Source organism: Thalia democratica, chromosome 4 (genome assembly GCF_965202585.1).
Source record: "Thalia democratica chromosome 4, ktThaDemo2.hap1.1, whole genome shotgun sequence".
Classification (NCBI taxonomy): Eukaryota; Metazoa; Chordata; class Thaliacea; order Salpida; family Salpidae; genus Thalia; species Thalia democratica.
This window is the reverse complement of record NC_139168.1, coordinates 24,524,247-24,596,335: the sequence shown is the minus strand read 5'-3', so window position 1 is coordinate 24,596,335 and position 72,089 is coordinate 24,524,247. Positions and strand designations below refer to the sequence as shown.

The 72,089-nt window shown below is 30.3% G+C and overlaps 3 protein-coding genes across 3 annotated transcripts in view; 2 read left to right on the top strand and 1 right to left on the bottom strand.

Annotated features, from left to right (window-relative positions):
* Positions 1–15,157: 15,157 nt before the first annotated feature.
* On the bottom strand, positions 15,158–16,888 carry LOC145833158 (general transcription factor II-I repeat domain-containing protein 2-like). Its single transcript, XM_082940359.1, has one exon. It carries the CDS (start codon positions 16,886–16,888, stop codon positions 15,158–15,160), a length of 1,731 nt encoding a protein of 576 aa, XP_082796485.1.
* A 13,806-nt stretch (positions 16,889–30,694) lies between these two features.
* On the top strand, positions 30,695–48,704 carry LOC145833966 (pleckstrin homology domain-containing family H member 2-like). Its single transcript, XM_082941254.1, has 26 exons — positions 30,695–30,893; positions 32,414–32,497; positions 32,833–32,946; positions 33,830–33,913; positions 34,415–34,496; positions 34,957–35,033; positions 35,483–35,965; positions 36,124–36,202; positions 36,402–36,460; positions 38,263–38,304; positions 38,443–38,698; positions 39,705–40,042; positions 41,138–41,324; positions 41,650–41,816; positions 42,671–42,853; positions 43,366–43,596; positions 44,517–44,708; positions 44,905–45,002; positions 45,243–45,420; positions 46,000–46,146; positions 46,581–46,733; positions 46,948–47,132; positions 47,396–47,525; positions 47,655–47,741; positions 47,956–48,087; positions 48,491–48,704. The coding sequence occupies exons 1-26, from the start codon at positions 30,762–30,764 to the stop codon at positions 48,563–48,565; spliced, it is 3,975 nt and encodes a 1,324-aa protein (XP_082797380.1). The 5' UTR covers positions 30,695–30,761; the 3' UTR covers positions 48,566–48,704.
* Positions 48,705–71,183: 22,479 nt separating this feature from the next.
* Positions 71,184–72,089, top strand: part of LOC145833157 (uncharacterized) — a 6,144-nt gene continuing 5,238 nt past the window's right edge. The window contains exons 1-2 of the mRNA XM_082940357.1: positions 71,184–71,355; positions 71,815–72,044. Of these exons, the coding sequence (XP_082796483.1) occupies positions 71,195–71,355; positions 71,815–72,044 (391 nt within the window). The 5' untranslated portion in view covers positions 71,184–71,194. The remainder of the gene's footprint in view (positions 71,356–71,814; positions 72,045–72,089) is intronic.

The window sequence follows — 72,089 nt, the reverse complement described above, 5'->3', positions numbered from 1 at the left end:
TTCAGTTTCCCAGATTAACTTTTTTCTAGAATTTTTTGGCTCTCCTGTTGTTAATTTATATAATGGTTGTAGTATTTCTGCCAGTTTCGGAGCGAATTTGTTGTAGTAGTTTAGACAGCCAAGAAAGGACCGCAAATGTTTGATGGTTTGTGGGGTTTGGAAGTTTTCGATAGCTTCAACTTTACTTTGTTGCATATAAAAACCTTTGCTACTCAGTATGTGTCCAAGGTATTGAACTTCTTCAGCGGCGAATTTACATTTTTCCCTATTGATATGCAATCCAAATTTGTTAAGTTGAAACAATACTTCAAACAGATGTTGCATGTGTTCTTCCATTGATTTCGAATAAATTATAATGTCATCTATGTATGTAAAGCTGAAATTATGGCATGGAGCCATTATGTCATCCATAAGCCTTTGGAATGCCATTGGGGCATTCTTAAGGCCGAAGGTTGTTCTTAACGGCAAAAATGTGCCATATTGAGAAATCATGGCTGCTACTTTTTGTGCTCGGTAAGTTAAGGGAAGATTCAAATATGCTTCTCTCAGGTCAAGTGTTGAAAAAACTCTAGAGTTGACTGGTATAATAGAAGAAAGATCGTCAATATTTGGTAAAGGGTAGCTCATTATTTTAGTGTATTGGTTAATATATTGGTAATCCACACATACCCTTGGCTTTCCGTTCTTTTTTCTGACTACAGTTAAAGGTGAGACTATTTCAGAAATGCCTCTTATTACCGCCCCTTGTTTGAGTAATTTATCAAAATTATCTTCTATTTCCTTTGAAACAGTTTTGTTAGTTTTCCTTGCTCTTTGGTGTCGGGGTGAAAATTCTTTTTCAAGTTTTATATCTAAGACATGGTTGTGCTTGGGCTTTTCTTTGTAGTTTGGTTCTTTGTCGATTTCAGGAAAAAGATTTAGGAGATTTTCTACTTCTATTTTCGTTTCTGTTTCAGGAGTAGTTAGCTGTTTTAATTTCAGTTTAACTCCTGAATCACCTTGTACAATAGTTTTTTCTTGTGGTATTATTGTTAATTTATGTTTAATTATGAAATCTAAACCTAGAATTGCGAAAGGAATATCTGTGTCTATTACGTAGAAAGAATGTGGCAGGTCCGGTTTCAGGCCAATTTTAACGTACTTCATTGAATAACCTAATGCTTTAGATGTTTTGCCATTTATGTCGCATATATTAGGCGCTGACTTGTCCTTTTCATATGTTTCAACCATGGATTTGGGTATAATCGAAACTTCTGCACCCGTATCGAAAAGATATTGTACAGAGGTTTCATTGTCGGCAATTATTAATAGTTCAGTATTGTTTTTTAGTTTTGTTTCATAAGGCAATTTCCTTGTAATGAATTTATCATCTATTTTGTTTGTTTCTTGTTTAATTTCCTCATTTTTTCTGTCGTTAGTAATGCATTCATCTACTTTATTACTGTTTGTTAGTTTGTCTTGAGTGGAATTTTCACTTTGTTCAGCATTCGAAATATCTTGTATTATTGACATGTTAACTGCTGCAGGTTTATTTTTGAGAAAGCTCAATTTTTTCTCTAAAAATTTTTGGTACATATCGCATTGTTGGCCTTCACAATTATTAGATTTTTCACCGAACCTAACGTGATAACTACACCTGTTATTATTTTTATTATCAAACTGGTTAAGATTTGGTCTATAGTTTTGTGCTTGATTGTATCTGTTCTGGTTATAATTTGAAAAGTTTTGGTTTTGTTGTTGATTGAATGCGTTGTGAAATTTGTCATTAAAATTATACTGGTTGTTTGATTTTCGATTATTGTAATTTGTTTTCAAATCAATTGGGCCTTGTTCAAGAGTCCACATAACCCGACCTTTGAATTTATCAATTTGTAATTCAAGGTCTTTTTTTAGAATGTTACTAGCCCATTTCGGGCAATAAATCAGTGCCAAATGTTTGTAAAGGTCATCTTGAGAGCATGTAAGACCTTTTGATATTAGTTGATGGATATCTTTAAAGGTTGGAGTGCTGCTCCAAATGGGTGGAGGTTTAAGTATGTCTGGCAAACATGGGGTCATACTTAAGATTTCTTGTTTAAAACAGATATAACTAGATGGTTTGCCAGCTTTTACATAAGAAAGTACGTCATTAATTGGCCAGATTCCGATAATAATCTCAAATTGTGTTTGATCATCAAAAATTTCTTGGCTTTTACATTGAACCTCGAAGAGGCTCAACTCCTCTCTTGGTCTTTCCCCTGAAATTTTTCTGAATGCTTTATCAGAAATGCTATTTGATAGCCTCGAATTAACTGTTTGCTGGAAGTGTTGATTTCTGGGTATCGGATCGTGGTTGCCAAAAATGTGGTTGGTGTTAGGTTGGGTTGTTACACGTTCGTGGATAGGATTTTGGTTTATTGTCTTTTGGATGTTGTCAATTTGCCTTTGTAACTGTGCAATCGACTGGTTATTATCTTGTGGTTGACTTCCATTTCTTTCGTTTGACTGGTCAACGTTTAAAATTGAATTGTAATTGCTTGGTATTGTGCAAGATTTGGAAGCATGGCTTGATAATGGAATTGGTGTCTGGATTTTGTTGGTAGGTAATGTTGATACCGCCTCTGTTGTCATTGTTGGTTGTATTTTTTCAGGATCTGTTAAATTCATATGTGAGTTAAGATTATTTATTGTACTTACCTCGGTATTTGTAGGGATATTCGATGATTGAGAGTTCTGTATAGAAATTGTTTTTAAAATAGTATTAAATTTATCTTCTATTAGTTTGTTACTATTTTCTACTAATTTAGTTAATTCGATAATTTTTTTAGTGTTGTCTTCTGTGGTCGGCGGATGTTCGCTTCGGAGGACGCCATTATTGTTACCCAGACTAGGAGCCTCACTGGTTTCCTTCGCAATTGCCTCGGTTTCAGTCTCAACAATCTCATCGGATTCCAGGTTAGCAATAGTCTCGGAACAACTTATCTCGGTTCTGGACCGAGTCCTGGGTACCTTCAGGACTAATGCCTTTTTTAAGGGTTTTAAGGACATAATTATATAATTTATATTTAACTTTATTTATATTTATATATATTTGACTAAATATAATGAAACTAAATAATGTTGGTTTATTATGTACAAATACGCAATGACAGCTCACAATAAGTTTAGACACTTAATGTTAACAAATAGAAGGAACCGCGCTCCGGATTCCCCCTTTGGCGTGTCACTGGTCTCGTTCGCTCAGCTTCTGGCACTCGACGTTGGTCCGTCTCGTTTGCAGAATCTGGCTAGACGTAGCGTGGTCTGTTTCTTTTCCTTTCCGTAAGCAGAGCGGCGATAAAATACGATAAAAAATAAGCACGATGATATCAATATGTATAATTAATACAATACAAATACAATAGTGAATAAATGCGGTGATATAAATATATATAAATATTACAATGCAAATACAATAGTGAGTATATATGATAATATGAATATATAAACAATACGATAGAGTCAAACAGTATGAAACAACTTGTTCGTTGAAGTGTAGCTAAGGTTGGCGCCCAGTCTGTGTGGGTTTGCTTGCTGAGATGAATGTATACTTTAACTTGATTGAACGCTGTGACTCGATCGTTGAGTCCAACTTAGAGTGTTTGATGAAAGAGTACTACCAGTACTGAAATTCTCGATGCCACAGAATGCGTGGGCTTCTTCGATTAGATGGTTGTTGAAATCTTCTTGCTTGAAGATTGACGATGTTATTTCTTTTGCGGAGCAGAGTGTCGCTTCTTGCTTGTTTCGTGGTGGATTGCCCGCTTCATGCTCTGATTGAGCGTATTTATAGATTTTGAATTCTTTTTCTAGAATTTTCCATAAATCACGCGATCTCTCATTTGATTCTCTCATTTTCCTGGACTTTGGACTGTAGATCACTTGATCTCTCATTTTATTCTCTCATTTTCCCTTAGCCACACCCATGAACAGCAATTTCCAGTTTAATCAAGAAATCAAAGACAACAATCATTTTAACTAGCACTTATTTTGTTTGTGAAAAATAGTTTTTTTATTTGAAAACAGTTTTACTATATTTATTCAATGTTTTCTTTTTTAAGGAAAAAAAAATATAATATCAAGTGAAAAACATTAATTCCTTTAAATTATAAAAATTTGGACACAAGGCAAAATAAGATTTTGCACAAGTGTCCTACACAACTATCACCATTAGTTCAAACCATCAGATCGAAACTAGTGTGAAGTATGTTTGCCAGTACGGGTATTACTACACTTTGAAAAATCCAATTGTAAAAATGGCGTCTTCGACAACACTTTTGGAAAATGCGTGAAAGGTAAAACGTTTTAAGCTTTTTACCTGTAGTTAGCTTATATAAAATAAAGTATGTTTAAAAATAATAAGAAGTAAGTTGTTAGGTAACAAACTTTTTCACAACTGTGTATTGAATAAATAAGCATATTTTTATACTGTGAATAAAAAGTTTCAACTAATTGCAAATGATCTGTTTAGTTAAACTTTTCTATATTTAAATCTTTACACTTTTATATTAACTATAGAACTAGGTAGGGAGTAGAATATATTTTTAGTAAACAAACCCTTTTTATGAAATAGTCTAGTAAAAGTACAATCAAATTAAAAAAGGTAAAAGTTCATTGTAGGTAATTCTTTAAAACATTAAGAACTTTTTATAAGTGTATGCTTATAGTTTATTTCTATAATCATTCGAATCATCGACTACTTATATTTTTATAACGTCATAGTTATACAAGCTGTATGTTTAACAACGTGTTCTTAAATTTTTTTAAAGATTGTCCAGCGGTTCCAACTCTTCCAAATGGAAGTTATGACGTAACAAAACACATTGAATGGAACCAGACAATAGAGTATAAATGTAATTTTGGTTATTTACTATTCCCTGAATCAAAGAACAAACTGTATTGTGATGGTGATGGGAAGTGGAGAAGAAAACTATGAGAATGTCTTCCTGGTAAGATAAGTTACCATTTTTTTTATAGTTGAAAACTTACGTGTTTTTTATTTAATTCAAATTCAAAAAAGCCAAATAAAAAAATTTATTTGCATTTTGTTACACGGTTTATTAGCAAAAAAATCAAAAAATAAAGAAAAAGTTATTAAAGACATATCTAAGGAAAATAAAAATAAATAGAAACTATTCATTTTCTACTTGATGTCCTTCCTTTTGAATAGAAACATAATTTCCTTTCAAACTATCGACCGAGGCACTCAGCGTTTTGGTATTTTAGTTTAGTATCTCAGTAGGGAAACAGGTAAAAATTGCACGAAGAAAAAATTGCAGGAGGTTACTAAATTGCACGAGGGCACAAATTTGGACGAAGATACTTTTGCACGAAGACAAATTGGACGAAGATACTTTTGCACGAAGACAAATTTGCACGAGGGGACAAAATTGCACGAAGACAGTTTTGCACCAAGAGTCAGTTTTGCACGGAGGGTCGTTTTTGGACAAGAGTAAAAAAAAACAGAAAAAAGGACCAAAAAACAAAAAAAACAAAAAACATCTATAATTTAAATTAATAAATAAACAACAAAAAAAAGTTACTGACCGAAGGTAAGTGTTAGGGGTAACAGTAATGGTAAAAAAAAGATTAATAAAAATTATTAAGAAAAAAAAAAAAAAAAGCTACTGATCGAGGGTAAGGGTTAGGGGTAACAGTGATAGTAAAAAAGAATTAAAAAAAAATTTAAACTAAAAAAAAATCATCACGTCCAAAAGTGTCTCCGTGCAAAAGTGTTTTCGTGCAATTTTGTGCCCTCGTACAATTTTGTCCCTTCTTGCAACTTTGTCTTCGTGCAAATTTGACAACTACACTTCAGAAGGGATGTCTTGAAAATATCAGAATTTGAATGATCAACATAAATTATTCTCAAGTAATACCACACCGAAAAGTTTACTAAACAATAGTCATGCAATGCAGGATGCCACATCTCCTAACTTAAAATGATCAAATAACGTTTTTACCAGCAATCAGTTTTTATTGAGATTTTAGATGGTGCTTCATCTTTTTAGAAGATAAAGTACTATTCTTTTAAGTGTCTTTTCATCTCTTAAAAAAAATGGAACCAAATTAATTTAAATGTAGAGATATATATTATTAAAGTGCTTTATTTTAGTATTTTTTAATTTTTGTCCATAGGTTTGGGAATTTTTCCTTCGGTACAGAACGCTAGAAAGCAGTTAGTAAAAATGCTGATGTAAACTCAACTCATCCAATTGAAGTTAGTGTAAAATATGTTTGCGAAGAAGGGTATTTTTATACTTAAGAAAATCCAATTATAAGTTGTACAAACGGCGTCTTGGATAACAAAGTTGGAAAATGCGTTAAAGGTGAAGTAGTATAATTAAATAAAGTCATTGTATGTTCTTCCATGAATTGAAATTATGAAATTTCCAACTCTATATATTTAGATTATTATATTAAATACCTATATCATTAAAAATATTTCTGATTTTTACTCTTCGCGTGTCTTCTGTTTAAGTGACTCGGGTTTACATGCCTTAGTCCAACGTCGCACAATGAACAACATCAATAAAAAATACAAACTTTTGATATATATAGATTCATTAATAATTTCATACAGTTTTTAATTTTTAATGTGTTTAAAATCATTTCAAGCAAACAAAAACAGTGTAAATACTAAAAATGATAAATCAAATCCATTGGTAAATGTTTTTAAGGATTTGAAAATTTTTAAAAGGTCTAACATTAATGTATAACTATCAACTTTAAAAACACAAGAGTTCGGAAAACTTTTGGTAAAAGTTTTTGAAATGTTGTACTATGTGTAAAAAAGTCACTTATTTTTTTTAAATCACAGAAATATTGCTTGTCGGCGGTTACTATCACTGTGACGCTGTTTATTCGTATTCACTCGTGAGCGAAACATGGCAAAATATACAAAATCTACCCAATCCTAGACGAGGGCATGGTTCCGTTGCAATGAAAAACGGAGTATACATTGTAGGAGGAAATATAAATACGTATGATGATGTAGATAGATTTGACCAGGCGACCAGAACTTTTAGTGCAGTTAGTCCCTTGGGATTTTTTCGACAAAACATCGGAATTTGTCAGTATGATAGTGACAGTTTTATTATTTCCGGTGGCAATGATTGGTCTAACGCAAATGAGACGACTTATCTGTACGACACCAACCACGACACTTTGACGCAAGTGGGGAGTTTAACTAAAGCGAGAAATGAGCATGTCATGGTCAAAAGCGAAGATGGCGACATATTTGCAATTGGGGGTGACGACGGCTACGGCTGTTTAAACACAATTGAAAAGTTTGACAGGAAGACGCAAACTTGGAGTGTCATTGGTGCTAAGCTGGAAAGAGCAAGAAACCTTCCCCAAGCTGTGGCGTATAAAAACTTTATTTACATCATTGGAGGCCGGCTAGAAAATGAAAAGGTAACAGATTCTATAGAAAAGTTCGATACAATAACAGGTGAAATACAGACTATAGAGACGAAGCTCCACGTAGCTAGAACCGGTTTCGCTGTTGCAAGACTGAGAAATCTTGTTTACATTATGGGGGGAAATATTGATCTACCTATAAAAGATACTTTTACAGATTCTGTTGAAATTTTTAATCTGGAGCTCGAAACAATTAAAAAAGGCAAAAATTTACCATTTGCAGATGAAAATTTTACTGCCAATATTTTTAAAAAGTACTTTTAAACTTTTAATATTTCCGTTTAATGTAAATTTTGAAAATTTCAACTTTAAAATATGTAAAAAATTTCAAATTAACCAACTCTTAATGAAAAGTTTTAACATCTGGTCTCCACATCCAATTATGTTAGTTTTAATCATTTGCTATGAATAAATTAATTCAAATTAATTTAGTGTTAAAAAGTTTTGTTGTTATAATAAATAAAAAAGGTTTGATGATCAAAAAGTCTTTCTATACACCAAGTTCTTTGAAAATATTTTTGAGCTTTGATTTCTTTTTCGTGTTAAACAAACTGGTATAGTCTTTTAGAACTTGATTCAAAAAATTATAAAAACATGCATGATTACTATCAGTAAATTTTTAAATAAATATTTGTGTTTGTTTATATTTAAAAAAAAAAATTGCTTTAATAAAGCTTAAGGTTATATCGTAACTGTTTTTTACTTTTACAAAATATTCTTACAAAAAAAAGTTATCAGACCTAAGGTAGTTTCTTTCTGAAATATTTTTGTTTTGTGGTTTTTTATACTTAAAAAATAAGTTTATTTTCAAGTACTTTAACTTTTGAAGGTTTAGTAACGATATAAAGACAAGATTTTTTCGTTATTAAACAGGTAATAGTTTTAATATATTTTTTTAACCGGAGGTTTTGATGTATATCATAACTTGATTCTTAGCTAGGATTGCCATTATTCTTAGCGCCTTCTGAAACATTTTTTGTTGACAAAACATTTTAATTCATGAAATCTAAAAATACACTAGATTATTGGTTTTTGGTAACTAAAAAACTTTTTTTTTTATTTTCTAGTTGCTGATCCAGTTTAAATATACAAATTTATATATTTTAGCATGTTTAAAATTGATGAAGTCTAGAACAAATATTGACATAAATGTTTTCTATTTATCATAAAATCTTCGTTTTAAAACTAAGTTTATCAAAGTTTTAATTTAAAAAGAGTTTATTATATTTTAACTTTCTCAAACAACAAAGAGGATATTGTAAATACATACCTGAGTTTTTTAAAGCAAGTATCAAATAATTTATAAAAATTACTAAGCTGCTAATAGTAGTCGATTTTGATGTTTTTTTTAAACAATACAAAAATACTAATTAACCAAATGAAAAAAAATTTATAACTTTTACAGAAAAAATATTTTTTTATAGATAATATAATTTCTTTTCATTTATTAACTGTTTACTGACTTATCTTTTAATCAGTGTTGGTTGTTTTGAATTAGTTTAAAATACATAACAAATTACTTGTTTATTATATTTTATAGTGTGAATGCAACTTTACTTAAACAACTAAAACTAATAAAGCTACTACAGCTATTGTTACTGTACAAGTTAAATACTTAAATAACTAATTGCTTAAATTTTGAGATATTAGTCGTTAAAACAAGTTTAAAAAAAAGAAGAAAGTTTAGTGATATTCGAATAGATTGAAGTAAAGCAAGGTAAAATAAAAAACACAGTAAATTATAATTGTAAGAAAAATAATGTAGTTAGTAAGTTGTTAAATACCTTTTTATTAATGTTAAACGATTACGGTGTTGTTTTAACAGTATAACTGTAGTATAAAGTAAACTAATACTAATGTTTTTGTTGAGTCTCAAGTTTTAGCTAGAATTTTTTTTTCTACTTTCAGAAATATAAAACAGTTTAAGTTTAGCAAAGCTTAGTATAAACTTCTGTATGTAGTTATAAACTTTGAAGTTTCCTCTTAAAACGTATGATATTTAAAGTTGTTGTTTCTTTTATGAAAAGGATATTTTTTTAGTCAGTAACATTATTTCTTGTAATCATTACGTTTGCGTTTCTATAACAAGTCAAATCGTTATTTATTATTGTTTATATAAGCACAAAAAATACTAAAAAGTCATTAAAAACAAATTGAAATTAATAAAACACACACACTTTTAAAGTAACTTGACAAAGAGTGTCGTTTTGATTAAACTTTCTAAATTATGTTGTTAAAATATCTAAGATACAATTTTTCAAAAAACATACTTTTTTGTTAAACTATTTAAGTAAATGAAAATTTAATTAAATTAAATAAATTAAATTTTATCATAATAGCCATACATACAGTTTTATATAACTTTAATTACAAGTCAACTGAAGATGATATTCTAATATGCTCTAAGTTTATACTAAAACTTTCAAGTGTACTTTAAGTTTAATTAAAAAATATTTTTAAGTTTGTTTAATTGAAACATTTTAACATTACATTGCTTGCGTTCCAACAAAACTGTTAAGTTTTGATCTTATACTATTACTCTCATTTTTAAACACAATTATTTAAATATAATCAAACTTATAACTATCTAAATACACCCACAGTGGACTAGCAACTGGAAAAATAATTTTTGAAATATTTATGAAATTGTGGGTAGAAATTCAAAATTCTAGCGCATTTGTTGCTGCAAACTAAACTAAAAAATTCCATCTACAACAAAAGCTGTGCCAGTTAACGTAAGGCAATTTGAAGGGTTTTTGATTAGTTCAAGTTTTGATGTCTTAACGGAATTTTCATAGTTTAAAAAAGGTTATTTAAGGACTTATAAGTAAGTTTTTTTAGTATTTTACTATTTGTTTTCTTTTTTTGTAAAGTAGTAAATTAAAACAAACTAAATATGTACTTTTTTGCATGGTTTTCTATCGAAAACCTGGTAAAATTTCTGTAATTTAGAAACTTCAGGGTGCACTGAAAATATATGTATGTATTTTTAAAATCGTCAGATTTTGTAGATAAACAAAAAATAAGAAAACAATTCCAAGTACGCGGTTTTAAATAAAATAGCCTAAATAATATTTAAAGACACCCTTTAGAGCCTTTTTTTTAACTTTGATTAAATAACTATGGTTTAAATAGTCTTTTTTGCTATTTAAACTTTATATTTAGTACCTATTAAACATCTACAAGCAGTTGAATAACGGAATTAGTTAAAATTTGGGTTTAAATTTTCTATTCTTATTTTTAAAACAAAGACATTTATATAGTAAAAAAGTACATAGAGTAAATCTATTTTATAAGAGCTACTACTTAAAGTCCGATAAATTTTATAAAATGAGGCATTTTTTTTATATAGCTCGAAAATTTTAATACATACAACCTTAGACTACATTAAAATTATTTATTTGTTGATATTACAAATATTGATTTTTTAAGAAAACTTATTTCCTATTTCCAATTAAACGCGTTTTGGGTTTACTATGACACCTCTGTTAAAAATCTTTATAAGCGTCGCTGGTGGTGGGACTACGTAAACACTTTTATTACTGCATTTCTCCTTAAAAGTCATAACTCAGTTTGTATTTACATGCAAACCATTTAACAACTGAAGCTGAAAATTTTTATTTGATTCTCTTTATTTGTTTTACCTTATTTTCACAATGATATTTTAGTTATATGGCTTTGTCGTACATACTTTTTAATTGAACACTTCTCCGCAATGACTACAAAATCCCCAGTTCAGTATTCTTCAAATACTTTATTAAATATTAACTACATACTTAATCTAACTCTATGTTTTTTTTTGTAATCTCAAAATTTCGTGTACCCCTAGATATGTTTCGTGTACCCTAAAAATTTCGTGCACCCCAAAAAAAGTTTTGTGTACACTAGTCTACACCTTGACAACCACTGATTTAAAGACGTATAAATATTTATAAAAATCCTATGAGACTTAATTTTAAAGTAAAAAATGGAAGTAAAAATATATACTTGTGAATCTTAAGTCTTTATTTCTTTGAACCACATTCTTAGTTAAGGTAATCGTGAAAATCTTTCAGTTGTGAAGATAAAAGCTTATTCCGTTCTTCTTCCGGCAACATTTACTTGTTCCTGCGGTTATTTCGCTGAACTTAAGTGGTTGATTCTGTGGCACCTTCATCCATTGATCATCTGCATTTTGCCTCCTAATCAAGCTCGCTGAAGAATTAATTAAACATAAACCCTCGCTTTTCTTTCGAATATCCTCAACAGAATTTCTTATTGGGTGGCGTTTTGTAGAGCTCTATTAAGACGTGAGCGGAAATAAATCATTTCAGTGTTGCTTCCTGAATTCAGTTTGAAGCTGCCAAAAATCTCGCTGCTCCTAAAGCCCGCTGGCGGACGACGAGAAAGCTCATCAGTTCAAATACAAAGATCTCGAGTTGAAGGTGACTGCGAGCCTAAACTCATTACAAGGTATTACCGCCAAGGTGGACAAACTGCAGAAACTTTCTCAAGCTAAGATCATAAGCCAACATGGAGCTCACTGCCTGGAGATGCTTCCGAGTGAAATGTTAGAGAAAAAGATGAACTCTCGTCTGTCAATACCGGCTACAGTGACTGTTTATTAGATACCTGTCAAAAGTTAAGAAAAGTAAAACATATATGTAAGTTCTTAAAACTAATAATAATACTTTAACGGCTACTTTGGCAGCAGCAAGCGCTTGAGAAGAAGATTATCCGATGCTCGGTGAGGAAAAAAACGCGCAGCTTGAAAAAGTACAAAATAAAACGACATTCTTCAAAATTAATAGTCAAAATAGAATAAAAGAAAGTGGAGAGTTTTTCGTTTCTAGCTGACAAAAAGATTTCAAACTAATCAATAAAGAAGTTAGGAAGAAAACAACAACTAAAATGAGAGATTTGTATTCAATAAAATACAACAGATTTTAAGCTATGTATTTGATAATGTATCTAGAAATAAATCGCTGCTGCGAATTCTTCCGTGGAAGTGACTCGGAGGACAACATCGATATCTAGTCACAGGAATCAAGTCTCTGCACAGGAAGTTGCTCTTCAGCAACCTCTAGAAGGAAAATCAAGCAAGCTGACCGACAGCTAGAAATCTAAGAAGCACAGTGAAATCTTCAAGACACGAGTAAGAACCTCGTCAAACTTCTGAATGAGGTGGAAAATGCAGAAAAACAGCTTGAAGTGTCTTCTGATGAAAGCAGCAGAATATAGTCTCATAGCCATCTTCATAGAGATGAACGCTATTGGATCGCGAGGGTAAACTACTCGAGAAGAGATTGCTATAAAACTAATAATAATGGCGAAGTTCTTGCAAAAGAGTTGTGCATGAAGGAGCGTGAGAAAGACTGTGCTGATGAGGAACTGACTCGTGTGAAAGAAAAGTTGAGGAAGATTTTAAAAGGCTGGATGTTGGAAAAATCTGTTAAAGAAATGGTACAATAGAAAAGATAAGTACATAGTAGATAAAGTTGTGAATACAGAAACATAAATTACTGTACATATAAAAACAGTAACTTTGAGGTGAATACTTTGTGTCCAATGAGCTCCCTGCCACTCCCTTAAATCTAATACATGTATACTGCTTTGTAAACATACTGAAATTTCAATCAAATGAGTTTATGGAATTTATTTTAAAAACTTTGCAATAACTACTTATAAAAAGTATTGTTGTTATAAAACTAAACGCCCTTAGCTATGATAAAGATATACTTTTTAACTGATACTTTACCAACAAATTAAGCCTATTTAATAACTTTTATATTAGAACCCAGTCAAAAGTTAAGGAGAAAAAAGAAACCAGAAAAGTAAGCTTAAAACATAAAATAATTTTCTAATATTTCAACAGCTAAATTGGCAGCATTGCTGGAAGCTTCAACGAGATCCGATGCTTGCTGAAGAAGAAAACATGCGGCTTGAAAAATCAGTTAGCCAAAAATAAAAAGTAGATTATTTTTGTTTCTGGTGTACTAAAAAGACTTGAATCTAATTAATATAAAACATGTAAATGAGAGATTTGTATTAAATATAATACAACATACTTTAAACTTTGTATTTGACAATGTAAAAGAGCTCGCTGATGCGAGTTCTTCCATGGAAGCCACCAGGGTTGAACCCGGTGCTGCAACGGAGGATCCCAAACGAATCCGGTCTCTGTTTAGGAAGATGCTCTTCAACAACCTCCAGAAGAAAAATCAAGAAGCAAGCAAGCTGATCAACAGGCAGAAGTTGTTCAAGACCAAAATCTACTGAAAAAACAATTGAAGAGAGGACAATAAGCTTCTGGTGGAAGTAAATAAAAATGAGAAACTACTAGAGTAGGGGTGGGCAACGTAAATAATTGACGGGCCGGATCAACAAAAAAAAAGCTTCTGCGGGCCGGAGCATTTAGAGTAAGTGATCTACAGGATTCAACTGGATCCTTTTATAGATCCGGATCCTTATTTAAAAATATTATCCGGATCTAGCAAAATACTTATTTTAGAAAAGGCTCTGGATCCGAATGAAATCTAATCCCAAAAAAGATTTGGGTTCCGGCTGGATGCTAATTGATCGAGTATTTTAGAATTTTGAATCATTTTATTAATTGCCAAGGTTCTCAAGTATGAAATTTTATGTTAATTTTTATTAACTCTATATTGATTATAACTCTGGACCGAACTAATACTACTTAATCTTATAAAAACAATAATTTACTTACTATAAGTTACTCGAGCCTAACATTACAAGCTGTAACATTAAAAAAATTGTTAACTATTCGAAACTATCTAATTTTTACAATTCTTGGCTGGAGTTTACATTAATAATATTATTCAGAAGTTTACTTACATTACGGTGCTAGACTACTACCTTTTAATTTAAATAAACTTATAAAGATTCATTACAAATTTTTGCACGTATAAAAGTATCAAAACAACAAATAAATCTTATATAATAAACAGTTTTACCATAAAAAGCGAAAAAAAATTAAAAGATGCAGATGAAACACTTAAGGTTGATAATCTATTAGAGTTGTTTAGAAGTTGCATGACGGTTTGGAAAAATCTGCAAGTGCACTGGAATACTGATTCGGTATGAAATTAGCTTATCCTTAAAGATGTCTAAGGTCGGAAATGTTTGTCTTCAAATGTATGAAGTCTCGAACAAAACAACTGGTTTCATGGACATCTTGTGAAGTTGACAAACTTTAGCTTGCTCAATTGTACATAAAATCTATCTAAAAATCTACTAAGAGCAAATAAAATTATATGTTTGATTTAAATTTTTATACCAACTTATTTACAAAACAGTTAAATTTAGATAAAAATTACTTTAACTTAAAATTTTAATACTTAACTTTCAAAATATAAAACAGTTTTGAACAACTTATGTAGTTTAACAAAGTTCTGTACTTAAAAAATAATGCTATCAAACATTGCATCTAAAATACTTTTACAAAAGTATTAACATAAAATAACGAAATAATAAAATGAAAATAGGTTAGTTAATATTTTTAACATGATAAACATTAAAATTTAACAGACTTTCAGATTAAGATCAATTTCGTTAAGAAAATATTAATAAACGAAAAACTAACACCTAAAACTGTCACATAATATTTTTAATGTAAAGTTTGAATATTTTAGCAAGAATAGTTACACGAAAAAGAAGTCAATGAGACATTTGTGGATCATCAAAGTTTTTGACAAGTTGCTTAATATCTGGTAATATGTTAGAAGTAGAAATTCTCAGTAAGGTTCGAATCAGTAAGATTAGAGCGCAGCTTACTCTTGTTTATATTCATGGTTGAGAATGTTTGTTCACAAATATATGTAGAACCAAACAGAACAAGTAACTTCATTGCCATCTTTTTTAAATTAACAAATTTTGACTTGTTCAGTAAGGCATAAAATCTGTCAATTCGTTCAGTTTTGAACTTTTCTTTTAGTGTACTGTCGCATTGTAGTTCAATTAGTTCTAACTGTACATTACCAGGTGCATTTTCGGTGTCAAACGTCAATGGTGATGACACTATGTCAAACTCTTCACTAAGTTGTTGAAAGTCCGCAAAACGACGGCCAAACTCATTATCAAGTGAGACTATGATGTTGTTATACTTTTTCATTGTAATCACTGATGGTTCTGTAGTCTCAAGTTTTGCAAAATGGGTAAAGTTGTTCTCATTGAGATGACGAGAGAAAAGTTTTAACTTTAGTCTAAATGCCTTTACTACGAAGTACAATTCATAGGCAAAAGTATCTTTCCCCAGCAGTTTGGTATTCAGCTCGTTCATATGCCCAAACAAGTCAACCATGAATGCAAAATCTGAAAGCCATTCCGTATTTTCGAACTGAGGAAAATCGTTTTGTTTACCTTTTATCTCTAAAAATTGTCGTATTTGCGGTTTTAATTCCCAAACGCGGTCCAAAACTTTACCTAAACTCAACCAGCGTACAGCTGTATGATATGGAATATCATTGTGGTCAGAGTCGGAATTTTCGAGAAGCGTTTTGAATTGCCTGTGATTGAGCCCCTTTGCTCTAATGAAGTTAACTATCTTTACAACTGGATTAACTACATGCTGCATTTTGAGAACTTTTCTACATAACACCTCCTGGTGTATTATGCAGTGTAAAAATATCAATTCCTTTCCGCAGCCAACCTCTGCAACTTTGTCACTAAGTCTTTTTAGCAAGCCAACATTTTTTCCTGTTAGTGCTGGACAGCCATCTGTAGTGACACTTACCATATTCTCCCATGATAAGTTCATTTTACAAATTGCATTCTCCACACATTGGTAAATATCTTTCCCAGTAGTTGTGCCTTTCATTGACAGCAATTCTTCTGTGATATCGAAATTTTCTGAAATTGCTCGCACAAAGACAAGCAGCTGTGCAGTGTCGCCAATGTCTGTACTCTCATCTAATGCCAATGAAAAATACCGAAATGAAGGTACACGCATTTTAAATTGTGAAGTCAGGTCTTCACCAATAGCTTCAATGCGGCGAGCAACAGTTCGTCTTGACAAACTCACTCCTTCAAACTTCTTTCTGGACTGGGGACAGACTTCATCAGCCACATCAAGCATACACTTTTTAAAAAACTCACCATCGCTAAATGGTTTACAATGTTTAGCAATGTTGTATGAAACCAAAAAACTGGCGCGAGTTGAAGCTTCCTCGGCTGATTTACTTTTTAAAAAAACATTTTGCTGTCTTGCTAGTTTTTTGTCAAGCTCTTTTGCTCTAGCTTCCCGTTCCTCTACTGACAAATTCTTTCCATAGTCAAGATGTTTGAGTCGATAATGACGACTTACGTTGTATTTTTTATTTACAGAAACAGTTTGACTACACAGCAAACAAACTGCATTGTTTCCAACTTGTGTAAAGAAATACCTTGACATCCAGTCTTTATTGAATACTCGACATGCTAAATCAATTTTTCGTTTCTTTGGGCTATCCATGATTATAAAATTTTAAGTTATAAATTTCTATAAAATTTCTATACACCATGAGTATAAAGAAATGTAACAATTATATTTAAATCAAAATATTTATCTGAAGACACAATTAAATAAAGAAACAATATCATCTAATTAAAAATTCATCTTAATTTTTTCTAACTTTCAAGACTTACATAACAAAGTTTAACAAATTGCCTAAATTTCAAAGTGTAATATATTTACCATAATCTGATAAAATGCTTTTGTTTCAACTTATACTGTATTATGTTAATAAATAACTTTAAGTTTTAAAAATCAAGTTAACAAAACATGTACTTTCACTAATTTAGTTAAACTAGAATAGCACTAACAAAAACATTAAATACTTACTTGCAAAATAGAATCATTAATAAAAGAAATAAAACTTATCTGTATATGATATACTGCTTAAGATTTTGAATATAACCTCAAATTGCAAAAAGTATATAATTTAATGAAGTACTTATAGACTTTAAAAAAAAGATACATTTTTTATCATGAATACCTAAACTAATAATTTATCTAATGAAAAACAGTCATTGTTATCAACAAACACAAAAAATACTAAAAACAAAACTAATATTTTTTTTACTTTTTAATAAATTTCTATCAAAAGGTAACCACTAAATTTAGTTGTATAACCAATGAATAAGTTCTCAATAAAATATATTACAATGTTCATTAAAACAAAAATTTTTTTGTATTTTACTTTAAAATTTCATGTAAAATTAATTAAACTTCTGATGGGCAGTTTTTGTTATAACCAAGAAACACAAAAAATACTGACTTACACATCATACTTAAATTGAAAACTAAGTTTTACAAGATTACTCATAACAGTTCTTTTTTTTAAATAGTTACATAGTTAGTCCATAAATATTTGTTATAAAACTTAAAATCTTAATACACACAAAATTTTATACTAGTTTTCCAATTTGTATAGAAATTTGAAATTCAGCAAACTGACCTCAAATTAATTTTTATTTAACTACTTATGTATACACATAAAATCAAAAATTAAAACTCTTGATTATTAAAGGACCACTGAAACTTATGGTAAAATAAAACAAATCTGTTTGTAATACACTGCTAAGTATTTCTTGTTTACTCACTAAGTACAAAAAGATAAATGTAAGCTTATAAATACTTTAATAAAAAGGATTACTTTGTAATAAGGATTAAAAGCCTTATGGAAAATCGATACCAATATATACAAAAAACAATGGTTACAGTTAGTAAACCAAAATAAGGGAAATCATGAATATTATTTTTTAGATATTCATAATCTTATTCATATACTCAATTTTAAGTTCTCAACAAAAAATCTGTATCAATATTGACTACAAAGAGGGGTTTCAACTAGCAACAGATGTGCTACTCTTTTAGTAAAATAAACTTTCTTGAGTGACCTTTAATTGTCGTGATTTTTTTTAATCCTTAATTTTTTAATTTATAAAAATTATTTTTTTCAAGAAAATTAATTATAAAACAAAGCATTGAAACTAAATCTCATACAAAATTTAGAAAAATGAAACTGGCTTAAGATTTTTAGAATTGTTTAAACTATTTCTAGTAAAAAAAAAACTGTCCTGAGTGACTACAAACTGTCCTGGGTTATCCTTAAAAAGTTTAAAAACTTTTCAAAACTAATAAAACTAAAGTAATTTAACAAAGTTAGTTACAAACTAATAACATATTGAAATAAATTCAACTGAATCTCATTTAAAATCTAGAAAAAACTGGTAACTTCAGAAATCTTAAAATATCCTGAAATTTTTATAGAAAAAATTACTATGGGCAGCCTGAGTTTAAAAATCAAATTCAAAATATTCTGAGTTAAACTGAGTCATATAAAGATTTTCAGAAACCTTAAAATATTCTGAATTATCTTGAGTACCCAGAATGTGTGTCAACTTTGGAGCATCCTAAGTTGTACTGTGTCATTTTGAGATTATAAAAATTATAAATTATCCTGAGTGTCTTGACTGTTAGGCAACAGCAAACATAAATTGAAAAGTATATTTAATGAATATAAGTAAAACTTAAAATTGTTCTCAAATATATATTACTATGCTAAATAAGTTGAATTGTGATTCAGCTTATTGATCCACATATATTTAGAGTAAAAATCAAAACAATGTTTATTTAAATTAAATTCATAGTATACAGTGCAGGGTTTCCACTTTTAGAGTCAAAACAATTGTCCTCAAATTGTTAGGGTTATATCTTGTTATCTTTTAAGTACTAAGTTGTTGGCAATAAAATTTAACTTTGCCAAATCTTTCAAGTTCATGGTTTTTTCAATATTATAGATTAAATAACTAATTGGATACTACAATCTAAAGGAGTTAAAACAAATCTATAAATATTAAACATCTTGCAATATATTTTTATTTATTCCAAGTTATAATAGGATTGAAACTCTTTTTGAAAATAAAAATAACTGGTTGAACAAAAACAAGTCTGAGTTTAAAAGAAAAGTCAAATCAAAACTTGATATCATCCAAGTTTGAAAAATTAAGCATTTACCAATGTTAAATACCTAATAACTTCAAATAAAAAACTTAATGAGAACAAAATTGAAAATTATAATAACCAAACCATATAATTTTGCCTGCCATTTATAAAAATATCCTAAGTTGGCTGAGTTTTTAGAGAACTTTAGACTAGCCAGAGTTATTTAGTAGTCTCAGTGTGAGGCAAAATTTCTCAAAAAAAAAAAACATATTTCATAAGTAATGTTAATATTCATAAGAAACTTTCTTGTATTTTGCTTTTAAAATTTAACAACTATTATTCAAAATTTTACTAGATTGTAAACTATTACTACAAACATACACAGATAAATTTTCAAACAAATCATACTTGAAATCAATGAGATATTATTTTGAAATAATGTCAAAATCTGGTTATCACTAAACTTGACCATTTAATTAATCAAAAAGTCCATAGTTAAAAATCAATATCAGAAAAGAGTGCAAACTGTTGTCTCAACTTTGAATATTTTACTAAAATGTAAAGCAGTTTAACTCAAAATAATTGCCAATGTTTGAATGGAAAAAAAAAAAAACATTTATAAAATCAACTCACTACACATCTAGGCAAGACAGCAATTTTTTATACGTCCATTGTTTATGAAGATGAATTGAATAGTTTGGATCATCAAGAAAGTTATTTCAGCATACAAATATTTTTGGGGTAATTTGATAAAGGATTGCTTCAACTGACTTAAACCAAAATAACATACCATAACAAAGTGGTGTTATTTCACCACAAAAATAAAAAGCCATTTTTAAAAACGTTTTCAGGGTCAAAGTCTTTCAGTTTTGTGAAAACAATTCGAAAGAGGTTTTGTACAAATTTTGTAATAACTACATTGGCTTGTCGGATTTCATATAAATTTTTAAAATGCCTAGCGGGCCGGATCCGGCCCGCGGGCCGTACGTTGCCCACCCCTATACTAGAGGAATCTGAAATTATTGTAAAACAAGCAGAAATTGACCTGAATTCCGTATAATAAAATAATTAGCTGCTGCTAAATCTTACTTAAAAAACTTTGTTCAAAATTTAGTAAAAATGTTTAAAAGTAATACAAAGTTTAGGATAAAATAAATAAGCAATGCTGCGAAAGACAAATATCTCTCGCTAAGGAATTGCTTTAAAAAGTATAAGAATTATCTATTTCCACAGAAAAACAGCGATCTTTTAAAAAATGAAAAGAATTAAGGTAGAAAAAGGTCAAAAACGTTAGTTTGAAACTGAAAGCTGCCAAAATTCTCGCTGCTCATGAAACCCGGCTAACGGACGAATGTCATCAGATCAAGTACAAAGATCTCGAGTTGAAGATGACCACGATCCTAAACCCTTTGGCAGGTCTGACCGCCAAGATAGAGCAGCAACGGTCGACCAGGTCCATTAGAAAAATGAAGAAGATAATTTTGATGAGAGTGAAGCAGATGGCTGTGAAGAAGCTTATTAACTTTCCACTGAAGCTAAGATCGCAAGCTAACTCATCGCATGGAGATCGACGCTTTAAATTAAAATCAAATAACGTAAGACGAGTTTACTCGAGAAGAAGATAGAGAAACTCTCGTCTAAAAACTACCGGCTACTGTGACTATTTATTAGATCGCTGTCAAAAGTTAATGAAAAGAAAACCAGATAAGTAAAACTAACTTAAATATTATTAAAAGTTATTTGTCAACAGGACAACTGAGGAGCCGACTGAAAAGTATGTGTCGAAGGAGATATTAAGAAAAATGAGTGAGTCTATACGCTGAAGAGCCAGCTGCTGTTGTGCAGCATGTTATAAAAGAAATTGAGTATGATTTATGAATACTGAGAGACGACTTCAAGTAAGGATCAAGAAAGCCAACAGTCGGATCCATTGCTTGGAGACCGACGCTCTGGAGTAAAATCAAAAGCGTCAGATGAATTTTCAGAGCAGATAGAGAAACTCTCGTCTGCCAACTCCCGGCTACTGTAATTAGTTATTTGATCGCTGTCAAAATTTAAGAAAAAGAAAACCAGATACGTAAACATGACTTAAAAATTTTTAAAAGTAGTTTTTCAACAGGACAACTAGGTAGCCGACTGTGTCGAAAAAATAATGTGATGATATTGTGACCTTGAAGAAAAAGTGAGTCTATTATATTTGTTTAAAATCAACGAAAGTCTTCAGAGCCTAAGCTTGGACTTTTTTATGCCGTGAGACAAGCTCCAGCTAATAAAATGTTTTGATCGTAGCAATTTTTCGGTTGTTGTGACTGACGAGATTCAATAAGAACGAAACAAAGGTCCAAGATGACTTCTAGGGAAAAATGAAATCAAGGCTCATCTCTTTTTAATCAAAACACGAGCGGCAATGAGTTTCATAAAAGAACAACTCAAAAAAGTTTCATTTGCCGGATTCAAATCTAAGATTTAGCAAATAAACTTTAGGATATCCAAAAAACTGAAAGATTTAAAGAAATCGAAAAATGATATAGAAAAAAGACTAGAAGGAAATCCAATACAAAAAGGAATAGATTTAAGGTAATTTACGCATTATTTTGTTTTCTATAAGCTTAAGCAAGAACTGAGGTAGTAAATTGCAAAAAACACAATTTTGAAGCCGAAAGGAAGTCCGGCTGGCGAATGAGAAGCTCATCAAATAAAACGATTTAAAACTTTTGTTTAAAGATCGGGTTGTTTAAAAATTAAGTTTGAAGACAAAGCGTAAAAATCGATATGATGTCCAAGCAAGTAAAAATGCAATCAAAAACAACTTAAAGCAAGCAAGAACGCCGGATTCAAGACTGCACTAAAGCAAGAGTTGAGGCAGAAGAAGGTCAAAAACGTCAGTTTGAAGCTCAAAGCTGCCGAAGCTCTTTCTGCTCACGAAGCCCGACTGACGGAAGCTTATAAGGCCAAATACAAAGATCTCGAGTTGAAGATGACCACGATCCTAAACTCCTTGTTAGGTCTGTGAAGAAAATGAAAAAGAGAATTCTGATGAGAGTGAAGTAGATAGTTGTGAAGAAGATTTAGCAATTTTCCACCAGGGAACAAACAAACCAACAGTCGGCTCACCGCTTGGAGATCGACGCTGTCGAGTAAAACAAAAAAAGTCAGATTAAATTACTAGAGAAGAAGATGAGGAAGTCTCGGAGATCAAATCCACATAAATCTAAAAGTTGTATACTGCTTTCTAAAACAACGTTCTCCAACTTAACGTCTCCGCCCTCAGGGATCGAGTCTCTGCTCAGGAAGATGCTCTGCAAACCTCCAGGAGGAAAATAAAGAGCAAGCTGATCGCTGACCAACAGCTGGAAGTCGAAGAAGCACAGCAAGCTCTTGAAGACACGAGCAAAATCCGCGTCAAACTTCTGGAAAAGGTCAAAGATGCCGAAAAACAGAAAGGTTGAAAAAGTCTGCTAAAAAATGGTGAAATAGAAAACAATGCATAGAATGACTCATGAGATCGATGTTCTCGAATCAAATAACGAGCGTCAAATGAGCTTCCTCAAAAAGAAGGTCGAGGAATATGAATATTGTTTTGTAAGGACCTGAGGGGTACAAAATGAAGGGGAGTTTAGTAGAAGGCCGGGGAAGAAAGATCACGTGACGCTGATCTTAAGAAGTCCCAAATTGGAAAAACAGAATGGTGAACTGGAAACGTACAATGCGAACCTGACAAAGTAACTGGAGATGTTGAAGTTTGTTTTTCAACAAAATGATGCCGAAAAAACAGCTTAAAAAGTCTTCAGCTGAAACCAGCAGAATGGTACTCAAGAAGAGATTACCAGATAATAAATAAAGTCGTAAAGTGCTGGAAAGAGAGTTGATCATGACGAAGCTTTAGAAAGACTGCGTTGAAGGGAACTGATTCCTGCGAAAAGTTTGTGGAAGATGAAAAAGGCTTAATATCTGAGAAGTCTGTCAAAGAAATGGTAAAGTAGAAGTGAAAAAAGAAAAAAGTAAATCAAAACTTGGAGATCGGTGCTTCCGAATCCAATAACTAGCGTCAAATGAGCTTCCTCGAGAAGAAGGTTGAGAAAGGTCTCATCCGAAAACTCCCAGCAGTAAGCTTTAAATTTCGAAACATTCAAATTTTAAGCATCTGAAATAACAGCTACAGAAAAAAACTTCACCAATGCTTAGATCATAAGCCATGAAGCAGTTTGTCTCTTGGAGAAAAACGTATTTAATTTAAATCACGAGAATATAAAGAGCTTATTAGAAGTTAAAATGGCTTTTAAGCGTTATTCTAATGATTACTTAAAGAATCAAGTGTAGTTTAGAAGATTGAAGTCTATAGGGTCATTTATTTATAAAAAAGTTTTTGCACAAATTGAGCAGAGATTTCCAGCAAAAATATAATTATATCGAAAGTTTGTTAAATAAATATAAGTTCTTTGCTATAAAGATAAAGTTATTTATCAGAAAAAAATTATACTACATAATATTATGCTATTTCTTTACATCTGTTGAAACTTGTAACTGTTTTTCAAAGCTGACAACCTAGTATTGTTTGTTTATTTAGTAGAGTCATCTACCTTCTGTCTTCTCTGTTCAACATGCTTATAAGACGTAAAAGCTTTAAAACTTATTTTTTTCAAAAAGCTTACAAGCTTTATATAAAAAAGCTTCATTAGTAAAGAACCCTATAAGAATTAGTAGAAAGTAAGGTAAAAACGGTGAAAACTTGCTTTATAGTAATAAAACAATCGTTCAACTGTTTATGAATAAAAAAGGTTGAATAAAAATTCAATGTAGAAGGTTTTAAACAAAAAAATAATAAAGAGTTTAAGTAAGACTCACTAACTTATAGTAAGACAATTACTAGCTTACATGAATTTGTCAATACGTAATAAGTTAGTCTGAATATAGAGAAACTATTTGTAAAAACAGTGGTTTTGCATAAAACTAGAAGTAAAATAAAACAAGTGTTAAAGAAAACTAGTCTTGTTTATTATCATACTAAATACAAAACATAAAGATAAACTTTAGTTTAAAAATTTAAAAACTTTATTATGACGTAATATTAAATTTTACTTATCTAGACTGAAGTTTAATTTGTACTGAACTACTCTAAATCTAAACTAAACTCTAACTAAAAATAAGATATACTGTTTAATCAACTTAAATCAGGGGTCGGCTGAATTGATAAGTAATGGACCAATTATCCTTGAAGAAGTTGATCACTGGCCGCAATGTATAGAAAAACGAAATCCGCGAGTCGCAGTATTTTGAATAAATAAAAATATTCAGCAAAAATTACTATTTTAAACCAAAAATCTGATAAAATAAACTATAATAGAGCAGCTATAATTTTTTTTTTTCAGGATCTTTATTGTGAAACATTGCCAGAAGAAACTTGTTTAAAAGTATCTTTTATTCAAAAGATACATTGACGGGCCGCAGTTTGCCAAATCTTGCTCTAAACTAAACAGAACTCAAATTAAGATTATTAATTAATGTACAGAAGTCGGCAGCCTTAAATGAGTTAGAGGCCAGATCTACAAAAAAAAATTCTTTGCGGGGCATATCAAAAGATAAACTTCTTCACGGTCAAAAGCTTTTTTGAAAATTCTAAACTGAAAATAAAAAGATGTTGTACAACAGTAGCTGTGTAACAAAAAAAAAACTTGAACCTAAATGTTTTTTCGTACACCGGGTCCTTAGACCAAACTATTTGAGCGCGTTTTTTTATTGTCCAATAAACAATAAATAAAAAGGAGCAAAGTTTGTAAATAAAGCAAAATGATTGTATTTTTTATATAAAAAATCTAAAAAATTCTTGTGCATTAAGTTTATATAAGATAGAAAGAAGGTCGCAGGCCACAAGTTTTTGCTTGGCGAGTCACAATTTACCGACCCCCGGCCTCGTCTATTACACACTACAAGTAAAATAGTAAAATTACTGAAGTAAAATAGTTTATTCTTTAATTATATCAAACGTAAAAAGTTATATTTATACAAAAGTTTGATCATACTAATTCGTTCATCACACTACAAGCTTTCGGAAGACTGAGACCCGGGTTTCGTTGTTATTGAAACTCGTCAGTAAGCCGCAAGAACTTTTTATGTTAGCTCATGTTTTAACAATTAATAATTATCTGTGACGTATTTAGTAGTATCTGAATTAACTCCAGTGGTTAGAAAACTACTATTCTGGAAAGATATTCTGAACGTTTTAATTCCAAAAATAAAAAATGAAAAGCTGTAATTTAATCACTTTAAAATTTACTACATAAAATAATTACTCAGTATTTTGTGAAAATAACTTTCAGTCTGATATCACAACCGTACGTGCAGTATTACAAGATTAATTACCTATGGTAACAAATCATACTTTGATCATTTTTAATTTAAAGTAATAATAAACTATGCTTCTTCATTTATTACAACGTCAAATAACTAGAAGTGAAAACTTTTTATTATTATTAAACTGAAATCGGGTCTTTAATAACACACAGTTTTAAATAGAAAAACACAATAGTGTCTTAGAACTAAACATTGAACATAGCGCTTATTCAACACAAAAAAAAGTTTATAAAATATAAATCTTCACCATTATCTTGATTTTCATCATTAATTTAATCTTGATGGTCAACATGATCTTCACTATCTTCACTGTCAGATTTCACATACCCAGCGGGTCTTCTTAACGTTATTTTTCGTCTATATTTGTCTTCAAGAACGAAATTGACAACATGTGCAGACGGAGATGTGTTTTCCAAATATTCGCCATTCCAGCATATTACTACTCCAATAGTTTTCCAATCAGGCACCCTTGCTTTATATAGCTGATTATTTGCCTTTGCCGTCTCACCTATCTGTGCTCTGAGCGCCTGATCGAACAAGTTCAGTTTGGTAGAAACCAATCTGTGTCGAGTTAAGATCGCCACTTCATAGCCATCCACCAAAGTTTTGGCCTCTGCAACATCTGGTCTCATAGGAGCTCCTCTGAATTTTATCATTTCTTTTAAACTGTTAGACTTTACGAACACAAACTGTTGAGAAGACACGGTCTAGCTTAAATTATTATAGTATAGCTTTTCAATAAAATGCTAAAAACTGTTTATCTAAATAATAGTTTTATAATACAGAAGTAAATAAAATTTCAACACTTTGTAGGAAATGGTTTTATATAATAACAATAAAGCTATTCAGGATTAATGGTAATCTTTTATGTAAAATTTTAAATTAAAGTACAGATGTGAATAAATTTTCAACGTTGTACTAGTATTCACTAAAATACATAAACTGACGACAGAGTTTTATTTACCATTTAAGAAACGATTGAAAATCTATCTGTAATGGTTCACTTAAAAAACATATTAAGTATCAGAGATATAAAAAAAAATATTTCAAAATATTTAGTACAGAGTAACTAGTAGAGTTTCTTTTCAAAATTGAAAACTAGTTTAAAGTTATGTTAGTGTAAATTATGATGTCTGTCTTAAGTAGAATATTTAATTTTTTTTTTCATTATTACCTTATTACTGTAAATCAAAATCAGTTGCAAATACTAAACTTGTATTATAATGGTAAAAGTTTGTTACTTTGCTACTAAATTAGTTTCATTAATACTTGTTGCCGAATAAAAATCAACTCTAGTTTTTAATTAAAATTACTTGTATTTTTAAATCTCAGCTTTTGTGGTCAAATTATAAAAAGCTAATTAAAGGTTCTAATAGCAAATATACGTGTATATGTTTGTAGTAAAGTATTTTATTAGATTAAAGTTTTAAGCAGTGTGTTCATAGTCATTGTGGAAACTTAAGCAACAATATTTTGAAGTTGGTTTATACAATACTTGTGACCACCCTGAATACTTATATTATCGGTAAATATAAATACTTAAAATCTATAGTAAAATAGGCTTAGTAACACATCTTCTTTTCCCGATGTAAAAACTTTAAATAACATTTTTCATATAGCTTATTTTTCTACTGAAACTATGGGGTAGCTGTCATATTTACACGAGCGTACAAAATTGAACGAGAGCACAAACTTGCACGAAGATACTTTTGCTTGAAGACACTTTTGCACGAGGGGATAAAATTGCACGAAGATACTTTTGCACTAAGGGTCATTTTTGCACGAGCAGACAATTTTGCAAGATTGATTTTTATTTTTTATTTTTGTATCAATTTTCATAAAAAGAAAATTTTTGTTACCACTATTACCCCTAACCTTTACGCTCGGTCGGTAGCTTTTTTTCTTTTTAATTAATTTATTTTTGTTCATTAATTTTTTTCGTAATAATTTTTATTAGTTATTTTTTTATTTGTTTTTATTATCACTGTTACCCCTAACCCTTACCCTCGGTCAGTAACTTATTTTCTGTTAATTTATCTTTTAGTTTTTTTTTGTTTTTTTACATATATATTTTCAATTTTTTCACTCTCGTGCAAAAATTACCTTCCGTCCAAAATTGACCCTTGGTGCAAAATTTTTATTGTGAAATTTTCTGTGCTCGTGTAATTTAGTCCCCTCATGCAAATTTGTCTTTGTGCGAAAGTATCTTCGTGCAATTTAGTCCGCTCGTGCAATTTAGTAACCTCGTGCAATTTTGTCTTCGAGCAATTTTGACCCGTTCCCGAAATTATGATTGTAGAGTTTAGAATACCAGTTGAGCTTACTATTTGCTCAATGGTTAAATGGAAGTCAAGAGCAACTTTAAATAACAGTAAAATGATTGAGTTTTTCTTTAAGTTGATTTGATTCTAAATTACGTTAGATTTATCGAAAACGATAAAGAAATTGACGCTTTTCACTCAAGTTTTTACAACAACCATTATATCTTAATATTTATGTAAATGTTATGATTCAGCTCAAAAATATCTATTCTTGTACTTAAACAGGATTGAGCGGGACTTAAATAAGCGAGGTTCTAGCAAAACTTTAGTATAATAAAAGTAAATTTTACTTTAGTATAATCTAAAGGGGCACGTTCAAAATCCATCCGCGATTAAAATCCACCCGTGTTCAAAATCCTCCAAGTTAAATTCGAGAACCGCTTGCCGATCGAGGGTAAGGGTTCGGGGTAACAGTGATTGTAAAAATAAATTAAAAATAAATAAAAAAAACGCAAAAAATATATTACATAAACTATTAAATAAGGAAAAAAATAGTGGGTGGATTTTGATCGGGTGGATTTTAAACGCGGGTGGATTTTGCTAGTATACCGTTAAGTTTTTTAGACCTATTATAAAAAGTAAAAGTTTTTGCTGTTTTTAAGCTATTTCTATTATATGAAAGTTCAAGTTTAAAACTTGTACTATTCCAACTCAGTTTTAAGCAATGCTTTTAAAGGAACTACTTAATACTTGTTTACATATAAAACATACAAAATCTAAAGTTAAATTTGTTAAAATCAAATAAAACAGCAATAAAGTATAAGTAATTTAATAAAAAAATTGAGGTTTATTGCTAAATGAAAATTAAGATTTTGTGTAACTTGATTTGTAAGTATTGTGGCTATCTTCAGCAAAGCTTGGATTTTTTCCATTCAATAGCGCTCAAAATATTTGGTCCTAGGAAGTTGTGTACAAAGGAACCTTTCGGTTATCGAGTCGTACACCACTTGGATACAGTTTAACGTCATTGTCCATGACAAATAGACAATAAGCACTATACCATTGCTTCTGAAATGGGGTTCCGCGAAGCCTTTCAAAACTTAAAAATTTATGTAAAAATTATTTACATTTGATGTAAAATTAAAATTAGGGGCTCCGCGGAAAAGTTGAACTTTGGAAAAGGGTTCGTCCACTAGAAAAAGGTTCAGAAGCACTGCACTAGACTGTACTATATGTGACAACTGTTACCTACTTCTTTGGTTGTCACATAAGCTGTTCTTGATGGTAGTTCCGTGCGGTCTAGTGAACTTAAGTATAAGCTTCTTTTTTTATACTATAGTAAATAAGAAATTTAAAAGGTATATTTATCTAAATACTGTAGTGATGATTAGCCACAAAAAAATACTATTGGTTTCAGATTCAAGTTATTTAAATTGTGTCTTTTGGTGCTTTACAAACATTTCAAAAAATTAAATCTAAATAACAGAATAACAAAAACTGTGACAAAAAAAATGTATTTATCCAACTCGATTGCTAATATTTTTATAAACTTTATCCGTTGCGCCAGTAAAAATCAATTACAAACTAAAAAACAATACGTACAAAAGTTCAAAATAAAAGTTGAGAATTTAAAATAATTTTTACAACCGTTAGTGGGCGCCGCGCAACAACGAAACTTGGCAGCTATATTGTGTTGTGTGTAGCTCTCGCATACTAGATAGTTATCGCAAGCTGCACGAGCGGGCAGCGAAGCGTTTAGCGACTTATTTGAAAGCAACTTACTGACTCCCAGCACTGTTGCGCTTGTAATAAGAAAAAAGTTGCTGACTTTTTTTTCGCATGAGCTTAAAGGCGGATTTGGCTGCGGTTAGCTTCGGGGATGTTGGCTTGGTTATAATGCTTTGTGAACGCAGAATTTGTATTTAGTTTTTAGTTTTTCCAGGAAGGTTTTTGCAGGCTAATTGCTCGACCAACGGGCAGTTGAAGCTTGTTTTTTGTTTGCTTCGTTTTTGTTTTTCAAACAAGTTAGGTTTGTTACTGTAAGTAATTGGTTGAGTTTTTATGGTTACAAATTAATTTTTTTTCGAAGCAAATTATACTTTACAAGTTTTGTTTATATTTTTTCCTATTAGTTAATAAACATCTTCAGTTTATAAGTTTTAGCATACTTAACTGCGCTTGTGTTTAGCAGCTGCAAAATTTTATTCTCTAAGTCTAAACGTTTAAAAAAAAAATCGTTATTCAAAAACTAAGCGTACAATCAATTAAAGAAATCTTAGCACAACTTAAATTAGTTTATTGCTGATGATACCAAAAATTTGTATACATTTTGCTTGTCACACAATTTTGTATGTAAAGCAAATAAATTTTGTCTGCTTCTTTCGATTACGCCTTATTTATTTTTACTGTCTTTGACATTTCGAGGTTTATTGACATTAGTGTTTGTTTAAATACACAAGCTGGTTTTGCTAGCATTAAGCAGCAAAAGCAACAACTTAACTTGAGCTTTGGCATATGAAAAGAGCCCAATAAAGTTATTTTATTAGTGCGGAACAATAAAAGTTTTAACTTTACTGCCCATTGTCTAACGCACGTAAAAAGGATGAGTTGTAAAGCAATAAAAAATTATATTTATTCTGAACTAAGTCTAATAAATCGGTTTCGCATTATCGTAAAATCCACGCAAAAAGTTTTACAGTTAATTTTTTTTCAGGTCTGTTTAAAGTTCATTTTAACGTTCGAGTGTTACGTCACATAAGGAATTTTGACAGCTGATCGCCGGAAGCATGGAGGAGTCGCGTCACAATGACGGCGATGACGTCACCATCGACTGGCAGACAAAGTTCAACGAAGCGAACGAAAAACTGATCCTGTTTCACAAAAGGGCGGCCTCGGCTCGGAAGAAGATCAACTCGCAGGTTGAATTTTGTTTGAGAATTTTTCTTCTAAAATGTTTACTTATTGGTAGCATTTTTAGTTTGGTTAGTACCGTTAAAAGATACGAAAATGTTGGAAGTTAATCGCTGTTTTAAAAATATCTGCAAAATCTTTATGTTCTTTTTTGAATAAAAGATATATAAATAAACAAATTTAATGCAATTGTTTGTTAAAAGCTACGACTACAAAAATAAAACTACTGTATAAAAAAAAGTTACAAGTTAATGTTTCAAAAACTTAACAACAACTATTATATCCAAGTTTCTTGGTTGAAAAATGTCTAAGAACACTAAATCCATTATTTCATTAAATTTATCGGCAAGAGATAATCAGAAGGTACATAACGAGTATATCATGTTTTATTTTTGTTTATACTTGTCTTCTTTCCGGTTTCGCTGTTTTTCTTCTTTTAATTGCTTAGGTTATTTAAAAACTTGCCTCTAATGATATTTTGAAGAAATTAGTTTAATGATTTTTATCTAAATTACAAATCGAACTTAAACATACATCTTGTTTTAATTAACTTAGTTACTTTTTAAAAATTTTAAAATGTATAACTAATTAATTCAATTTCAGCAAAGTCAAGCAAATATACTTTCATGAATTTAAGTAACCGTTTGGTTTTTAATTTACTCTAATTTGATCTGCTGAAATTATAAGTTGTATAAAATTGAACTTTGACCTTAAAGCTTTTAAATTTCAGTTTACCCAAAACCAACTTGTCAGTTATAAAAAAAACTTGAAGTTCAACAAATTATTTAATGTAAATTAAACTTGTAACATTTTTCGTATTAAAAATAAACAACAAGACATTAAATGTACACATTACTACTCCTTTAAATGTACACATTTAACTATTATAGATTTAAAACTTGTCTAATAGCTTGGGAACAGATTCTAGTCCACCATATTAGATTTAAGCTTAAACTTCCTTTTAAGCGACTAATTTTACTGCCCATTTACACATTACGGCCAAAGTTAAATTTAATGATCTTAATTAAAGTCGCCTTGTAACAACGCAAAGTCGTTAGTAACAAGTCAGCTAACACCGGTTGCAACATCGTGCTTACTCAACCGTGACGCCACTCTTTGATCTTGCAACTCTCTCCTATTTGCAATCACCTTATCGTAATTCTCACATAATGAAACCTCGTAATTCGCCTCATTCGATTCCCTGCCATTAGCGCTTGGTGCACTTGCCTAATTAAGCCTAATGACTGGATATTAAAGAAAAACTTATTAAGCTGTGCTTATCTCGAGTCGGGCTAATGCAATTATTGGTTTCTCTAAACACACGGTGTTCGATTAATTATCTTCACAATTTTGAATTTGTAACAAAAGGTAATTATGCCCTTAAATTAGATAAAAATGGTTTGATTTATGAAAAAAATAATTTAAATTTACAAAAATCCTAAACTCAATACCATGTTCGACTTTTAAAATTGTAAAATTAAAGTTATAATTTTAAGAAATCATCAAACCATAAATAATTTTAATTCAGATCGAAAAACTGAAGTTGACGCTGAAAGAAGCTGGAGAGAAGGCGCTGAAATGCGAGGAAAGAGCGATGACAGCGGAAAAGGAGGTAAAATCGAATCAGCAGCAGCTGTTCTTTTGTATAAGCTGATAACAGCTCTGATAAAACGCTGATAAAATTTGTCACGAGTAACATTTGTTGATTGTTATTAATCTGTGTCTGAGCCGTTATTTAAATACTCTGTTTTTGAAATATTCTTTTCGATTTCAACTTATCTCAGTAAAAACTCAAGTTTTAACCGGCATGGTTAATCATTTCCAATTACCCACGGCTCATTTTAAAATCGTTAAACGAAAGTTAAAATTCCATGCACTGACTTTTTGCCGGTTCGAAACACTTGTTGTAAATGAAACTTGTTTTTTAAACGTAACTCCACAAAACAGCTCGCCACACTGAAGGCGGCGCCGCACAGGAAGTCAGATGACAAGACACTGGAGGAGAAGTGCGAGCAGCTACAAAAGAAAAACTCGCAACTCGAACAAAAGCTCAAAGTTGAAGTGAGTCTGGTTTTATGTATTGTGACGTCATTGTACAGTGTGTGGGATAATTGGTAAGTAAAGAGGCTTGAGAACTTTATTGCTGTTTATTGCTGTTCTAAGCAATTGGTCGTTTAATACGTGGTATTTGTTTATTAAGTGATGATTTGTATAAATTGGTTAATCAAAATTATGCTTCTAGTAATATTACAAACAGCTGTTTGCTTGTGTTTTGTTTAGTCAGCAAATTGTTTTTTATTTGTCCAAATTACTTTTTTTCGTTGAATATATTTTATAACTCTATAGTATAGTTCAGATGGCCTAGGAGGGTCATTATTTAATTAAAGTTGTGTTTATTTTTATGTTATGAAACAAATAATGTTAAAAAAAGTTTTTAAAATAAAACAGCTTTATGTAAATATTGTAGCCATTATTGTATTGAACTATACAAACTATTAAATTCAAATTACAAAAAAAAAACAGAAATTAATCAATTTTTGTCACAACAACCTTTTTTATTACAAAACTAATTTGAAATAAATTAAAACATCTTTATTTGCACAACATTTTGGCTATTTACCTTTACCGTAGCTTAAAACAAACAACTTTAATTGGCGACAACAAATAATGAACATTATTAAATTAATTTTACTAGCTCCCTGAAAAACCGCGACGCTTAAATAAACAACATCTTATACATCAAACGTTAATTGGAAGCTTTATTGATTAGCTAATTGCTTTTTATTTTTGCAAATCGCCAAGCGAAAAGCCCACGCTACTTTTTTAGTTCGCAAAGCCTGAGAAAGTTTTCGCTTGCGGGATAAGCAGAAATTCAAGATGAGTTTATTAGGCTTAATTACGGTGTGTTTTTTGTTATGCCCTCATCGCAACTACTTGTTTTCAGCTGAACGCCAGGAAGAGGGACCAGGCCGCTCTCAGGGAGAAGACGATGCAGATCAAGGCGTGGGTGATGAAGACGCTGAAAGTGGTGAGAAAAAAAATTTTGATCTTTCATAACTTAATGTGGCGAATTTAGTTCAATGTGTTTTGATTGAAAGTGGTTGGTTTGTATATGAGAAAATGATAACAAAGATTAAACAACTGTTTAAAAAAAGCTAGATAAAAAGTGGGTGTTTGATTGGTAAGTATGATGATTAAATAACTGCATTTTAACTAACTAGATTGAAAGTGGTAGGTTCTATTCTTTATGTGTAAATAAAAAGAAAAACTAAACGCTTTTAAATACAAGTAGTTCAATACTAGGAGTTCTTATAACTGTTTGGTAACAATATTGTTCGTTTATATAAACTAATGTAAAAAGTTAAAAAACTGCGTCGGTAATGGTAAATCTAAGTTACTATATGTATTTATAAAATGTGTGCTTTTAAAAAAATGCTATTGCATCTTTATTTTAACTTTTAACCAATAGATTATAAAACAATATGTTTTTTTAAAGTTTGGTTTTTCAAAATTAATTATTTTTTACCAGGATGCCGAAGAACGAAAAAAACTGAAAACAGTGAAAAAGAAGCTTGAAAAGAAAGTGGAAAGTTTAAAAAGAGAGCTACAAGGTTTGTTGTAGTAATTAAATTTATATTAAAATAACACGAAAAGAGTTTCAACAAAGTTCAATGTCTACTTGTATTGTTGTCAGACTGCTAAAAATAATTTAAAAAAGTTCAAAACAAAAACAGAAATATATTTATATATTTGAGTTTATGCATTTAAAGTAATATAAACACAGTAAAAAAAATTAATATTAAAAACAAATTGTTTGACTAATCAAACGCAAGTTTTAAACTTCCTGTACTTTTTTAACAAGCAAAGCGTTCTTATTTCAATTGTAAAAAGTTTTTTTAGTTAAAAAATGGTTTTGTTACGTCACAAGCGGAATCGAACCAACAAGCTGTGAAAACCGTTTTTCTAACAAATAAAACCTGCAATATCTGTTTTCGATATTTGTTAAAGATACTTTTTTTTTATTCTAATATATAAAAAACATTACAATAAAAAAACAAAAATGAAACACAGACGCCCAGCAGAAGGAACGGAGGAGCAAGATGAACTCCAACGTCTCGGCCGCCTGCTCAACCGGCTCCATTAGAAAGGTGCAATAATCATACATATATATATATATACATACGTATAATCATCATACATTTGTGTGTGGAATGTAATCTCGCACCGCATGAATAATTGCAACTTATCCCGAGCATTTCGCAAAGTTCCACCCTCCACACACACAACAAAAAGCTACGCAGCTAATTAGGCGGTTTCCAAACAGCGCGTTGAAAACACGCATATTTTTTTTGTGCTGTTTGCGATGGTTTACGCCGTTTCAGAACTTTTTAAGATGCTCCCAATAAAGTTTATAATCCGAAAAAGAGTATCGTACAGCTGCTGATAAAAAATTGTCAATCTTTGAGTTAACTTATAAGATAACGCTCACCAAGTTTAATTAACTTAATACTTTGATTAAAACTCTCAAAAAATAAGCCTCGTTTTATTAAAAAATTACAAAACACTTCACACCATTTCACACTATTTCTTCAACCAGGCCGTGGAAGAGAAGCTGATGGAGTTCAACGACTTCTGCGACAACGAGGTCCACTTCACCCCCGACGATCCTACGCAGTCTCCGATGGAGGTTGAGGAGGATCACAAAGAGGAGGAGGAGGAGAAAGTCAAGGTGAAGTTCGACAGCAACCCAGATGTTAAAGTTTACGCCTCGCCGTCCGTCGCCGTTCCCGACAACCACCCGACCGGAAAATCGAGGTACCTGCGGTCGTCGGCGCGCAAGCGGCTGCAGAGCCTGGTGGACCAGCAGTGTGGCGATGAGGGCGGGGCGGACTTCGGAAGGTCCTGCCCCGTGCTCGTCGACACAAAGAAGGAGAAGTCGCAGTTGGGAGGAGTGGAGGAATTGGGAGAAAGGAGCGTCGGAGTGGATTTCTCCCACTCCCTGCCCGCATCCTCTTTCAGAAAGGCTCAGCGGAGGAACCTGAGGCCTCCGACGCCTCCCCTCCATCAGCACGCTGTTTGGGTAAGAAAACTCTTTATTATCCGTTAAAAATTTAAATTAGAAAAAAACTTTTTGTTAAAAAAATAAAGATTTTTAGCCGCATTTAATGAGAATTTTTTTAGCAAAAAGTTTAAAAAGATGTTGCGTTTTTGTGAAACATTTGTTTTTAAATTATACAGGAAACTAAAATATATAACATGGCAAAGTCCGGCTTCCAGTTTTCTTCGAACGCACTGGGAAGGACTATACCGAGCAAACGTGAGTTTTTTGTAAACTTAAGTTTGTAATACAAATAGTAGTATAGTTTGTACATAAACAAGTACCTATTACATTATTAATTTGTTAGCAAACAGTTTCCTAGTACAAACGTGAAAAAGTAAGAAACTGTTGTTTCAAAATTAAAATCAAACTCTCAGTAGAAAAGACTTATATATGCAGATAAATATTTTTGTAACAGATGTTGTATCGATTTGTGAAGACTACAAGCCCGGAGAATACGCCGATATTATTCACCGGGTACGTTTTTATTTAAATAAAAAATATTGTAATTTATTTTTTACGATTATTACAAAAGTCATTACATATATCATTTATAAAGATAAAGACTAACGAGTACACTGCTTAAGCTAATTTTAAACTAGATTTTATTTCACAGAGCTAAACATTAAAGTCTGTGTAAAGCTAATGTTTATTAAAATTTATAGTTTAATTGCTTTTTTTTTTGTGTTTTGAATGTCTTAACATCACTTAAAAAGCAATTATATACTAATTTATACAAATATAGGTGTCTGAGATAATCAGTTTGTTATAAGGTCATAAAGGGCGTTTTATATATATTAAAACATTAATAAAACTTTTAAGGTAAATTGCACTATAAAACTATTAATATACTTACAAAATATATCTTTTTAGCGATTTACATTTGTTTTGTTTAACTAAAAAACTAAAACTTTAGACAAATACAAACTGTAAGTGATATACAAGTTATACTTTTTTTGTACAAACTTTCTGTGTATATACTTATAGTTCAGTTAAACAAATTTATTAAATTTAAAATACAAGCTTTTGAAAGCTGTAAACTAAAAATTGATTTTTAGCTAATGTTTATGTAAAATAAGTTGTTTGTTCTATTTCACAACTCCGAGCCGTGGCACGAAACAACATGTGTTTTAATTCAAAAACAAATACGCCGTAAAGTTTTCATTTCTTTCAAACTGAATCAACAACCAAATTAAATCCACAAATTTTGTTTGCACAGGTTGACACAAAACTTTTATTAGTTAACACTTCGCACGAACCACCAATAACAAGTTATTTGCTCAGCAAAGCGTTTTGAAGGCGTATTTACAAAAAGCCTTAACACGGGCCGTGAAGCATTTCACACAAGGTTTTGTCTGCTCTCCATGAATTAATTCACTTTGAACGAGCTCCTTTTTCGCACAGCCTTTGTTTTTACAGGGTTTCGGCAGATAATCCGAAGCTGTCTCTTTGCTAATACCCGCGGGTGCGAATATCAAAGGGAAGCTGCAGGGGCGTGAGACAGTTTTTAGTTAAAACAAAAGACGAGGCGCAATTAAAGGCGCGAAAAACGTCGAGTTGAAAACAAATACTGTCAAAACAAACTGCAGCGATGCTTTTAAACTTTTTATTTTAATAGCTATTACAAATAGCCGTCGTGTCGGTAAGCGTGATTTAACGAGCGCACTTTCTTTCAACGGTAATTTGGCAAGTGTCAAAAAAATTGCACTGTTCACACATTTAGCTATAACAAGCCTACACTTGACCCCTCATATTGAAACGTTTTCCTCTTTTTATTTGTCAACACATTTTACGAGCTAGATCGCGGCGATAAACACGCAAGAAGCGAGGTGACACAAAGGCAGATAAGATCTCCACCCGATCGAAAAGTAAAAACAAATGTTGCAGGCGAAATTAAATCTTGCTCGAGCAAAAGCCGGGGCAATTTCAAACTGCAAGGATATTGCTTTTTCGATAAGGCTGACAAATTACCGAGCAATTTGAGCGGCGAAAAAATAATTCCCCGCTTCAAACAGCCGCTTTCAAGTTTTTTTGCTGCATGCAACTTGCACTTGATACACGAGATTTCAGAGCAGATAGAGACGGGTTGCTAGGGCGTGTTGTCAGGGGGGCGAACCCTAGTGACCCGTGCACTTTCGCTGTTTTTATTCTGAAGCCTAATTGATGGCTTTCTTTTGAACTTTTTTTTTTCATTTGTATTTGTGCAGGGTAAACAGAAACGCAAACTAGACGGTGAATAATATAAAAAGTCGATTTTAATGTTTTTTATATATTTTCAGGCCAAACCGCTCACAGTGCCGGTGTACGCCAAGCTAAAAGGGGTGAGTTTCATTTTAATATGTCTATAATTTATAACATTTATATTACCTTTACTTTTATATATTACTGTCCCATTTTTAACTGGTCTGTTTGGTAACATCGGATGATTTTATATATATATTTTTTTTTAAATATCATAGAGGGCCCAGCAGATTCGAAAAGATCCGCTAACGGCGCCCTCCTCCGATTCATCCGATGACGAAACGACCGTTACTCCTTTATTACGTCACAACCGGCCGTTCGTCAAGCGGCAACCCTCGTCTAACCAACCCCCTGTGACGAAAGCGATGACGTCGTTGGAAATGGCCGCCGCAATCGCTGGCTGCTCGCTACAGCAAAACCAAGCAGCCAATCAGAAGACGAGCAGCCCGATGACCAGCCGCGCCATAAAGCGAGGTTTGTAGAATAGTTTAACTTTAAAATTTTAAAGTTTAATTAAATTTGCTTCGTCCTATTGCTCGCAATAAGTAAAAATTTCCTGATGAAAACCGCGTCGATCGGCCGAACCAGCGGCAGATCACGAGCGAGGCGGTAATCGTTACCATGACAACAAACATCGTCGTTTCCTGTCTGCCACCGAGTAGCTTTGGTGAGCGGGGAGGCGCTCGTTCCGTGGAAAACAACAAAAGCAAACGGAAGAAGTGGCGGCCGCAATTACCAGAGCAGCATTTACCCTTGGGCCACGCAATTTATGTTATTGCTAATTTTTTCAGATGTTGTTATTACCTGGCTACCGACAATTCGGCAGCTCTTTTGTGTTGCAGCAAAAGTTTCTCTTCAGCAGCAGCAGCAGAGCCGGTTGAAAGAGAGCAGCCAGCACACGTGTGTGCACTCAAGCGCGACGACCACTCTCTCATTCTTTTCTCCTCCGATGTCGCCGATTTTCGTTGCTGCTTGCTCGAAAACAAGGCGGCTGACATCAAAAGGCGCCGCTTGAGCCTCCGTTGACCACCTCAGAGGGCTGATGTCATTTCTGAGCGGAACAACTTCTGGTTTCATGTGATTTTCTGTGTTTGCTTAATTTTTTTCGATTGTTTTGAACTTTTATTTTTGCGGCTCGATTGCCAATTAAGCTTTTTAAGTGCTAAAAGTTTTACCGTTCGTAAGTGTTTTTGTTTCCACGCTTTACCTTAACTTGCGGTTTATTTAAGTTTAAACGTGTGTTTTGTTGCTCGATTTTTTTATTAAAACAGGAACACGGTGTTATTGTGCGAGTTTGTAAACAAAATTATGCGGCATTCACGTACCGCTGCGAAGCAATAATAATTTTTTTTCACGTAACTTGGTCACGATCTCGTGTGGCTGAAATAAATTCTCACAAACAAAAATCTAAATTATAAAACTCATATTACATCACCGTCTTTCGACCGGTGCTGTGACGTAACGATAACCATCATTGCAGCCAGCTCCCACCAGTCGATGACGTCAGTGGAGAGCGATTACGCGATCCCGCCCGACGCCTACGGCAGCCTCTCCTCCTCCTCCAGCCTCCTCGCCCTGCCGCAAGCTCCCCTCCTCACCCAGGACGAGCCGGAGTACAAGCTTCTGAAGACGTCGTCGGGGGAAACCCCCATCGCTGCTCACCGGAGCGTGACGACTTCGAGTGCGAAGTGCGGTGAGGCGAAACGAAATGCGAGCGCAAAGTGCGGGTACCTGAAGAAGCTGTCGGGGAAGTCCCGGCAGTGGAAGAAGCGGTGGTTCGTGCTGCAGCGGGGAAGGATGACCTTCTACAAGACATCGGTTGGTTTTTTGGTTTTATTTTTAACTCTATTTGCAAGAGAAATCTTCAGTTATTTGAATAATAAATTATATCAGTTTAAAAATTAAAAGTACAGTATACTACCGCTTAAGTACGCACTTTTTTTGGTACGCATCACGCCTTAAGTACGCACTTATCCAGAAAGACAAAGTAAAGGATGTTATACTAGAACTTCAAGAAATTCCAGTTTTTTTGCCTAAATTTTCAATCATCAAGTTTTTCCAGATTATTTTATGTTTCCAGGTAGAATGGCCAACCTGCTGAGTTAGCCTGATACTTTCACAACTTTTAAACTAGGGTGAGTAATCCTGAGTAGGCCAAGTGGCCTGAGATTGAGACAGTCCTGTTATTAAATGTTAATAAACTAAACACTTATGTAGTGGTTGCAGAAAGTTGAAAAGAATAATGATATTTGAGCTGTAATGCTATAAAATAAATAAATCTAGATGACAAAGTTAAAAAAACCTACATATACAAAATAGTTAAGTCATAATTTAATTTAAATGTACATACATTGATGTTTTGAAAACATTTGGTAAACACAAAGTAGTTTGGTACTTTCCCTCTAACAAAACAAAATGTAGCTTAATATTTTTTTTTAAATCATTGACTGACATTGACTTTCTATATTAAATGTATGTATTAATTATGTAGAAGCTTTTGATAGAAAAAATAAATCATTTTAAAATCTATTAAAAAAATTTGAAAATTAGAATTATGTTTTAAATCTTATTTAAAATAAATGACTTGTTTATTTAGCTTAATTATTTGGTGGCTAGTTGTAAGAAAGAAAACAAACAACTAAATTTCATATTATACTATATCGTCAAAAAGTACGCACAACCCGTGCTAAGTACGCACTTTTTGGTCGGGTTCAATTTGCGTACTTAAGCGGTAGTGTACTGTATTGAAAAGTCAAGTTTGTTAAAATTACCAACCGAGACTAAAAACATGTCAAAACTAAAAAACTTAGAAATTAAGTGGCACTTACCGTAAGGAAAACTTTTGTGATTGTCAAGAAGCCATTGTACTTTTTACCACATACTTCTAACCTGCTTCCCCTTTCCACCAAACAGAGCGAGGCTTCGTGCTCATCGGGCGGCCACCAAGTGTTCAATGTGGAAAGCGGCCACACCGTCACCATCAGCAAGTCGGTGTCGGCCGACAGCTGCGTGGTGTCGTTTCAAACTTGCAGTGAAAATGGCACCAAGACCTACTATCTGGCCGCTTCCAGTCCCAATCAGGCCGGCGAGTGGGCGAAAAGTAAGTACTAGTTTGCCTCTTTTTTTGTGTGTTTTGTTGAGAACCTCTTGAAGTAACCTTAAGTGTCGTTTTGCTAGTTTATATTTAGTTGAATTTCTTTTCAGTACAGATGTTCTATTGAAGTAGTTAAGTTGAGTAGTTTTATCTTTTTAAATGAAAAAGTTTACTGTTAATAAAATCTTTTCAACTTTTTAATTATTAACATGTTGTTTAACGAAAAAAGAAATATTACAACTAATTAATTCGTTAAAAAAAACTAACATTAATTTTCTCACTAAGCGACTAAAAATTCTTATATTTTGACTTATTAAACTTCTGCTAACAGGTCTGAAAACAGCCGTCAGCTTTGGTTCGTCCGCAACTTCGGGACACCCCGGCAAGTCGGCCAGCTACGAGGCCACCGTCTTCCAGGAAAAGTCTCCTCCACTGAAAGTCAGCGTGAGCCTGCACCAGCACTGGGTCGTCGTCAACTGCCAGTACCCGGGCATGCTCGTGAGTTTTACGTTTGGGGATTTTTTTTTTCGACCAGTGCTTGGGCGGTAAACCAAAACTGCGTTGGTTTTTGCTGACTTTTCCCAGCACGAGTAAAATTAAAAGTTATAAAACAAAGATAAATTATTTCATCCGCCTGACATATATATTAAAAGCAGCCACTTCGGGTTTAATATAAACTTTACAAAATACGTGTAGTTACTTGCGGGCTTGTCTCATATACTGCTCGTACACGAAAAATCCATGTAATTGCAATACAGCAGCGATGTAGTTTACCGTGTAACCTGCAAGCTTGCTTTGTTGTCGGTTTATTTGGATGAAATTATCTTTTAATTGCTTTCGGCCTTTTCGTTTTCGCATGTTCCTGCAACTTTTCTGCACACAAAGGTGTTTGTTTTCAATCATAATCAAATTAAGATTAGACAACTTTTTTTTCTCGAACTTAACCCGATGAACTTTTTCGGTGAACTGCTAACCTCGAATTAGTATAAAGTATGACGGCATTTGTTATCAGTGAACACTTTAAATGGTAAAAAATTAATATAAAACTTATGCCATATATTGTAGGTGAACTTTTAAAAGTTTAATTCAGGTTATTATACTTCTTTTTAATTTGCAGCAATAAAATTGTTCTACTTAACAATTAAAAGAATTAGCGTATTATTTTCATTTCATTAAGAAAAGTGATAACTTTAGGTTTATAAGATTCAAAAAACTTTAATAACTATTTAATTACGATATTTCTTAAAAACGTGAGAAATTTCACACAAATTTCACGAAACCACACACAGCCACATAAAAAGTAATAAAAATAAATCAAACAATAGACAAACTCAAATAAAATCGTTTCTCAGGAGGAAAAGCTGCAGCGGGTAAGCCTTAAATTGTACGCTTTCAACCAGCAACCAGCAGTTAGCGAGGAGAGTTGCAATGAGGGCATACCAAGTTGCGATGAGGGCAACTTTGTGCAGTTCGTCCACGTCGGAACCAGCAAGTCACACCAAGTTCTATTTTGTTTCAACCACAAACAAGACAAGGTGAGTTGTAACTTTCTCGTTGAAAGTCGCTTGTAATGTAACCGTTTTTATAGAGCAAAAGCATAAAAGCTGCGCCTTTTTAATTAGCTGCTGGCAGGTGAACAAAGCAAGTTTGAAGTTTAATTTAGTTTTTTTATAACTTTTTCTCAGCACCTGCCTTCATAGTTACGTCATAAGAACTTTTCGTGTTTACGAGCTTTTTGTTTGTCGCCGCCCTCAGCCTTTATTGCTTCCGGAGCGCAAATTTAAATTTGACAACCCGTTTGCTCTTGTGCATAAAATTTGCTGCTTTTAAAGCTCGCGACTAAAGGTTATTTGTTATTTTTAAAGAGCTGTTGTACTTTATAGGCGTAACTTCGTTTAAAGGTCAGTTCTTTTAACTTTTATTATGCGACCATTTGTTTCAACTAAAACTAATTGATACAGGCCCTTATAAAAATGCATTGCTGCGTGTAATACTTTCAGTCAAATGTTTTAATAACAAAATATACTAAAACTTGTTTAACTCAAAGGTCAAGTTTCTCGAGGAAATGCAATCGCGGGAAGCCATCGTTCTTTCCGACTTCGACAAGTCGGCGCTGCAGCTAATCAGCGAAGCCGACTCGAAACCAACAGCCAATCAGGACAGGAGTTTATGGCTGCGATGGCCAGCTATGGTGCACTCTACCGAAAGCGATTGTTCCAAGCACTTGAGCACTTCGAGCAGCCAGGATTCGAAGCTGGAAACGAAAAAAGTCGTGAGCGTGAGTTTAGTTTTGATACTTGTATTACAAAGTTGGCAAAACGCAAATTTTGTTATGGGCAATCGATCACTCGTAGTGAGTTTTTGTTTGTTTTAAGTTGAAACTTTACGGTCAAGTAGTTAAAGCAACTCTTTACAACAAGTATGGTTTGTAATGTTGTAGATGTCTAATACGTCACTTTTTGGTTTAAGTGTTAAGTGTTAATATCCGGTTGCGTAATGTTTTGAATGACAGTTGTTTATATGTGGATAGAGTACTTTAACTTATTAGGTAAGAAAAAAAATCTCTTTCAAAACAAAATATTTTTTGATAAACCAAATGTAATAAAAAACGTTCAGATAGTTAAAAATCAAATGCCAACATCCGTTGGTTTAAAGAGCCGTTTGCAGCATTTAAAGCTGCCAAAAAACGTTTGTTAGAATTCGTTAGCAAGCAGGCTGAACTTTTGCTTAAAAAAACATAAACAGTTTGCAATGAAAACAGTTCAGGTTATTGATGGTCCTTTGCGCGCCTTTCGAGTGCTTTCTGCATGAAAACAAGAGCAATGTAAGTTTAAAAACTCTCAGAACGCGATTTTGTTTGCACAAAAGTTTTCGGTTAAGTTAACAATATAAACAAGCTCCGTGGCAGCTTGGTTTTTGTTCAAACAAAACTGGCTGCCAACTTTTGTTTTCACAGTCACTTTTGTCATATGACACGGCGCCTGTAGTACGGAGCCCACAGGAAGTTTATGGGGTTCAGTGATGAAAAATCCGTTGCAGTTGCTTTGCTTCCTGTGATGATAAATCGTAGCGTTTTAATCGCAATTATAATAAAATCTAATTCGCACACTGAACAATTTTGTCGAGAATATTTTTAATGGAACAAATACAAGTAGATGTTGTTAATACGCACAAACAAATGTGCAACTTTTTTTTCAGGGCGTGCAGAAGTTCGTAACACACGAACTCGATCAGAGCAACATCGACTTTCACATCGCTCTCGTGCACTCTGTCGCCACCACGTGTTTGAAATTTCCGCACGCGCAAAACGAGCTCTTCGCCCAACTGTTCAGGTTTACCAACCGCCAGGAAAGCGACCAGAAGCTGTACAGGAGTTCCCCGTACTTACAGGTGAGCATTGTTTTAACTTATAAGTTAAAAAACATCACAAGACAGTTTTGATCAATTAATCAACCGTCTGTACCACTTGACCAAGTTTTAAAAGAAACTTTAAAAAATCAAAATAAGAATTTGTTTTAAAGTTTGTGTGTACAGTGCATACATTTATATACTTTTTGATTTTAAATTACTTTTTTTTTTCATTTAGGCGTGGAAACTTCTAGCACTGCTCATATCTGTTTTCGAGCCGAATATTTTACTGAAAAAGCTTTTGAAACTACATTACAACTTCCATGCGGACTCAAAGTAAGTTAAGCAAATGCTTGCGTTTATTCATCCAAATGTCTATTTTAAGCATTAATACAAGCATTGTACATACTTTAATTTTAGTTTTTATAACTTAAAAACGTTTGCACTAAAATTTTGAATACACTACTAACATATAAACAAACTGTTATACAAAGTTTGCTTGAAAATAAAAAAACGCTTATTTAAACAACTTTATTCAAATTTGTAGTATAAACTTATTACTATGACGTCACACAGGAGCCAGGTGGGCCAGTACGCCATCTACTGCCAGCGCGCTTCGGACCGCTTCCTGATTGCCGGTCCTCGATCCTGTGCTCCCTCCCGATCGGAGGCGAGGTCCATCCTTCTCAGCAACCCCTTCAACCACTCACTCCCCCTCAGCCTCCCCGTCCACTTTGCCGACTCATCCTACAAGGTTCGTTGATTTTTATGAAAAGAGTTTTGTCGTAAGACAATTAATTACTGTTTAGCAAAGTACTTTTGTCAGTTTTCAAGGTTGGATGTGGCAATTTTTTTTAGCTGTTTATATTTTACTGTTGAAGTGTTTTTTGTTGAAGAATTGTTATTAAACATATTTCTTTGAGAATTTAAAAATAAAGTTTTTATCACTTTACTAAATCACTTTACTAAAAGAAACTACTGGTTTTCTTTAATAAAATAAATGCTTCAAGTTTATCCAAAGCCAAAATTATAATTTTGCTGAGGAAAGAAATAATTTACTTTTATAACAGTAAACTTTAAAAGCTTATATCATTACAAGTTAAAAATTCCAAGTTTTTAAAGGTTTGTATTTCTTATAGTGTTCATAAACTAACCGATTATATTTGTCTTTGATTCCAGATTCAGTTTAAACTCTGTTTTTTAAAAAGCTTTAATTTTGAATATAAGCATACGATCATCATATTAAATCTAACATTGCAGTCTCACAGTTACAACATTTTAATTACATAACTCTTCTTTTCATCAACAACAACACTTTATTTTTTACTTTCAGGTAATCGGCTTCCACGGATCAACTACGATAAGTGAGCTGATCGGCTCCATATCGGATCAGTGCGGATTTCTCAGCCACACTTCATTCTCACTGTTCGTCAACGAACCCGGATGCAAACTGCAGCACTACATTCATCCCCACGTAAAGGTAGTGAACTTTAAAAAATATTGTCTTTGTAACGTTTTTTAACTGATGCTCTCTACAGTAAAATAGTCTTTTAAACTTAACAATATCGTAGAGTTTCAGTTAAAGTCATCCAAGAGTTTAAATTTTTTTTTGATTGTATAAAGTTATATACTCTTTACTTAACACCTAGTTTAAACAAAGGTAATAAGATTCGTAAAATACTAGAGTATTTTATAGTTTTTGCTACCGTTAAAAATGTGTACACATTTTAAGCTTCTTTTTTTACCTGTTTAATTTTTTTAACATCCTTAAAAATATCTAGCTGTTACTTTAAAGACGTCTTCGCGTTATACAAGTCTTAGAATATCAGAAAGAGTTTCTTACACAGGCAGTGTAATTATTTTACTATATTGACAGAATTAAAAACAAATGAATAAAACTTATACATAACACAGGTGTGCGATGTGATGTCGGCGTGGGAAAACATTGCCACCCACCGGATAGCCGAAGCGACCACTCAGCCCAAGTTCATGTTTCGCAGGCGTCTCTGCTTCAGAGCACACAGGCCGCTGGAAACCAGCTTCGAAAAACTGCTCATAGTTTACCAGGTATTTTAAGTAACTTAGTTATTGTGTCATGGATAAAACTTTTAATTGTATTCTTGGTGCATGACTAAATAACCGAAAGTTTTTTTGTACACCAGGTCATTGGACTAAAACTTTTTCTTTTGTTCAATAAACTTATATATTATTAACAAAATTTTTGGCAGCTTGAGTTAATATAATTGCTTATAAACACGTTAACGAGTATTATATTTTACAGATTGGCGAAAAAATTGCAAAAGACAGATTTCCAATAACGAGAGACCTGGCCATCGAGGTCACTGCGCTGACAGCCCAAATTGTGCTCGGTCCGTGCAAGAGCAAGTCGTCGCAGGGTTTGAATGACGTCATAAACAGAATATTCCCGGCCCGGTATCGCGACACCAAGGGAAAATCTTGCTCAAAGTTAGTTCTATTTAATAACTAGTAAGTAACTAGTTATATTATTCAATGTTTAGTTTGTAGGTTTCACATGTAAACATACAAGTTAATTATTTACTAAATACATATAATGTAGAGTGTATTTGTTTAAGAAAAACCGTAAAATTGACATTTAATGATTTGATAGATAAGTTTAAAAAACTGAGACTATTTTATCAAATAGTGGGAAGTTATTTTAAAAAATATTTAGAAAAAAACAGTGCTGTAATAGTGAAAAATAAATACAGGCAACAACGAGAAAAGGTAGAAGAAAAGTGGGCGAACCTCAAGCAAACTTCCAGGGCCGAATGCGTGAGGACTTTTCTCAACGTGGTGAGAAAGTGGCCTCTGTGCGATGCTACTTTCTATGCTGCTAAAGTAAGTTGTAGTGTTTTAAGTTCATCATTTTGCAGCACTTTTTTATGATTCATTGCTGAAAGTTTGGTTTTTGTACTAAGTTATATCCAGCGTTTTTTCTATTACTAACAAAGTTAATTTTATATCCAGATCGAAACAAATGGTAAAAGCAAAGGTGACTCTGTCTGGCTCGCTGTCGAAGAAAGCTGTCTTAATATTTTGCATCACAAGACTATGGTTAGTTGCAAAATAGAAGTACATAAATAGGATATCAAAACAGATATTTAAAGCTAGGTTTTACTTTTTGAAAATTAAAAAAACGTTGGTTATTTTTATTACTGTACGTTTTAAGTTTTCAAATTAAAATAACTTTGTTTAATATAAAATTTATAGCTTTGTATACTACAGTCTTACTACTTTTATTTCTACTGAGTAAACTAATTATCGATAGCAAACGATAGAAAAAATAAATTACGACCAAATGGTGACATTCGGAGGTTGTAGAAAATGTCTGATGGTCGTTCTCACTCAGCTTGATTCTGGAAACGTCAGAAAAGTTTTGTTCAACATGCCAAAAATACAAGTCAGTGCTAAATTAAGTTGTACTGTGCTGCTAGATATATTTATATGTTTTCAATTTGAGTTTATTAGGTGAACTAAGAAAAATATGGTTTGTGAAAAGTAAAACTAAAACTTTAATTTCAAACTCATAAAGTTTAGATTTTCTTAAAGTATTTCTAAAACTAATGATCAAAGCAAAGTAATTTCAACTTACTTTAAACTTAACACTGTTTTTTTTTAACTTTGATAAAGTTTAAAAAACAAAAAACTTATTCATCATCAATAACGATATAAAGCAGTTGTAGCAAAGTTACTTAAACTGAGTTATTGCAACAGCCTTTGAAAGTGTTTTTGATATAATAACAAAATTTAAATCATTAGTTTTTAAACTACAAGAAATTACAAGAATACTAAATTTTTTGCAGATTTTCTCCATTCTCAAGCTAATAGTCGATTACATGAACACAAGTGTTAAAAAGCAAGAAAAAATCAACGAATAACATCTTAAACTTTTTGCAATATATATATCGTTTTTTATACTGTATTTATTAACTGTACTGCATTTTATTAACTGTTTTTTTTATTCGTAAACGTAATGTTGTTATTCAGTGAATAAAATTCTCAATAAAGGATATATTTTCCAAAGACTCCTTTTTTTGCTAAATTAAAGTTTAAGTATTTGTTAAAAAACTTGTAAACACTAATCAAAAAATATTCTAATGTTCAAAATTTTTACATAATTGGAAATTTTATTTGTTATAACGCACTTATACTGTATGTTGCAATAAGAGCTTTTATTATTAATAATAAACAGACCGTTTATCTGAAACAAAGCTTGTAAACACTTATGCGTTAAAATAGATCAATTTCATAACATTTACAAATGTATACTGTATTGCAATATAGAATTGCAGATGTTATAAATATAGTTAAATTTTGGTAATGGTGAATCTAAAATAGTGGTTAGTATTCATCAGCGTGTTTTTTACTAACAATCAAAAAACTACAGTCTTTAAATTGACTTTTTTTTTAGCTTCTCGCTTGATTTTATGTTAAGTAGCTCTTTAGATGGGTTCAAAACTTTATTCAAAAGTTTTTTCTTTAAACCAAGTCTTTTAAATTTTTGAACAGCTCTTTCTTTGTTGGACAAGCTATATTGTTTCACACTCAAGTAGTATTTAAAACATTTCGAGATTTTCTGATATAGTATATAGTCATCAAGCTGCTGACTAAAATAAGTTCGTTCGATCACAAAAGTTCAAATTAAAACAAAAGACATAGTGCATAATGTACGAAAATGCAAATAGTTGTTTTAAAAAACCTATTAAAATTAAAGTTTTTTTTTACAGTTTAGCGTTGTTGCTAGAATTGAGTACATTTTAGATTCCATTTGGTTTATTTAACTTTTTGAAATCTTTTGTTCACCGTTAAATTAAATATATTAGATTAGTAAACAATTGTAATCTTCAATATATAAAATATCATAGTTCATATGCACCAGAACGCAAAGAAATTCAAAGCTTACTCCGAACAAGTTTTAAGTATGCAAAGTAGACTCTGTTTGTCTTTTGACTGATTTACACTCTAACATCTTAAAACGAGCACCGTTAGATTTTTGAAGTACACTTAATGATTTGTATAAGAAAATAATATAAGTACAAAATGAGTTTAGTTTATTTTACAAGCTTGTTTGAAAGCTCATATTAGATTGATATTTAAACGTTTATAACTAGGTTTCGCGAAATGTGCACATTGTTTTTTTTCAGATGTTTAGATAAACTTAAGAAAATTTTTAAGATGCTCTGTGAAGCTTAATAATTCGTAATAATTTCTAATTTATTTTTTGTAATTTCGTGACAAAAAACTTCATATTTTAAACTAATAATGTTAATTGTACTTTATACTATTATTTTTTTAATTCTTAGTTAATTTTTAGCAAATGCCATTTTCTTTAGCTATTTATATCCAATACGAAGTTATGACAGGCTTATAACATCTTCTGTAATACAAAATACTTTTATTAAAGTTTTACTAAACGTTTACTAAAATTTTATAAACGCCGTAATATTTTACGTATAGTTTTACTTTAGTTTTTATATTTGTTTTAACATGTAATTTTTTGAACTTAATTTAAATAATATAGTGGAAATTTTTAAAAGACATTATATGGTAATTTTTAGTTGTTTTAAAGAAAATAATTTACAGCGATGTCCGATATTTACTTTTATGAATATTAGAAATAATACTTTTTTTTATAAAGAAAAGGAATATTGATCAGTAATAGCTTTGTTTAAATCTCAACAAACTTCGGTGACTCAAACAGAAGTTAGCAACATCTGTATAAATAGTTTTAACGAGAATCAGAATTTGAGACTAAAAAAAGAATTTTCAAAACATAATACCTATTAAATGCTAAGCTTTTAACAAAGCTGACTTTAGAACCATTAGGTTTAAGTAAATTATCATTAAATTAATTTGGTTAGTTCTTAAAAGCTACAGGTAAAAAAAAATATCATCGAACTCTTTGAAAGTTTTCCAAAGTATGTTTTTTCATAAGAAAACTAACTATTTTTAAAAGGGTTTAATTAAGTTAAATATCAAAAGTAGTTACAAGTTAATTACAGTATAAAGAAAAAATATTTTTTTTTAAGGATTAATTTAAAATACATTATTTTCGTTTAAATTTTTTACTAAGCTAGCTTTTAGCAAATGTTTTGAAACTTAGCGTAAAAAACTATTAAAATAAAACGATAGCTTTTAAGTGAATAGTTTTAAATGAATAAAAATATGTTTTCATTATCACTATTTAAGTATAGTAATATTTTTAATACTCTCTTACTTAAGAAGGTTTTTGTACTGCTATTTACGATTTAAAACTTGTAAAAATTATACAAATTAACTTAGTTTTAAATCGCTTTTATTTTTATTTATAAGGAAACTTTTTGGTTTTAAACTTAATACCCTTATCAAGAGATAAATAAAGTTAGAGTAATATAGAAATGTTTTTTTTTACTATTAAGAGGTGTAAATTAACAAAATTTTAAAAAAACAACACATATTTTATGTTAAATGTAAACAAGACTACATATTAATTACTGAATGGCTAAAAATTTTTTTTTTCTATTTTATGGGTCTGAGTGCTTAGATTTAGTTGAAGATTTTTTCAAAACTGTAAAATCTAATCTGCTTAAATTGGTTTTTAATTTTTTAATCGCTCACAATATTCAAGCTGGTTTGCAATTGAACAACTGATAAAATTTGCACAATGTATTGTAATTTCTTCTATGGTCTTTAACTTTAATAAATATTAAGATCATACGTAGGAGATGCTCCTAACGACTAGACAAGCGAATTTGTAGATAACAATTCCATTGAATACTTGCAAACATACTTACTTTTGATGTTGAAATAGTCGGATTTATTTTTACTAGTATAAGCTAGTTTAGTTACTACATTATACTTAAAAAAAATTATCTGATACTTTTTTAAAATGATCATTAGCACTTACCCAAACAAAGTTTATATAAAACAAGAAAATTCTTAAGTTTTGAACTTTTTTTGAGTGATATTTTTTTAAATATTGAATTATTGGTTTAGCTTATTTACTTTAGTATATGCTTTTTCTAGTAGTGGTTTTTTAATTATTGAAAATTAATCTTAAAAAATGACAAAAATTGAAAAATAAAATCGACTGTTTTAATTATATATATGTTTTTTTATTTTGCTTATTGTATTTTAAGCTATAGCAGATACTGACGATACAAATTTGTTAGGATAATAAAAAGTATGGTTTCAACCTTTTTTTTTACTTATTGTAAACATTTAAACAGTACATGTTCGAATTTTCTATAAGTGTATGTATATTCGATATTACAATCAAGAGTTGAAAAAATATTTGAACTACTAATATTTGAATAATTTGAATTTGTCAAACTTTTATATGTATAGAATATTTTGGTGTTTTTATCCTTAGGCTTATATCTTGTTTTAAGTAAATGTTAATGTGTTAGTTAAAAAAAAAAAACTGTTACAAGTACTGTTTCTGTTATGTAACTACAATAGATTTTTATTTTTGTTTTAATGGTTATTAAAACTGATCACTTTCACAGTACAGTTTTTAAACAACTTTAGAAAAGGAGAAGTATGTACTTTTTTTTAAAGCTAACTATGATAAAATTCCAAAATGTAAAAGCATCAGTACAGTACATCTATAATGTATTTAAGCTAATAATTAAAGTTATAAATAGCATGTACCAAATAACAGTTTACTCATGCTTTATTTTTGCATTGTTACAAACTCTACAATCGTCATTATGATTATAACTAAACATTTTTAAAGCTTAAATGTTTTTTGAAGAAAAAAACTAGTTAAACAAATAAATTGTTTTAAATTCTTATTTAGTTTTCCGTATTGTGAAGTTTCTAATAACGACTATTTCAATTTTTTTAGTTTTAAAAACAAAATGTTGTAGTACAGTTTTGAAATGTTTGTACAGTATATCTTCTTTTTGACCCTGATTTTAAATTAGTTGTATTTTTTAATAAAAAGTTACGGAAGCCAGTTATGTCGTAAAAGTTGTACAAGTAATATCCTAAAGTTTCCGTTTCATTCACTTATAAAATCAAATTTTTTGCTATGAAATACTTATAACAGTGTCAAGCTATCAAATGGTTCAAAAATATTATTTTTTTACTTTTGTAAAATTTCCAGACAAAATAAGTATTAAAAAGCATACTTCACAGAGCATTGTTACAAGAATCATTTGAAGTTGCGTAATTAAATTGGCTGAGAAATACTTCTTGTATTGATCACAAAATACAGACTATTGAAGTCTTATAGCACTTAATTGCATCATTAATACGCTATTGAATATTTTGAATTGCAAATACACATAAGTATATAAAGCAGACGGAAAAAATGTTTACACTATAAAAATATTTTGAAAAATATATTAATTTAATGTTATTTTTAAACAAAATTTTAGGAGATTTATTAATACTTGCTGTAGTCATTTTTATAAGAGATTTTTTTCGTTATGTACTTCGATTTGATTTTAAAAGCTCTAGTCTGCATAAAATTAATTCTAAATAAGTGAAACATTATTTATTAATAAAAATTAATAAATGTGTAAGTAGAAAGCACATAACAGCTAAAAAATACTTTTTAGACAGATATGTTATACTAAATTTCAGAAGAAAAAGTTATGTCCGAATACTCAAGTAAGTTGTTTCTATGTACATACTTCTAACACAAAAAATATAATAAAGTATATAAAATGGAAAACATACAAACTTGCAATTCACAATAAAATATTAAATTTAAAAAAATTATTTTGTTTGCAGGAAAATTCAACCTCTTAAAGTATACAAAATTAAAAATATTCTTACATTTTTAGGAAAAGTCAACCTCTTAAAATAAACAAAAAATATTTCTTTTTACAGGAAAAGTCAACCTGCTGAACGGCTTCCTCTCGCTCGTCGTCCTCATCCTCACCATTCTCCAGAGTTACCACAGAAACTACCTGGAAGTTAGGTTCTTCCTCCTCTCTACCTTCGCCCTCCTCTTCTGCGCCGGCGTTTTCGTCGCTTACGAGCGCCGCCTGGCGGATGAGACCCGCACGTGGGCGTGGGTCTCCTTCTTCGGGTCCATTGCCTTCGCACTGTGGTTCGTGGCGGAAGGGGGAAGGTGGGTGGAGGGGTACTGGCGGTGGAGGAGGGGGGTGACTTTCTCCGTTTACTTGATGGCGGTTGTGACGTCACTATTGAACGGGGTGATTTTTATTTACCGCGCCTTCGCCGAGGGCTTCAGATTGAGAAATTTCGAAATTTTGACTTAATTGTGATTTTGTAAATTTTTTGCATGCTTTTTAATTGTATATACCAAAAAACATTGTTGACTTTTTTAAACAATTTTTCTTATCGTTCGTTTTGAAATTAATCTTTTTAAAATTTCGGTTATACTAAAGTTTTAAGTAAAAGTATGATACTAATTTTTTCATGTTTTTATTGTTTTCTCTATACAATACACAAAAATTCTAAACAAAACAAAAACTAAAACTTAAGTTATTTCTGAGTATCTTAATCATTTAAGTCTGTTTAATAAAACGGAATACTTCTGACTAAAATAGTTGTTTATCACAAATTTAGTAACTTACATAATAATTAGAAATTTATAACGTTTAAAGACCTTTCTACACCACAACAATCACAAACTTTGTCTTTAATCAGTTCTAAACTATGACTTAAAAACAATTTCTGTTTAAGTTATAAACAAATCGAACCAGACCGAACGTATTTTTAGAATAAATACAACATTTAATTGTTTGAAAAACTAGACTTATTTAAAAATTTTATTTTATGAAAAGTTTAAATTCAAAATATGTACAGTCGATCGACAGTATGTACAAACAAGATTAAAATAAAATAATTTAAAACTTGTATTATAAAAAAAAAACGTCTAGTTGACATTATGTACAGACAAAAAAACGAAAAAAAATTAAGAATGCAGCAAGTTGGGTCCTTCCAGGAAGACGCGGACCCCGTACAAAACCCCGTTGGCAAGCGACAGGAACGCCGCCACCCCACCCACGCTACCCAACGCGTCTATGATTGCCAGCACGAAGATGATGAGCATGCTGGCGAAGATGAGGGAGACGCAGAAGAAGATGGAGCCGACGAAGGACACCCAGATCCAAGTCTTCCTGTCTTCTTTCACCTGTTGATGTTAAATTGCAAACAATTTTTGTTAAAATCATAAAACAGGAAATTAAAAAAAACAAACATACATACAAAGTTTTGCTTTAGTATTCTACTTGAATGTTACTCTTAAATCAAACAACAGTTGCCCGAACATTCGAATTGAAGACAATTTGTACGAAAATGTTAACAGAGTGTTTTAAATTTACTAGCAATTTGAAGCAAACGCCAGACCCTAGCTTATCAAACACTGATCAACACTTGTTTTTAAAGTTATTTTTCAACATTACCACCTGTCCCCTCTCGTACACCATGCACAGCACCAGGCAGAAGACGAGCGAGATGAGGGACATGGGGGCGTGGATTCCCCCCGATGACGTCAGCATCATCACTTCCACGGCGAGCGACGCGGCGCCGTTAAGCGCGTTGAATATCCCTGTTGAAATTATTGTGTTGAGAATTTTGAATTTTTAAACGTGGTCGTGCCATTAAGCATTTCAGGATTTAGAATTAATCGATAAAATTTAAAGTATTTTATCCCTTGAATATCCCTGTTGAGAATTTTGGTGATGAATTTTGTGCTTTAAAGCTTTTCAGGGTTTGGAATTAATTGGTAATGTTTAAAGTATTTTAGCAGCATTTGTTGAAAGTAACCTATGTAATTCGAAAACGTCGCGATATTATCTTTTCACGGATTAAAACTAAAAATCAGCATCTTTCAGCTTAGTCATCAAAGTTTTTATACTAATAAGTAATATAAATCAAAACTCAAACAGTAACTCAAAGTCGTTCTAAAATTAACTTTTCCCAGGTTAAAAACAGAAATTTGTTAAAGCTATTAGAGTAAGTTGTCAAAATAAATTTAGCTCATCTCCTTAAGTTGAGAACGTTTTGTTTAAATTAAACCAAGTTACAATGTCATATGAAAACTATGACCAATTTAGAACATTTTAAATGCCTAATTTTTTTTTTAATCTAAAATAAGGGGAAAATAAAGTATGTATAAATATGTATAACTTATGTTTTAATATTTTACTACGACGTTTGGTTAAATCAAACAAAAGTTTTACATTCGAGTTACAGATTTTTTGTATAAATATTGATAGAAAATTTAAAACATTTACTAACAGTTTTAAACAAATACCGTTAAAAAAAAGCCTAGTTTATTAAGTACTAAATAACATTTGAAAAAAAAAATTAATACTTTTTTGTTGATTCATAAAATCCATCTTTAGCTAAAAGCTTACAGTCATTATAAATTTCCTAAAAACACATTGAAACTTTTTACAAACTTTTTAATCAAACCTTTAGATATTTTTTCACGTTACTGATCTAAATAAATAAATGAGAAATACTTTTTACGAAAAATTACACCAAAACTCACTTGAATACTCTTTGTACATGGTTTTAGCTAAAGTTTTGTTAGTATGCAGTCACTATATAAAACCTGCCGATAGTTGTTTTAATTTTAATTTCTTATAAGAGATATCACCAAAGTAAGTTAGATAAGAAAATGATTATTCTCAAATTAAAAACACTTTAAAATAACGATAGCACAAAAGCAATAAAGTTAAAGCAAACAGTAATATTGTTGATCAATATTTTATCTTGAATCAAATTATAGCGCAGTAAGATGTAAGACTGCATTTTTTAGAAACTTAAATTTTTTCAATAAAACAAGAAACTATTCAATAAGTTAAATATCAACTAGCTTATTGCTTATAATACTAAAACAAAACAAATAAGTATGACTAAAACTTTGTGTACAAACCATAATACAAACTAATCTTAAACTGTAAATGTTACTTGTATAAGTTATAATATAACTGAAAACAAACGAATTAAACCAATTATGTAGCCTTTCTTTAAAAAAGAGCGGAAGAAAAACAAATGGCGATGTTTTATTGCTTTGAAAAATGAATTTATTATGAATTTTGTTTACCTTAAAATATGATAAGATTTCTTTTGATAAAAGGAGTTTATAAGTTTTTGATTTATTTATTTAAGACATTCGTTGATAACCTAAAACAACATAAACACTTTAGAAGTCTTTTATACTCGTTTTCGAAGAAAACAAAGTCGTAAAATTTTGTCAAGGTATTTATCTATATTATTCTAAACTAAAAACCCAAATACTAATTTGTTATACAAAAGTATTATTACTAATTCAAAATAATAAAATGTTACTTAAATTACTTGAAACATCTATAAACTTTAGTTTTATAGATTTTTAACAAAAATAATTTCAGTTTTATTTAAATTTTAACGAGTTTGAATTTAAGAAAAGTATATATAAATATTTGTAGATATAATTAAACTGGCTATGGTGTAAAAATTTCAAGTTTTAGTTTATTTTTAGAATCATCGATAAAACTAGCACAATTAGTTTAACTACGAAGGTTAAAGTTCTAAATATAATTAAATAATCTAATGCTTTTAAGAGCAACACCTTATTTATGCAGTTTTGTTATATATTTATCATATATATTTTGTACTAAAGTTATAATTTTAGACCAGCTTTGTTTTTTTTTTAGACTAATGAAGCTAACAGTCAGTTTATTTTTATTTAATAAACATTTTAAATAAACTACCATTAACAACTACTATATATCTATTAATGACAAAGATCATACAGAAAAAATGTTTGATTTTGATTTTATTCAATTAAACTGTTAAATGTTCAAAACTTTTAATTGAATATACTGCAGGCTGAAAAACCGCTTTATATCAAAAATGAGAGACTTTCACAAAACAAACACAAAATATAAGCGTCAACAAAATTTACTTGTGGAGTTATACAAATAAAAAGAAAACTACTACTTAGGATTTCACTCTAATTTAGTTCAATGACAACGAATAAAAACCTTCATAGCGCAGCAAAAAAAATGACGCTATAAAACAATTACAATGTTTCTTTTGCTTTTTACGTTCCATTCACAGGTATTTGAGTATAAAGAGCTAATTCTTTTTTTGAAGTTTTTTAGAATTTACTGGAAACAATTATGTATAAAATTTAAAACAAATTACATTTAGAAACTTTTAAAAACACGATAAAAATTGCTTTAACAAACCTAAAAGACAAAATTATTGAAAGTAAGTAGAAATCGTACTTTTAACTTTCGTATTTGAAACAAAATACATAAAGTATTTTATGTATTTATAAAGCTAAAAGAATTATATAATTCATTATGTCCTACTAAGTAAAATATATTTTTAAATGACTTTTAATAAAAAAATTTAAGATTTAATACATTGCTGTTAATTTTGATAGGAGTTTTTTAAGTAACTAAGACTGTTTCAAAATAATAATTTAGCTAAAGTGATTGAAGTTTTAAGCTCAGGCAATACTTTAACCTATATGATAATTATTAATACCTTCAAGTTGTTCAAAAAGTTTTATACTGACCAAAAGCTTAAGTTTAAATGCTAATATTTCTGCTGAGTAGTTAAATAGTGGGTAAAAGTTTCAAATATTAGTACAAATTTTTGTATTTGATTGTTATGACTTAACGAATAAACTTTAGAGTATAAGCTATACTGTTAAATTAATAAATCTAAAAACATAGCTACAATACGATTACAAATTTTAAAAATTAATTGAGGTTATTTAAACTTAACTATTTTTAAACACAATTTTTTTTTCTGAACCAGGTTATTTTTATAGTTATTAGCATACTTTGTTAAACTCGCTTTTAGATACCTTTAAAAAGTATATTTGCAAGATAAATATATAAAGAATGCATTTTAAAACCTTTACTAGGTAGTTTTTCGTAACAGATATATTCATACAGATATATTTTAATTCATAATGTTTTTTTATATATTTTATGCAACAAAGTTTCACTGCACAGCTACACCTCATAAGGGTAGTTGTTACAGCTTAATTTAATTAAGTTGAATTTTTGTAAAACTTCTGCATTTTTTGTTAGTATACAGTTCAAGTTTTCTAAGTTTAGAACTAGCATAAGTACTTTGATACCAAAACACTTAGATTTCTAGTTGTTTTATTACTAATGTGATTATTTGTGTATACTTTTTATATAAATCATAGGTTTTAGTTAGTTATTACAATATTTATTCAGTTACAACATCTTTTATACTTAGTTTTTATCAAAAAGAAAGTTTTCAATTCTGAAACATTAAGGATTTTTTACTGGCTTTTGCATGTCTACAAGCACGACTTTTTAGAAAAATTTAAAATTATAACTTAATTTAAAACAGTTTAAATAACAAATAAAATTTTTGTTTGCTAACAAACAAAAACTGAAATTTATTTTATTAAAGAATCGATAAAATTGATTTAAATATTTAAAATTTATTCAAACAATAGCTTGTCGAAATGTGTTCATATATTTTAACTTTGATATTTTACTTAAAAGAAACACTTTACAACAAAACAATGTATTAATAATTAAAACACAAAATCTAAATACTAAATTAAATGTTTTTTCGAATGAACGTTTTCCCTAAAAAATACTCAACTAAAACCAAAAAAAACAGTTTTGATTTTTAAAGACTTACAGTAAATTTTGTCTTCAGAAGGTTATACTTGTAAGATAAGTAAATTACCATTATGGCTAATTGAAATCAATTTTTTTTAGTTTATTAACTCACACTGCTTTATTGTTTACAACTACCTTAGTATTTAAGTGTAGGAAATCAAAAAGTTATTTTATTTTAATAACCTGAAAGGTGTAAGAAATATGTACAATATATTACTCGAAATTTAATAAGTATTCTGAGTAAGAGTAAACAAACAATAGATTACAAACTATTACTATGTACATTAATAATGGAAAATAAATTTGTAGCACATTGCAGCAAATTACTAAACAAGCCTTACACCAATTCTTTAAAATTTTAAAAACTAAAATTACTCTGAAAGCACAAACCTAATTAATTTTTTCTTTATTAATGTGAAACTTTTGTAATAGATAATTTATTGTATAAATGAAACATATTAAGTCATCTTAACAGCATATTTTAGTTTTTGATTTACTCACAAGAGACGTTTCATAGGCAAGATTAGTATATTGTATAGTATATTATTCGTTACAAGTAAGAACATAAAAATGATAATATTTTAATGTAGCCTTAAACTTAATGAGTTGTTATTAATTAAAACTTGAAAAATCCAAATTTTTAAATTTACTCGTTTAAGTCATGCTTGATATTTTTTATATAGTTTTTATCTCGTATATAAAGATTAAAAAAGTTGTAACTTTGTAGCTGTTAAATTCATACGCTAAAATTAAGTGGAAATCTGTTTTTAATTTTTCAGCAAAAGTTAAAATGACTAGTGACCAGCATTCTACATCGCATAAAAATTCACCTGGAGGAAAGTGTAACAAGGAAGGAGTTGATTCCGTCATTTCATAATCAACACTTTAGAGCACGACGGCGGGCTTCGCAAAGTGGGTTTCTTCAAGCTGACAAAAGAAGCTTCGACTGAAAGTTCCCAGGATAGTTCAACCAGTTACGTGGTTTCAAAATCTAGCATGGGTGATTACTTGACGTCAGTGAACTTGCTTCCCAGCAGCTTTTCTGAGTTTTGCGACTCATTTCCAGATAAGCGGCGTTACTTCAGCGTTTGTGCCTTCAAGAGCGAGCTGAATGTTCTAGGCGGAATAACCGACAATACTTACCCTGTAAACTCTTGCGTGAAATACGACTTCGAGCTTAACAAATGGAGTCAAGTAACGAGTATGAAGGCGGAGAGGTATTTCGCAGCAAGCACGGTCTATGAAGGTAAAATCACAATCTCCGGTGGTTTAAAACGAAATTTAAAATTGAAATCTGTCGAGGTTTATGACCACGAGAAGAATAGTTGGACGTCGAGAAGAATCGTTCACAACAAGAAGAATTGTTCACAACATCGCGGGTCTTGGCAAAAGGTTGTTTGCGATCGGTGGATCTTCCGACTACACCTGGGAAGTTTTTGATTGTGTAAGCCGCATGTCTGATCAACCACAGGCTTGGTGAACGCAGGATTCGCAACATAGAGGACGGTGTCTGTTGCATTGGCGGTAAGGTTGTATTAGTCCGTACTTTGTCTGAAGGGCGGTATGAGTTTACGGTGTTCGACCATCAGAAAGAAGAAATTAGCAGAAGTGCCCGCCTGTCTATTTGTCGATTTCACCTCTGAACTGATATATATTGATTAGTTTTTCTGTATTTATTATATTCTTAGTTTTTGTATATGCCTTAAGTTTTTTTATCATCGCTACTTAGTTCAATAAACATGCTTTCACAGTTCACAGTTGCTTTGCATTAAGTAAGTTACTTATCGTAATCATGCAGTGTTTTATTAGCATCATTACAGTTGGCACGGTATGATTCTAGAGTATAGTGTACGTAAGATATGTTTAGTACACGATAACTTTTTGTAATCTAACATTTAAGAAACCCTTTATAACCAATTTAAGATCCCCTTATACAACTTATATTAGCATTGACGATTAGTAGCTATTTTTTTGATTTCGAAAAAGCTGGATTAGAACAATCATATTATAGAAAATTGTTAAGGATTTACAAATATGGGAGGAAAACTTATAAACCACAACTTCAAGTCATATAAGATTAAACCAAAACATGTAAGATCAAAGTTACCAAAAAAAAGACTTCAACAGTTTAGAATGTGTTTTAAAAGTAACAGCAACGTTCCCCGCTCCCAAAATTACGGATACTTAAGAATTAAACGACAAAAATTTGAATCGTAATCATGCTTACATTTGCACAAAAAACATATTATTTAAACAGTCACACCTCTAATTATATTATAAAATTGTATTTAAAGTAAAGTTTGAAAACGCATGTTCGTATTTTCAAAAATTTGAAAAGTTCATATTTAATAAAAAAAATCTGTACGTTTTGTTTGTAGTACTTTTTTATTATTGTACATTAAACTTGTACCAAAAACGCTTTAATTTTTATTTAAGTGTTTTAAAAATAATGTGGTAGTTTACTTAAAAGTAAAAGAAGGAACAAAATTAGTCTAAAGTTAAAAATAGTTTTATGAAAGTTAGCGCAAACAGAAACCTTTAGATATATTATTTTTTGTTTAACAAGAAGACTGGCTGTTTAAAGCATTTAAAGTTTTAGTTTCGAAATCAAATGAAAATTTTACTACATAACTGAACAAATTATTTACCTTATCTGTTTAACACTTGTTAAAATACCACGTTTTGTTATTATTTCCGAAAAAAACTTTAGCAAAAAAAAAAGAAAAAAAAATTGAACTTAAGCTTTACTTAACGGGTTAAACAGAAAAAAAGTTAATTAAAATTAAACCACCTAACTTAATGTAAAATACTGTTTTATAAATATAAGCTTTGAGTTTAAATATAAAATACTTTATTAAAAAGTAATTTTATTTATTATTTTTAATAAAGTTTGAGTTCAGTAAACTTGTTTAGTATTATTTTACTGGATTGTTATATAAAAGTTTGTTAATTAAGACAAAACTATGTAAAATTTATACAGAATGATAATATATAACTTTTTAAGATTCGTTTTCTAGAGATGATAGCATATTAACGTGGTCTTTTTGAGACATTCATTACCTTTAAATGAATTTAATGAAAAAATTTTTCACATAAAACACAAAAAGTAATTTTATATTTAAAAAAGATTCAAACTATTTTGTAATTTTTAAATTTACAAACTCAACGTTTTATTTGTTTGCTTACGGTTTGCGAAGTACTCAGTAATAAATTTTAAATTGTGTCATTCAAAAATTCTTGTTTTACGATAAATAAAAAAGATTAAACTTTAAAGCATAACAATTCTGATTAGGTATGCGATTAAAATTGTTTATATTTTTTTGCTATTGTTAAAAAGAAGATTTTTAGAAAATTAAACACTAGATTATCATTGAAAATAAATTTAAAGCTATTTTATATATATTCAAGCTAGTTGTTATCTAAAATCTTTATTTATTACAAGCTTAAAGCATGTTTTAAAATGCCAAATTGGTACAGTTGTAACTGAAATTAAAAGTAAATTAAAACAAAAGTGAAAAAAATTGAGTTTTATAAGCAAGTTAGCTAACATTTTTTCTATGCTTATTTTATTTTCTAACTATTAATTTATTTATTTAAATTTATAATATTGAGGCTAAAGAAAAAGTTTCAGATTTTCAATTTTAGTATAACAAAGGGTTTTCCAAACGTTTTTCAAAAGGCTCCCTTTAAAGACATAAAAAATTCTATGGCCCCCTCTGAGAAGATTTCACAGAAAAACACCGTTAAATATGCCTAAAAATTTTGTTTTTGCTTTTACCATGAACTCCATAGTATCTAGTGTAAGTTTCAAAAGTTTCAAAATAAGACCTCAACAATACAACTATTACTTCACAGTAGATCGCAACAAGACAACTGTCACATCACAGTAGATCGCAACGATACAACTATCACCTCACAGTAGATCGCAACGGTACAACTACCACATCACAGTAGATCGCAACGGTACAACTACCACATCACAGTAGATCGCAACGATACAACTATCACATCACAGTAGATTGCAACACTACAACTATCACATCACAGTAAACCGCAATGATACAACTATCACATCACAGTAGATCGCAACGGTACAACTATCACATCACAGTAGATCGCAACACTACAACTATCACATCACAAATGTTTTATAATTTAAATAAACTTTAGAAGCAATTTTATAAAAAACGTACTACGTAGCATTGATTAAAACTTAACAAATATTCTTACAACCTCCAAAATAAAATTTAAAATAAATTTTTAGTGCAAAAAGAAAAACCGAACAGTTAAATTAGTGTTTGATTAATCATGGCATTTTAATACATCAAAAAACCTTTAACTTAAATTAATACTAATTACTTTAAATTTCTGAACTATTCTAAAAAAAAATGATTTTTTTTTCATGTAGTATAAGCATTTTACAACAATCGGTATAATCATAACCTAAACCTTGAAAATTTTTAGAACTTACTTGTAGACTAACTATTCGTCTACAAATATTTATAACAGTTGTCTGCAACACTATGTAGTCTACAACAATCACATCACAGTTGTCTGCAACACTAAGAAACTACAATTATCACATTTATGATGTTTAATTATTTAAGAAGTCAACCTTTGAGCAAGTCTTTAAAAGACTTAGCACTTTTTAGAGTTGTCTTACGTTTACTGAAATGTTTTTTTTAGTATCTTAGTCAACTTGAATTAAACATTTGAAAGCCATCGTTCTAAGTGGCATTTTCCAATAACCTTATCTACGTATTTGTATTGTTGCAATCTACTGTGATGTGATAGTTGTATTGTTGCAATCTACTGTGATGTGATAGCTGTATATCTGTGGTCTACTGTGATGTGATAGTTGCATCATTACAATCTACTGTGATAGTTGTATCATTTTAATCTACTGTGATGTGATAGTTGTATTGTTGCTATCTACTGTGGTGTGGTAGTTGTGTTGTTGCAATCTATAAGTTATAGATTCTTAATGTAGAAGACAACTGTTTCATGTTAGTTGTAGATACCCTTATATTGCAGGTAACTGTTAATAAATAGTTTTAGACTTCATAATCTTGCTGACAGGTGAGATCAAACATCTCTTTCATTCTTTCGGTTAGTAACAAAAGCAAGTATTTGACCTTTTTATTCAAACTCTTCCACGTTACAGTTGGTTATCAGGTCGTTATAAGTAGTAAAAATACACTTAGTAATTGTTATTTGTTACTTTTAGACATTCACTAAATAATTTCAACATAATTTTTCAATTTTTTGTCTTGTTTACTTGTCTGACAAATTTTAGATTTCTTATTTTGTGTTAAGCTGAGTAGTTTTTATACAGAAATTCAAAATAGTCAGAAATGCAGTCTAATATAAACCCCTTTTACTTCATTCTACAGGTTTTTTAAGAAAGTCCTTAATTGTTTTAAAAACATACTGGCCTAATAGTACAACAAGTAGTATGCCAAGCAGTCGGCCAACTAGTAGGCAAAGCAGTAGGCATACGTATAGTTTTGAAAAAAAATAAGTTAAAGTTTTGATAATACACATAGTTATTGTAGGTTCTCGGAAGAACAGTTTGGTTTTATAATCAGGATTGAAAAAAAAAGTTAGAGTTTTTATATTAAGTTAGAAGTTAACGATTTGTTAAATACTATCTAAACTGTAAGGTTTTTTTTGCAATGTATGAACTTTTTGTTAATTTTTATGTTGGATACTGTCAGAAAATATTTTACGTGTAAATTAAATTTCCACAAAAAAAAATCGAAATTACATAACGTTGTTATTTTTTGTTTGCACGAAAAATTAACTTATTGCAAAATACTTCGTAGAGTTTAGGCTTTCCCAAGGTTTCCTGTTCTTTATGTTGTTGATAAACCAATCTTTTTTAATAGACATTTATCAAACAATTTAAGCTTCAACTAGGTATTTTTATCAATATTTAGTAGCATTAATGTAATTGTATAAAAATATGTGTTAATATGATCAACTAAACTTTAACATTTAAGTTACATGTATGTTTGTTTTGAAGATTCCACATTCAAAAAGAAGGAGTACTTTAGTTTTTACGGTTGTATGATAAACACACACATAAATCTTAAACGACACGCCTAGGTAAATTTTGTAACCTTTTGATAAAAAAATTAAAACAATGATTATTAGCATTTTAGAGTAAAAATGATTAAAAGTTATTGTTGATATCCAAGAAAAAAAAACAGAAATTAACTCAAGCGTATATATAGGAAACTGATTATGAATCATTTTGTCCCCAAACTTAACCCGCCCATTTTTAGCACCACAACTTCATTTGTATATTATAAATAACAGTAATAAAGTTAAACAATTTCAAACTTATTATCACTTAATTTTTAAGAAATAACTGTACTACTTTTGACTAACAAGCTTTGTTTAAAATGTAGACTTAAACCTAGTTATTGCCCATACTTAAGCAGTTAAACACGAAGAGAAAACCTAATAGCTAGGAAGTAATCATCATTGGAAATGAAACAAATTAAAAGTACTCAAGTAACAGTATAAATAAAAACTATGCAGCTTTTTCAAAAATTTCGTCAACAATAAGATATTTAAATAAAAGAAACATTCGGTTTTTATACTGTTGTGCGACAACTAAAAACTTTTTTCTAAGATATATGACGTATTTATTTAAAATTACACATTATTAACTAAAACTTAGTGCTTAATTGAAACTTAAATAAAAAAAAATATTTCAAAATTTTTAAAACAGAAGAGAAGTATAAACTTATTTTTGTCTAAGTCGAATCTAGAAATGATAAATTGCATTAAATTGGAAAAAAAGTACACCTAAAACACAACAAAAAATTCTAGGGGTAAAAATGTTACAAAACTACATTTTTATTGAAAATAAGAGTAAGAAACTTAAAAATATCAGCAAAAAAATCGAATTAAGCTAAACAATTATTAACTTAAAAAAAATATCTACAAGTTCTTAAAATCTATAAACTTAGAGAAAGCTAAGTTTGTTAGAGTGAAAAAGTTAAAAAAAATTTAAAACTACTGTGAATAAAGTAACGAAATTTTTTTTTATTCAGTAAACTTATAACTTTTTGAAATTTACATACTCTAGTGCTTATAAAAAGTACGTTTTTGAGCATTTTAAAATAAAACTAAGGTTTTTTAACAGAAAATAGTTTATGATTTGAATTTGTATTTAAAATTTAAGTGAAGTTTTTTCAGAGTAGATTATAAATTTTTTGATTCTATTGTATATAGTGTTTATATTATAGTATCGTTTTAATACGTTTAGTTTAAACTTTAGTTTTAAAATCGTTTGTGATTTATTATCTATCTAAGAAAAACACTACTGCACTGCTTAATATAATAAAGAAGTTTCGCATTTGGGAAATTGACATCTAAGGCGGTTTTTAAACATAGTAAATAACATCAGTATCTATCTAAATAACATTTCAAAATATAATAACAAATTTAAACATAAATACTAAAGAGAGTTAAAAAAAATATGCTATTTAAATTTATAATCGTGAGGTACAATGCTTAATATATAACTTTTAATTTATACTTAAAATGTAGTGTAAAGTTTAAATTTTGACTTAATTTGTCAATATTTAATGTCTTTGAACAAATCTTAGGAAAAAGTCTTTAAAGACAACAAAAAAAAAACAGTAAAAAACAAAAAAGTATTACTCTTTGTTTCAGACTTTGATGATTTTTTGTGAACAGTCTTTTATCTGAGTAACTCTTTGAGTTAAACTTGGCAAATATAAACCCTGTGGTTGACACATATAAAAAGTATTTTTCACTCAATAACTTCCTACTTAAATAAAACCAATAAAAATTAAGTAATTATGAATAATAGTACAAACCTTTACTGAACTTTTTATTTTTAATCCTGTTTCGTATTAAACTTCACTGGTGATCTACCAAAATAAATCTGACCTTTTTTCAGAAAGATCTGGTTCATAGTTATCAAAAAGGATCTAGCTGAATCATAATTTCAAAAATAGATCCAGGTCCCAATGTTGTGGATCCATTACATCACTAGTTTTAGGATATGTCAGACATGGTTTAGCAAATGAGTTAACAAAAGACCCATGCACAGTTCAGAGTAATGAGCACAAAATTTTAGGTAGCACAAAATTTGTTTTAAATTTTACACTGGTTTTCTTGAGTTTGAGATGTTGAACAAATAAAAGGTCTTTGGTATATTTGTTGGAGGTTTTAAGCTAAGAGTGCATTGAAATTTTCAATCTAGTGTGGACATACTTTACCAAATATGAAGATTAACAGCTTAATACATTGAAAGTCTTGAAAATTTAGTTAAACTTAATCCATATCTTAATCTCAGTTTTGTGGATCTGGTAGATCACTGCTCTTATAGATAGAAGTAAGTAAAACAAAAATTTTTTTTTTACTTTTATCTTTATGTTTTCTCAAAACTCAAAGTTAAAAGTTTTAGAATTCCTTTAAAGTAAGCTGAACAATGATACCTATTTTTAAAGAAAGTTAAGAATTTTAAAGATTTTAGTTTTTCCTATGTTCTTAAGTTAATCAATTTTATAGTTTCATTTTAAGGTATAATTGTTGAATTAGTTTAGATATTACTTATAATTATTTTAGACAAACAGTGCAATGTTACTGTTTTTTCAGGCCATCAGGTTACTTTTAAAAAAAAAACTGTTTAGTTTGAGTTTTGTTTTGGTATTAAAAAAAATTCAGCTAACTTGGATTTTTTTCTAAATCTCATGCTTTGTTTTTAAGTTAAAATCAGTATTTTTTCTTAGTTTTACTTTTTTATTTGTTAGATATTATTTTGTTTTGTATTAATTATTGTTTAATCAGGGTTCCCACTTATCCTTGGTTTCCTTGAATTTTTCTGGACTTCCATTTAAAATTGTAATTTTCAAATAAAAATAACTGGATTATGTCTAGGACCAGTACTTAAAGTATATAGATACAATTGTTTATAAAGAATTATTATTTTTTTATTAAGTATAAATTGTTCATGTTATCAGTTTAAATGGGAAATATTTAAAAGTTCTTAAATCAAATAAGTTTAAAGAGGTAGTAATATTTTTTTTATAGAATTAATATAATAAAAGTTTCATAAATCCTTATTAGAATAGTTGGTATTTTTTCTTTCAACAACATTATTTTGACTTTCAAAAAGTTAGATATGTTTATTTTTAATAGTTTTTAGGTATCAGAATGTTTTAAAAAAAGTTTTATTTGACAAATTAGTTTTTAAGTTTTATTTTTTCCAATTTATGCATATATTCTTTTTATCTAAAAGTTAGTTACTAATTAAAATTTTCTTAATCGTCTCTTTATGGCATTTGGTTATTGCATTGTCCAGTCTAGTACAACAGGTTGCTATAGATTTAATTGTTTATTAGATTTTTAAGTGACTTAAAAAAAAATAGTATGCATAAGAGGGGGAATATCACTAAATAAAAATACCTGCTATGTACACTTTAAGTATAAACTATAACTTTAAGTATAAACAGGGTTGCCACACACTTATGACAGCTCAGGGTATTTTGATATTTTGAAATCTCAGGATGAATGTTTATAACTCAGGATATTTAGAATTTGTTTTTTAAACTCAAGCTGACTCAGGATAGTTTTGTTTATTTATAAAAGATTAGAGTAGCTTTAGATTTCTGAAATCTAAGACCTAGTTTTTTCTAGATTTTGAATGAGTTTTAGTTGACTAACTAAGTTCAATAATTTGATATTTAATAACCAATTTTGTTGAGGAACTTGATTTTTATTCAGGATGACTCAAGACAGTTTCTACCCTCAAAACAGTTTTTTGACTTTAAGAGTGGAAACCCTGTATAAACTCAAAGTATTTATTTGCATAAAAGAAAAATTTAAACAAAGTTTCAAGATATAGTCAATTTTATAAAAAAATTTAGATACAAACGTGTGGGCTTAAATTTTTTCATTGACAGCTTTCTTGAAAATTTAAAAATTCCTAAAGCTATATTTACTTTATTTTGGGGTAGTAAGTACAACATTTTTTCCAGTTATTTAATTGAATTTTCATGGACTGATAAGATTTGAAGGTGTTTTGGATTCATTACAAAGATAATAAAAAAATCAATTTTTCACAGTTGGTACCATAAAAATTGGTTTGACCACTAAAAGTCTAGGGAAAAATTCTGCACTAAGGATCAAATATCCACAAAGGGACATTTATGCATGTAAGGAAATTTTTGCACAAAAACACAATTGCTCGTAGGGTTACTTTTGCACAAACAGTAGTTTTTGTACAAGAGTTGAAAAAAAAAGTAAATGTAAAAAAAGATTAATAAATGAAAATACAAAAAGATAAATAAACAAAAAAAAAAGAAGATGAAAGAATAAGTTACTGACCAAGGGTAAGGGTTAGGAGTAACAGTGATATTAAAAAAAACTAATAAACATTATTAATATAAAAAATCAAGAAAAAGTATATAATAAATTTTTTAATAAAAAAACAAAAAAGAAGGTATGGAGTTACACGGAGGGTAAAGGTTTGGTGAAATAGTGATAGTAAAAAAAAAACTAATAAAAATAAAATAAAAGTTCAACCTGTGCAAAAGTGTCTTTGTGCAAAAGTGACTTTTTGTGTAGAAATGACGTCATGCAAAAGTGTGTTAGTGCATATTTGACACCTACCCAAAAATCTAATACATTCTGTTTTTTGACCTAAATAGTAACAATTCAAATTATTCCATGTCTTAGGACCTAGACTTATATTTTATATCCAAAATGAAAGCTTATGTTTATAGGCATACATTATAGACTTTTTAATTGGTTTTGTTGTATTTTGACGTCATAATATATATAGTATGCCAATTTTGTCTGTAATATAGAATTGAAAAAAAGTTCAATTTCAGCTTTATAGATCATAGTAAACAAATTTTTGATCATTATGCAGTTTAATGGTTAAGTCATGCCACTTTGAACAACAATCTATTGAGACATCTTATGCCAAGTGTTAGTTTGTGAAAACCATATAAGAATGTAATCTTAGCAACAATTTAATTTTATTCATAGGTAACAGCTGTGTAAAAGAGGCATCCATGCAAAACTTTTGAAAATATAATTTGTGCAAATATAAATCCATAATGAATATCTCAATTATTACTTTAGCCAGTTTACTTTTTATTTAAAGAACTGACAATTATAGTGTGAATAGTTTAAATGATACTTGATGCTGTTTTAATTAAATAAATTATTGAAATTACAGTGCATCTACATTCAGACCAAAGTTTTATTTTTACTACATTCCATAGTGTTTTTTATCAAATAGAACACGGAAACTTTGATACTAGAAAAAAAAATTCAGTTATTAAATATTTAATTAAAGTCTTAAATTGTTAAAAGTTTTTTGTGTTTTTTTAGTGAGTTTAAATCAAATAGTTTGCATTCAAGTAATGGAGGGTTATGGACTTTTTTACTTTTAGATTAGAATAACTGTACAACAGGGTTTCCCAAAGTTGGCTAAGTGGTCCCCTTGTGGGCCATGGCCAGCAAAGGGGCCAAAGGGGGCCAATAATTTGAAACTTACTTTAGATATTCTGGAGTTGTAAATGAAGAACAAAAAAAAGGTCTTAGGTGTTTTTGATAGTAGTTTTGAAACTTACACTAGGATATTTACCAGTTGCTGATAAGGAGCAAAAAAAGGTCCTTAGTGTGTTTTATGGTAGTTTTTTCAGTAATCTTGTTTGGAGGTGGCCATAGCTTTTTTAAATTATTTAAAGTTAGCCTTTTGAAAAAAAGTTTAGGAAACCCTGTTGTACAAAAATTCAGATCTGAATTAAAATTTGGTAGGTTTTAATTAATACTTAAATCTATTTTTGTAATACTATAAATTTAATAACTAACTATAAATTACTGATAAAATTATAAATTAACATATTGTATTTACCAGGTGTAAGTAAAACAAAAATGAGTAGAAAAAGAGAGTTTCAGTGTGATGTGAACACATTCAAAGTTGAGGAACTTGACAGCAACTTTGCTGATGGACTTTTTGGAGATGAACACAAAAATGTCAGAGTTAAACAGCAAACACAGCTTCAGAGAAGTATTGTGCAAAATGTTCTTGAAAGGTTATTTTTAACCCTAAAAGAGTAGTTGTAACTTTTTTGCTGATAATGTTCATCTGTAAATTTCTTTGATACAATTAAGTATAACAATATTTATAGTTGTTGTAAATCAGTAATATGCATCCAAACTAATGTTGAAAATGGTTTTAGCTTTGTTTTTATTAACAGTTTATACATGTTCATTGTTCATATTATCTAAGCTTTATTTAAGCTAAAAAAGTAATATCTATTATTAGCTGTTTTTTGATTGATTAAAATCAAAAGCTTTTTAGAAGATGTGCAGTTAAATAACATTTGTATTCATTTGATTAATATTGAATAGGCAAATTTATCTTTTTTTCAGTTTTTGCCCTAAATATATGCAAAATCCGCACGATTGTATAAGTCAACATTTTAGTTCATCTCCTACTCAGCAAAAATGAGACAAAAATGCATAGACAATATTTTCTCCCAACCGCACAGGTTCAACGTGGACATGAAGGAACTGGACAGCCGGAACCTGGTTCAGGATCAGGTGGAAAACCTGCACATGACCAACCTGATCACGTACACCAACCTGTGCCACGCTCTGAACAGGGTAATCCCCTCCATCAACAGGGACCGGTTCCAACTGAGCCTGTTCATCAACTGCAGCTGGAAGGAGATCAAGAGGTTCCTGGAGCACGTCATCAACTACTTCATGTCCATTGAAGGTTTTTCATTATGTGTTTACTCTTTAAGTTTTGGTTTGTAATATT

Bases quoted from the DNA above. Each gene is read 5' to 3' on its own strand.
- LOC145833158 (XM_082940359.1), bottom strand. From the start codon at position 16,888: ATGGATAGCCCAAAGAAACGAAAAATTGATTTAGCATGTCGAGTATTC.
- LOC145833966 (XM_082941254.1), top strand. From the start codon at position 30,762: ATGGAGGAGTCGCGTCACAATGACGGCGATGACGTCACCATCGACTGG. The intron at 32,947-33,829 runs GTGAGTCTGGTT...ACTTGTTTTCAG, and splicing joins AACAAAAGCTCAAAGTTGAA to CTGAACGCCAGGAAGAGGGA. The intron at 48,088-48,490 runs GTCAGTGCTAAA...AATTTTTTGCAG, and splicing joins TCAACATGCCAAAAATACAA to ATTTTCTCCATTCTCAAGCT.